The sequence below is a fragment of the Lactuca virosa genome, chromosome 1 (assembly GCF_052849685.1).
Source record: "Lactuca virosa cultivar CGN04683 chromosome 1, Lactuca_virosa_CGN04683_v6, whole genome shotgun sequence".
Taxonomy (NCBI): Eukaryota; Viridiplantae; Streptophyta; class Magnoliopsida; order Asterales; family Asteraceae; genus Lactuca; species Lactuca virosa.
In genome coordinates this window covers 37,268,257-37,340,345 of record NC_136426.1, presented here as the reverse complement: position 1 = coordinate 37,340,345, position 72,089 = coordinate 37,268,257, and the positions used below count along the sequence as shown (strand labels likewise).

At 34.5% G+C, this 72,089-nt stretch overlaps 2 protein-coding genes, 1 long non-coding RNA gene and 2 pseudogenes across 5 annotated transcripts; 2 read left to right on the top strand and 3 right to left on the bottom strand.

Moving 5' to 3' along the window:
- Positions 1-21,676: 21,676 nt before the first annotated feature.
- LOC145104379 (uncharacterized) lies at positions 21,677-22,908 on the bottom strand. Its single transcript, XR_013707074.1, has 5 exons — positions 22,730-22,908; positions 22,481-22,555; positions 22,268-22,381; positions 22,064-22,114; positions 21,677-21,965 (listed from the first exon to the last, which is right to left on the bottom strand). It is a non-coding gene; the product is annotated as an uncharacterized LOC145104379 (long non-coding RNA).
- A 432-nt stretch (positions 22,909-23,340) lies between these two features.
- LOC145105041 (G-type lectin S-receptor-like serine/threonine-protein kinase At1g67520) lies at positions 23,341-27,233 on the bottom strand. Its single transcript, XM_079042197.1, has 7 exons — positions 25,955-27,233; positions 25,552-25,671; positions 24,957-25,177; positions 24,664-24,874; positions 24,340-24,577; positions 24,110-24,260; positions 23,341-24,040 (listed from the first exon to the last, which is right to left on the bottom strand). Exons 1-7 carry the CDS (start codon positions 27,228-27,230, stop codon positions 23,735-23,737), a joined length of 2,523 nt encoding a protein of 840 aa, XP_078898323.1. The 5' UTR covers positions 27,231-27,233; the 3' UTR covers positions 23,341-23,734.
- A 4,980-nt stretch (positions 27,234-32,213) lies between these two features.
- LOC145112966 (uncharacterized) lies at positions 32,214-33,580 on the bottom strand. Its single transcript, XM_079049071.1, has 4 exons — positions 33,483-33,580; positions 32,717-33,299; positions 32,584-32,659; positions 32,214-32,515 (listed from the first exon to the last, which is right to left on the bottom strand). Exons 1-4 carry the CDS (start codon positions 33,578-33,580, stop codon positions 32,214-32,216), a joined length of 1,059 nt encoding a protein of 352 aa, XP_078905197.1.
- Positions 33,581-38,879: 5,299 nt separating this feature from the next.
- Positions 38,880-41,542, top strand: LOC145104978 (patatin-like protein 2; annotated as a pseudogene). Its single transcript, XR_013707200.1, has 7 exons — positions 38,880-39,067; positions 39,143-39,324; positions 39,725-39,911; positions 40,432-40,596; positions 40,660-40,963; positions 41,061-41,233; positions 41,342-41,542. The product of XR_013707200.1 is annotated as a patatin-like protein 2 (transcript).
- A 9,662-nt stretch (positions 41,543-51,204) lies between these two features.
- LOC145104913 (patatin-like protein 2) lies at positions 51,205-53,829 on the top strand (annotated as a pseudogene). The gene is made up of 7 exons (XR_013707194.1): positions 51,205-51,416; positions 51,513-51,695; positions 51,983-52,175; positions 52,567-52,731; positions 52,816-53,118; positions 53,196-53,368; positions 53,477-53,829. The product of XR_013707194.1 is annotated as a patatin-like protein 2 (transcript).
- The last annotated feature ends 18,260 nt before the right edge of the window (positions 53,830-72,089 follow it).

Genomic DNA, 72,089 nt, shown 5'->3' with positions numbered 1-72,089 from the left:
AACTCAACATTCAAATTCACATAATATTTCGTAATATTATTCACTACAAAACACGATTTCAAAACGTGTATGTTACACTCAACTCGAGGCCTTAAAACCCGAAAATGTGGCAGGTGAATCCCTGAGAAGAATGGATAAAAACTTCGAAGTTAGAAGTGATGGAGTCTATTGTTTCATGAACTGGATCTGGACACCAAAGTTCGGTGGTTACAGAGACGTGGTTATGAATGAAGCACACAAAACTCGATACTCCATTCATCCAGGTTCAGACAAGATGTATCTGGACCTTAAGAAAATGTACTGGTGGCCTAACATGAAGGCTAAGATTGCTACCTTTGTAGGCAAGTGTCTTACTTGTGCCAAAGTCAAGGTAGAGTAACAGAAACCTTCAGGTTTATTGCAACAACCTGAAATCCCTAAATGGAAGTGGGAGCGGATTACGATGGACTTCATAACTAAGTTACCCAAGACAACGGGTGGTTATGATACTATTTGGGTAATCGTAGACAGATTGACCAAATCCGCACACTTCTTGCCAATAAAGGAAACTGCATGGTGTGCCAATATCTATTATTTCTGACTGAGATAGTAGATTCACCTCTCGTTTCTGGCAGTCTCTACAAAACTCTTTGGGAACTAGGTTAGACATGAGCACAGCCTACCATCCACAAACTGACGGATAAAGTGAGAGGACGATTCAAACTCTATAAGATATGTTACGAGCCTGCGTGATTGACTTTGGAAAGGCATGGGATACTCATTTACCCCTTGTCGAGTTCTCCTACAACAACAGTTATCACACTAGCATAAAGACTAATTCGTTTGAAGCCCTCTATGGCCGTAAGTGCAGATCACCTTTGTGATGGGCTGAAGTGGGTGATACGCAGCTAGCTAGAGGCCAAGTTCCAGACAGTACTCTCACTGATCCGGAAATCATTCGTGAAACCACGAAGAAAATCATACAAATCCGGGAGCGACTTAAAGCTTCCAGAGATAGACAGAAAAGCTACGTCGACAAAAGGAGAAAACCCTTGGAATTCCAAGTTGGTGACCGCGTCTTATTGAAGGTCTCACCCTGGAAGGGCATGATACTCTTTGGAAAGCGTGGCAAACTGAACCCACGGTACATCGGACCGTTCGAGATTCTTGCTAGAATCGGTCCAGTAGCTTACAAACTCCGACTACCTCAAGAACTAAGTAACATACATCCTACCTTCCACACCTCTAACTTGAAAAAGTGTCTATCCGATGAGACTCTTGTGATCCCACTCGATGAGATCTAGATAAAAGAGAGCCTCAATTTCGTGGAAGAACCCATAGAAATTCTAGACAGGGAAGTTAAGAGAACCAAACAAAGCCATATCTCGATAGTGAAGGTTCGCTGGAATGCAAAACAGGGACCTGAATTCACTTGGGAGCGGGAGGATCAAATGCAACAGAAGTATCCACATCTTTTTCCCTAGTCTTTTTATAACTCTATAGTCCTAATTTCGGGACAAAATTCTCTTTAACGGGGGGATAATGTAACATCCTGTTATTTTCTACTTGTAAAGTCAACCCTAGTCAACCAAAGTTAAACTTGGGTCAACTAAAGTCTCCTTTATTGTTTTGGGTTTTTATTAAGGTTAAAATAATAACCTTTGTTTGTTAAAAATCCTTAAAATAATTGAAGTTGAAATTAGAAGGGAAGTGCTTAAAAACCGAGAACATTCACACCTTTTTCTCTTCTTCCTCTTCGGATCCATGCGAGGACCGCAAACCCTCTGACCGCAATCTCGCAGCTGTTAACGTGCGAACCGACTCTCGGACAGTAAACAGCTTCGGTTGTAATCACCTCGGAATGCAAACGAGGTTCACGACCGTGAACCTCTCGGGCCGTGAACCCTCACACATATATATAGATTTCCTTCATTTTTCCTTCATTTCTCACATCTTCCAGCCAAGAACTCTCAAACTCTCTCAAGTATCATCAGTCAAGAACACCAAGAACATCATTTCTCCTCAAGAACACACCAAGATCATCCTTTTTCATCTTATTCAAGTGTTAATCACTAGTTCTTCACAAGATATAGCAGGTATACATTCTAGATCTTGTTATCATTCCAAGAACACTCTTCAATCTTCTTATACTAGACCAAAATCCATCAATTTCACTAGTTTTCACGAAGAACATGAAGAACACGCAAAGAACACAAAGAACAACCACCTGTAAACCTTTGAATCTTCTTAGAAAATAGCTTAGGATCATCAAGTGTTCTTCATTCATCAAGAACATAGGGCCGTGAACTCCTGGCCGTGAACCCCTGGCCGTGAACACCTATCAGCTTCCATTTTAGCTTCTAACACTCCAATTTGTAAGTTATACTTACAAATTAGACCAGTTTCCAATCATTCCTATGATTATAATTTCTAATTGGTTGCATATATGCTATACATATTGTTATATAGGACTTGTTTTGCTTCGGGATTTCACTTGTGTGGCTAAACATCCTATATCAAATCATCATTTGAATCACCCTCCAAAAGGTGAGTTCATACCCCCGTATTTTCATAGTTTTTATAGTTTTAGGGGGGATACAAGTCTAACACAAGCATATTGTCACACCCCCAAACCAAGGATGGCGGAAACGTCCGGGGGTGGAGGACTTCATGTATAGTATCATAACAACAATTGTAATAGTAATTCAAGCAAACACAACCAACATATATATAATTGAAAAAGTTACATCATTGTATGAATTACATGTTTACGAATCAATTACAATATGTTGACAAAATATGAAAGAGTAGACGCCTTAGCGTCCCATCCTCAAAAGCACTTGATTACCTGTTTAATGATTTCCTGAGAATACAAGTTGTTTGAAAAAGTGTCAACACAAAGGTTGGTGAGTTCATAAGCTTTTGTTTGGTATTATTAAAAGCCTTTCGTTTGTAAAAGTGGTATTTGTTTTAGAAAAATCCAATATTTTCCTTAAAATGTATATGTAGTCTTAAATCCACAGACCGAAATGTACAAGTAACTTTTCTTACTTATAATAAATAATGTAAGTTTAAATCGACGTAAACTCATTTAATTTTAATGAAGTTCCCGTAAATTCCAATATTCATTAATACTTTGTGTGAGTGTATTATAACCTTTTCTTGTAAAAGTAGTGTTCGTTCCAGAAAATCCAATATTTTCCTTAATGTGTAAATGTAGTCTTAAAACCCAAAGACCGAAATGTACAAGTAGTGTTCTTACTTATAATAAATAATGTAAGTTTAAATCGACGTAAACTCATTTAATTTTAATGAAGTTCCCGTAAATTCCAATATTCATTAATACTTTGTGTGAGTTTATTATAACCTTTTCTTGTAAAAGTAGTGTTCGTTCCAGAAAATCCAATATTTTCCTTAATGTGTAAATGTAGTCTTAAAACCCAAAGACCGAAATGTACAAGTAGTGTTCTTACTTATAATAAATAATGTAAGTTTAAATCGACGTAAACTCATTTAATTTTAATGAAGTTCCCGTAAATTCCAATATTCATTAATACTTTGTGTGAGATTATTATAACCTTTTCTTGTAAAAGTAGTGTTCGTTCCAGAAAATCCAATATTTTCCTTAATGTGTAAATGTAGTCTTAAAACCCAAAGACCGAAATGTACAAGTAGTGTTTGTTCCTTATAGTAAAACAATGCAAGTTTAAATCGACATAAACTCGTTTGATTTTTGTGAAATCCCCGTAAATTCTATGTTTGTTAATACCACATGTGAGTTATTATAACCATGCTATGACCTAGTTGGCCTGAAACGACGTTCTTCAGGCGTCGGAAATGTTATGACATTTGTCACCCCAGACCTATCGGTCTAACTGTTGCATGCAGTTTAGGTGTGGGTTTGTCAAACCCAATATAGATCTATACACAACTATCACGCTCTCCCTCAAGGAGACTCTGGTTACAATACAGGACTTAATGGTAATTTGAAGTAAATGTCTCACAAAGTCATTAACGAATTTACGTGTAGTGTAATGAAAACTTGGTACCGTATGGCCATACCTTGCTTAATGAAAATATCCTTTGTATAAATATACCCTTTTTAAATGTATGTGTTATGTAATGTTTCATAAAGTCATTAACGGAATTACGTGTTATGAAAACTTGGTACCGTATGGCCGTACCTTGCTTAATGAAAATATCCTTTGTATAAATGTACCCTTTTTAAATGTATGTATTATGTAATGTATCATAAACTATACCTATTATAGTTTATCAACCAAGGGTAGTACGTTGTAATGTATGCAAACTATATTCAAAATAGTTTATTAAATGTTTGAATGTATCGGTTGTACTTTGATTATAATCACTTGTTATTCTTTATATTTTATATGTCCAAATCCATTTGTAAACTGATGTGTGTCTAAATATTAAGATAAAATGTCATATATTGCAATAACATATAATCACAAAAAGATATACACCTTGCTCAACATGTTACAAGGTGAAATGAAATTGACAGCAGCTTTTTGTTGAATACAGTTTCTGTTACTGTTCTTAGAAAATTTATAGAAAAATCATCAAAGCTCCAAATCCAAATCAGCAAATTCTGAGAGTTTTTAATATGAGTCTAGTTTGTTCGTAAATTTTATCATGATTTTTAGTGATTTCTAACAGAGGTGAAAATGTTCATAATCACAAACTGGTCCGGGTTTGCCTCTGAAATGATAGGCAGTTTTGTAAAAATCACCATAAATTGTAGAAAAATCATATGGAGATGTGCAAGTAGCCATTTTAAAGCTAAGAGTTTGAACTACTTGCACCTCGAACAGTTTTGAAAACTAAAATATTTAAGTTGACCAAAACAGTCCGTAATCGAAGTCCATCTTTTCTGATGTAATCTGTTAGAAAAAGTTTAATTGTGTTCTTGATGATTTTACTTGTATTCCCCCCCTTAAAACTTAAGAAGAACATGTAAATGTAGGGGTATGAACTCACCCTATGTGGTTTCAGTAGATGAAAGTAAGAGAGAGGAAGTGTTCAACCCAAGAACACTAAGAAGATGTCTTGATGATTCGAGAATCTAACACCGAATAAGATGGAATTTGTGTAAGATATCAATGATTTGAGTAGAAGGGAGTGTAATAATTATATGAATGATGAAGATACTTACTAATTGAAGAAAGAAATCCCTGGAGAAAGCCTTGAAGTTCTTGAAGTTGAGAGAAAAGATGAGAGAATTTTGGAGAGTGTTCTTTGGTTGCTAAGTGTAGAATGAAAGAAGTTAATGAGAATGAGGAGGGATGACCAATTCTCCAGCTCTTAGAACGTGGGAAGAGCTGGAGATTGGGTGTAAAGGTCCACTAAGGTGACAAGGGGTAGTGGGAAAGAGTGGCTAATCATAGAGTGAGGTGGTGGTGGTTTGCTTTTGCCATAAATTAAGGAAAAGCAAATATTCCCTCAATAATTAGTTCAACCACTAATTCTTTTAATATATTTTTATAAAAACCCTGGAGATTTATATATTTTGGGGCCTTAGTTTATAAAATAAAGTTTTGGGTGAAAATCCCACGTTAAAATAATGAAAAACGGAGTTAAAACGAAGTCGTAGTCGAAAAACCGGTAAAAAGGGGCCGTCTGCGAGACCTCTCGCATGGGCTGTCTGAGAGGCTTCTCATGCGAGGCTTCTGTCCTGAGAGGCTTCTAATGAGAGGCTTCGGTCCTGAGAGGCTTCTCATGAGAGGCTTCGGTCCTGAGAGGCTTCGGTCCTGAGAGGCTTCTAATGAGAGGCTTCGGTCCTGAGAGGCTTCTCATGAAAGGCTTCGGTCCTGAGAGGCTTCTCATGAGAGTTTTCGCTTCTAATAGGAGGGTTTTGGTTCCTTAAGGTTATTTTACCCGTTTTTACCCCGTTTCAAGTGGTTTTTGACCCGGTTAAGGGTCGAGATGACCCAAATGATTACAAAAAGTTAAAGTAACTTTTGAGAGAGATTCGGGAGAGATTTGGGAGAGATTTTAATAGAGAGAGATTGAGTGAAAGAGATTGAGAGAGGTTTCGTTTGTGATCTTTTTGAGTGTCCGGCTTCGCAACGCAAGGTCCATAAACCCCGTTAAACCGTGTTTTAGTGTCGTACACACTCCCGATGAGTATGCAATAATGTTTTATCGTTTTGGTTCAATGTTTACTTAGGAAATTCAACACACAAACTTTCCAAATGATGTTTCTCTCATTAAGATATTGCATTGTACAGTAATTACATAGTGTAAACCCTAATATACAAGGGTTAATTGAGTCGATTGGTTTTGACTTGTTGACTTTGTTTGATTTTGACTTGACTCAATTTTGACGGTTGTCACATCATCCCCCCGTTAGAAGGAATTTCGTCCCGAAATTTGCATTTGACTGGGACATCAAGAGTTTGGGAAAAGATGTGGGTATTTTTGTTTCATTTGATCTTCGCGTTCCCAGGTGAACTCATTCCCTCGTTTAGCGTTCCAACGGACCTTCACGATGGGAATACGACTTTGTTTCGTTCGTTTGATTTCCCGATCCATGATTTTGACTGGTTCCTCCACGAAGTGGAGATTTTTGTTAACTTTGATTTCGTCGAGTGGTATTACGAGGGTCTCGTCGGATAGATTTTGTCAATCATATTTTCGGGGTTAAAAAAATAAAAGTTTTATTAGTTACCTATAGCGACGACTTGTCTTCACCACAGGTTTAATCTATTACGATGACTTGTTGTCGGTATAGGTTTTTAACAAGAGCCAACGACATACCTATAGCGACACACAAGTCATAATTTGCATGTGTGAAGACTTGGAGTACTTTCTAACTGGTTCATGTGTGAAGACTTGGACTACTTTCTAATGAAACTGTGCTACTGGGGAAATTGGAAACTGGTACGTAGCTTCAAACTCAAGAATATGCAGTAGGCATGTGATGCATTAAATGCATGAGGCACACAAGTCATAATTTGCAGCAACATATCCGTATATGTGTGTGAATTGAAGAAGAAGGTTACGGCTCAAAGAATATATATATATATATATATATATATATATATATATATATATTCATTTTCTCTTCATTTGTTAGATACACAATAACCATAACATCATAGACTATATATATTCCATTTCATTTGTAATTTTCACTAGTTTATATTCCGCGAGTGTTACCGAAATCATTTATCAATTTTTCAGAAGTGCTTAACTTGTTTTGTTGCATTCCCAACAATTTGCTATTAATTACTTCTCCCACTTTACTTATATAAATCATCACATTCTTACCGCGACTTTTAACTTCTCCCTCACAAATGGATCCACCTGCAGATCATCAAAACCCCATAGATGACCTCGATTGGTTTCAGTACTTTGATCATCAAGATCTTTTCAGGTATATATAAACGTCACTTATTACACCATCTTACGCACAGAAAAGTGATTTTGTCGACATTGATCAAAACATGGTTTGGATTTGTAGTGATTAAAAAGAGTCTTTCATCGTGTTGGATTTGATTATCTTGAGTTTTTTTTTTTTTTTTTTGCAGTGGAGACATGCTCAACCATCATGATTACGAGTTGTCGGAAAAATTGCCTGAAGTGCTCGATCAGAACGTTTCCACAGTACTTAACAAAGATCAAAACATCATTTCTAGAAATGAGTTTCACGATTTTGATCCCCTTGAAGATATAAGCTTATGGGATTGTTGGGAGGATGGTAATTTACCATTGGTTAGTTTCAGTGAAGACTGTAAATCCGGTGGTGAGGCTACATGTAGTTCTAGTGCTGCCACCACTGATCACGGTGGCCGGAAGGTGGCAAAGAGATTGAGACCATTGGAGTTTGAAGAGATAGAGAAGTATTTTGGGATGCCGATAATCATGGCAGCAAAGGAACTAGGGATAAGTTTAACAGTGTTGAAGAAAAGATGCAGAGAGCTAAACATAAACAGATGGCCTCATAGAAAACTTAAGAGCCTTCAATCCCTCATTGAAAATGCCAAGGTAAATTATGATAATAACCTTCTATACATTACTCATGCACTTGGTAACCAAACTAGTTTTGGTATTTTCTAAAATTTTAATCGTTAGTTTCTTTATAACTAAACATAGGTCCTAGGCATATGCCACATCAAATCAATTGATTTACTACGATCTCCTGATTTATATTTATATAAACTTAACTCATTGTAAATTTTGTGAACTCACATGAAAAATATATTGTATCTACCTTAAAAAAAATTTAGGAGTTGGGATTAAAGGAGGAGATAGAGACGTTAGAAGGGCACAAGAAGATGATGGAGAAATTGCCAGGTATGGAATTGACAGAAAGAACAAAGAAGCTTAGGCAAGCTTGCTTCAAAGCTATTTATAAGAAGAGAGGACTTAACAATCCTTAGCCATTTTGTTATAATTAGTGGATTTTAATCTACATTGTATGTGTTTTTCTCTTGATAGTTTGATACCCTTTTTAGTTTCATTTTATGTATTTGTCTATTGATTTTTAATGCAGAAAATTTTGTATAATTTGGGTATTATAGTTTGTATTATGTATTTAGCCATATTCTAGATTGCCGACACGACTACGCCGACGACTCTATACCAGAGGTCTATATAAATAGACTTATGAATTTAGTAGGAATAACTTGATTATAATCTTGTGATTTGTTTCATGTCTGATCCACTCCTAAGATTCACTTGACATGCCCCCAGTTATGTGTAATTAAAATTTTATTAGACTGTTGATCCTAATGAGTCTACCCTAAGTCCACAACCAAACAAGGAACAGGTCCTAATGCGGACTCACCATTTCTAGGTCAATCATTTCTTAATTACACATAACTTCGAGGTACACCTAAAGAATCTTAGAGTTACCAGTTGTAAATTGTTTGTAATACCAAGTAGTGAGATTCAATGAAATAAAATACATGCATATTTCATTGATAAACCTTTTAGTAAATATCCTTACCATTTATATACACATGTATAATTTCGCACTTTAGTGAACTATTCTTGGTGTTTCTGTTAACGTCTTGGAGACGGAGTTATGGTAGTGGGTAGAAGTAGGTTTTGTACGGGCGTTAAAATTTTACACATCATGTTGCTCGTGCGAAAATAGGGATAGAAGAGATAATTAATAGACGCCTAATCCTATAATTACTTATAGGGGTGATCCTTATTAATTACGTCTATAATCACGTAGTGCATATCAGTTATACATAATTTGAGATAGAATAGACTTTCAAATAAATGACTCTACTCTAAGTCCACAACCAAACAAGGAACAGGAAGTAGAGCAATAGTCATAGATTCTGAGTCTATAATATCTTTAATTATGTACAACCTTGGCGTATGCACTCAGTTATCATAGGTCTACTAATAGAGGTCTTTAGTTTTCACATAAGTTGGTTATAGTATCACCAAATACTCCTATAGTATTTTTTAGGTGTTTAGATTCGATTCTTAAAGTATTCCCTGTAGGGTGTAGTTAGGTTGTTAGATTTGTTGCCCATTATGACTATCCCCCAGTATATGCAAGTCACTCCTCGGACAGATATAGTTGATCAGGCTATATCCTTCCCAGACTTGATTTACATATACCAAGGCATACCCATAATGTACAACTCCTCTTCTTTTACTTTATGTTCTTCTAGTTATGACACTATGTGAGCATGTATGCATGTATTTATACTTTTAATAAGAAACCATTCATTTTCTAAAAGTATATTTATTTGAAAAATGCACAAATCAGAGACTATTAGTCCCAATTGTGTTTATAGTTTGTATATCTTATGTGGTTTGATATACTTAATTCACTATAAACTGTGCTCTGATACCAATCTGTCACACCCCCAAACCAAGGATGGCGGAAACGTCCGGGGGTGGAGGACTTCATGTATAGTATCATAACAACAATTGTAATAGTAATTCAAGCAAACACAACCAACATATATATAATTGAAAAAGTTACATCATTGTATGAATTACATGTTTACGAATCAATTACAATATGTTGACAAAATATGAAAGAGTAGACGCCTTAGCGTCCCATCCTCAAAAGCACTTGATTACCTGTTTAATGATTTCCTGAGAATACAAGTTGTTTGAAAAAGTGTCAACACAAAGGTTGGTGAGTTCATAAGCTTTTGTTTGGTATTATTAAAAGCCTTTCGTTTGTAAAAGTGGTATTTGTTTTAGAAAAATCCAATATTTTCCTTAAAATGTATATGTAGTCTTAAATCCACAGGCCGAAATGTACAAGTAACTTTTCTTACTTATAATAAATAATGTAAGTTTAAATCGACGTAAACTCATTTAATTTTAATGAAGTTCCCGTAAATTCCAATATTCATTAATACTTTGTGTGAGTGTATTATAACCTTTTCTTGTAAAAGTAGTGTTCGTTCCAGAAAATCCAATATTTTCCTTAATGTGTAAATGTAGTCTTAAAACCCAAAGACCGAAATGTACAAGTAGTGTTCTTACTTATAATAAATAATGTAAGTTTAAATCGACGTAAACTCATTTAATTTTAATGAAGTTCCCGTAAATTCCAATATTCATTAATACTTTGTGTGAGTTTATTATAACCTTTTCTTGTAAAAGTAGTGTTCGTTCCAGAAAATCCAATATTTTCCTTAATGTGTAAATGTAGTCTTAAAACCCAAAGACCGAAATGTACAAGTAGTGTTCTTACTTATAATAAATAATGTAAGTTTAAATCGACGTAAACTCATTTAATTTTAATGAAGTTCCCGTAAATTCCAATATTCATTAATACTTTGTGTGAGATTATTATAACCTTTTCTTGTAAAAGTAGTGTTCGTTCCAGAAAATCCAATATTTTCCTTAATGTGTAAATGTAGTCTTAAAACCCAAAGACCGAAATGTACAAGTAGTGTTTGTTCCTTATAGTAAAACAATGCAAGTTTAAATCGACATAAACTCGTTTGATTTTTGTGAAATCCCCGTAAATTCTATGTTTGTTAATACCACATGTGAGTTATTATAACCATGCTATGACCTAGTTGGCCTGAAACGACGTTCTTCAGGCGTCGGAAATGTTATGACATTTGTCACCCCAGACCTATCGGTCTAACTGTTGCATGCAGTTTAGGTGTGGGTTTGTCAAACCCAATATAGATCTATACACAACTATCACGCTCTCCCTCAAGGAGACTCTGGTTACAATACAGGACTTAATGGTAATTTGAAGTAAATGTCTCACAAAGTCATTAACGAATTTACGTGTAGTGTAATGAAAACTTGGTACCGTATGGCCATACCTTGCTTAATGAAAATATCCTTTGTATAAATATACCCTTTTTAAATGTATGTGTTATGTAATGTTTCATAAAGTCATTAACGGAATTACGTGTTATGAAAACTTGGTACCGTATGGCCGTACCTTGCTTAATGAAAATATCCTTTGTATAAATGTACCCTTTTTAAATGTATGTATTATGTAATGTATCATAAACTATACCTATTATAGTTTATCAACCAAGGGTAGTACGTTGTAATGTATGCAAACTACATTCAAAATAGTTTATTAAATGTTTGAATGTATCGGTTGTACTTTGATTATAATCACTTGTTATTCTTTATATTTTATATGTCCAAATCCATTTGTAAACTGATATGTGTCTAAATATTAAGATAAAATGTCATATATTGCAATAACATATAATCACAAAAAGATATACACCTTGCTCAACATGTTACAAGGTGAAATGAAATTGACAGCAGCTTTTTGTTGAATACAGTTTCTGTTACTGTTCTTAGAAAATTTATAGAAAAATCATCAAAGCTCCAAATCCAAATCAGAAAATTCTGAGAGTTTGGAATATGAGTCTAGTTTGTTCGTAAATTTTATCATGATTTTTAGTGATTTCTAACAGAGGTGAAAATGTTCATAATCACAAACTGGTCCGGGTTTGCCTCTGAAATGATAGGCAGTTTTGTAAAAATCACCATAAATTGTAGAAAAATCATATGGAGATGTGCAAGTAGCCATTTTAAAGCTAAGAGTTGAACTACTTGCACCTGGAACAGTTTTGAAAACTAAAATATTTAAGTTGACCAAAACAGTCTGTAATCGAAGTCCATCTTTTCTGATGTAATCTGTTAGAAAAAGTTTAATTATGTTCTTGATGATTTTACTTGTATTCCCCCCCTTAAAACTTAAGAAGAACATGTAAATGTAGGGGTATGAACTCACCCTATGTGGTTTCAGTAGATGAAAGTAAGAGAGAGGAAGTGTTCAACCCAAGAACACTAAGAAGATGTCTTGATGATTCGAGACTCTAACACCGAATAAGATGGAATTTGTGTAAGATATCAATGATTTGAGTAGAATGGAGTGTAATAATTATATGAATGATGAAGATACTTACTAATTGAAGAAAGAAATCCCTGGAGAAAGCCTTGAAGTTCTTGAAGTTGAGAGAAAAGATGAGAGAATTTTGGAGAGTGTTCTTTGGTTGCTAAGTGTAGAATGAAAGAAGTTAATGAGAATGAGGAGAGATGACCAATTCTCCAGCTCTTAGAACGTGGGAAGAGCTGGAGATTGGGTGTAAAGGTCCACTAAGGTGACAAGGGGTAGTGGGAAAGAGTGGCTAATCATATAGTGAGGTGGTGGTGGTTTGCTTTTGCCATAAATTAAGGAAAAGCAAATATTCCCTCAATAATTAGTTCAACCACTAATTCTTTTAATATATTTTTATAAAAACCCTGGAGATTTATATATTTTGGGGCCTTAGTTTATAAAATAAAGTTTTGGGTGAAAATCCCACGTTAAAATAATGAAAAACGGAGTTAAAACGAAGTCGTAGTCGAAAAACCGGTAAAAAGGGGTCGTCTGCGAGACCTCTCGCATGGGCTGTCTGAGAGGCTTCTCATGCGAGGCTTCTGTCCTGAGAGGCTTCTAATGAGAGGCTTCGGTCCTGAGAGGCTTCTCATGAGAGGCTTCGGTCCTGAGAGGCTTCGGTCCTGAGAGGCTTCTAATGAGAGGCTTCGGTCCTGAGAGGCTTCTCATGAAAGGCTTCGGTCCTGAGAGGCTTCTCATGAGAGTTTTCGCTTCTAATAGGAGGGTTTTGGTTCCTTAAGGTTATTTTACCCGTTTTTACCCCGTTTCAAGTGGTTTTTGACCCGGTTAAGGGTCGAGATGACCCAAATGATTACAAAAAGTTAAAGTAACTTTTGAGAGAGATTCGGGAGAGATTTGGGAGAGATTTTAATAGAGAGAGATTGAGTGAAAGAGATTGAGAGAGGTTTCGTTTGTGATCTTTTTGAGTGTCCGGCTTCGCAACGCAAGGTCCATAAACCCCGTTAAACCGTGTTTTAGTGTCGTACACACTCCCGATGAGTGTGCAATAATGTTTTATCGTTTTGGTTCAATGTTTACTTAGGAAATTCAACACACGAACTTTCCAAATGATGTTTCTCTCATTAAGATATTGCATTGTACAGTAATTACATAGTGTAAACCCTAATATACAAGGGTTAATTGAGTCGATTGGTTTTGACTTGTTGACTTTGTTTGACTTTGACTTGACTCAATTTTGACGGTTGTCACACATATTGTGTTATCAATAAATGGTTTCAAAATGTCTTACAAAATGAATTTCAGTTATATTCAATTCAAATGGTTTCAAATCGTGTTTTGATGACTTCAAGTCATCAAAAGTATTTCAAAATGTTAAACTCTTCAAAATGTTTTACAAAATTATATTTTTTCCTCAAAAATCATATTTATATATATACATTTATATAAATAGGATTTAAAGGGCTTAGGACTGATAACTCGCTTTATTTCCTTTTCCTTGTTTGGATGTGGATTTAGGGTATCGGTTATTTGTCCGAATGTCGTTTAAATTTTAGTTATATATATTTGTATATGTATATAAATATAAAGGTTATTTCATTTAGTTTCAATACCCTTTGTAACATGTCGAACAAGGGGTTGCATTCATGAACAGTTAGTATCTATACAGAAAGTACATATAAATTATAATAGGTATAATTTATGATTCAAGAACACTAACTTACTATTCAAGTATACAAGAGTACACTGTTTTACAAGAAATTGGGTTGCATTCAAAACTAAAAAAGGGTATACAGTCTACAAATACATTTCAAGTATACTAAACAAGGAACTTACTATCAATCATTTATTTCAGAATGATTGGGTTTTCATTACTATTATACACGTAACGTCTATATGCTTTTTATGAGACAAAAGATTCAGGTTGTTTATTCATTTAAACAATATAGTTAAAGTCCTAATATTATAACCAGAATCTCCAGTCGGGGGATCGAAACAAGTGTGTATAGATCTATATTGGGATTGACGACCCCGCACTCAGGTTGCTAGCTACAGTCAGGCATACACGCCTATGAGTGACAATTGTTATCAACAGTTTAAATGCCTTCAAAGCGTTTGTTTCAGGCCATCTAGTGTTAGTATGGTTATAATAACTCATTAAAAAGATATTAACAATACGATTAGTGTATAATTAACTAAAACATGAGTACATTTTCAAAGTACCAGTTTTACAAACATACAGTTTACAGTAGTACATTACAGTTTACAATAACAGCTCGTGGAGCCAGGCACACTCACATTTACAGGTTTTACAAAGGAATACAAATACAGAACATTGGTTTATAAACAGAACAGTTTTATGGGATTAAAACTACTTTTCATATACAGCAGAAAATATAGGATTTTCTGGGAACAGTTTACATATTCAAAGAACAGAAAACATGCTTTCAAAGCATAAATACTTATGCACTCACTCAACTTTTTGTTGATACTCTCTTTTCAAATTACTTGTATTCTCAGGGAATCAGTAGCAGGTACTCCCCAAGCTTTTGAGAAGATGATGTTGTTTTGAGTCAAGTCTTCTATGTTTTGCTATAACTATCTTGGTGTCAATATTCTATGATTGAACACATGTATAAACTTACACTTTTTAATACAATGGTTTTTTGTACTTTGATTACTATATGCATGTGGTGTGATACTACAAATGAAGTCATCCATCCCCGGACGTTTCCGACGTCTGCTTTAGGGGTGTGACACACACCACAGCTTTTAGCTTGGGATGATTTACTCTGATATTTGACATGTGATTTTGATACATTGACAGATGTTATGATACTTTTGAGATACACGTCTTATGATTTTTATATGATGAATGACACTTATGGTTGTTATTAATGATTAAAAATGAAATTTTTGGACCGTATTTTTTGGGATGTTTCATTTATGTTGTACATGGATGTAATACAGATATTGGGGCATTAATGAGTTTTCTGCCCAGTGCATAAAAAAATGTATGGATCGGCTCTGCATGTCCAATTTATGTCTTGAACTCCTATTAGGTCAAAACAAGGGCTTTATGTCCAAGATTTCACTCATGACACCAAAACTCATTCCTACTTCAAATCTAAAACACCAAATACCCTAAATGGTCTAGAGATTCATAAAGTTGCAAATGTATGAGATCTCACAACTCAAACTCATCAAGACATGAAAAATAATGGACAAAACTAGAGATCTAGCAACTTAGCAAGGAAAAGGTTGAGTCGACACTCACCAAGGTCCAGAAGATGTGCTAGAAAATGAAGATGATGCTTTCAAGGTTTATCTTCACACCAAAGGCTTCCTCCTTTTTCAAAGACCACCACAAATACCAAAAATGAATTCACAAATGCAATGGAGGCTAGGATTAGGGTTTCTAATCTTGGGAGGGTGATAGAGGTTGAATAATCACGAAACCCTAGCCATAATGACCTTTAAATAGGATCCATAGCCCAAGGATTAGGGTTTCCCCAAAAACACAGTTGCCACGTCGTGGAACCTCTAGCTATACCGTGGTAGATCGTTTAATTCCCGCGATCATAAAAATACTATCACACCGTGGTGATGCTCCACCACGTCCTGGTCACCCAAAAACAAAAGTTTAACATTCATAAATTAACTCATACATGGAATGGGTGTTACACAAACCATGTATCACACGACCATCTAGAAAGGTTGACAACTAACAACCTATGTGGTTGTAACTCTTCCTATTGGTACTCTTTCAACCTAGTAGGCATCCTTCATGATCTGGATAAGGTTTTAGGCAAAGATCATGAGCTACCCAAACCCCGAAATGTCATTTATACATTAAATAAAGTTTGAAATTCATACCATCCAAATGTGTATTAAAACATGCATTAAATTCATAACCAACACATCAAAGCACAATCATATATCATTCTTTCAAGCAACTTAAGCTAGCATGCAATATACATCAAGTTCATCAAAGTGTAAGCGACATAGTAATTAGGTCATAACATGGCAATAACACAACACATATAGTAGCATCAAAAATATCATATTATCATCAAGAACAAGTAATGACATGGTCATCCTAAAGTTAATCAAATCACCATCTACGGATTGCACGTTTCAATCATGTGACATTAGTGAGTTAAAACTATAAACTCACCTTTAGCCTTGATGAAACTCTCCTTTTATTCCAAGTCTTAAACTTACTTGAAGTTCTCAAGGCCTCACCTAAAAACCAAACATAATAAGCAATTAATAAATAAAGTACATGTTTCGAAAAAATACAACTTTATACTAACTTTTATATTTTTTTTATAATTTCCAGCTCGACACTTGTTTAGTGTTTCAAGCATAAAACAGAATGTACAGCTCCAAATGAATTGATATTAGACTTTTTGGAAACTAGAGGCCATTTCCTACAACTTTGTTCTTTTGGTCATTTTGTCTAATTCGAACCAGAATGGCCTCTACAACCTTTGCAAAACAAATCAACGAATCTGTCCAAAATTTCTAACTCACAAACATCACCACATACTTCAATAACTAAGACAATGGATTAAAGCCACTCAATTTTTACATACGCATGCTTAACCACTAATTAAGCATTAAAATTTCCTTCCCATAAAACATATATAAAATAAGTTGCATTACTCCAATTATCCCTCACCAACAAATTCAATTTCTTAGACATGGCCCACATACATGCATCATCTCCCCATGCTTATGGTTTCTTTTTATTTGGCTTAGTTCAGGTAGGGGTGCCTTAACTCACCTTGTATCCTAAAAATTCTTACATAGAAGATATTACTCAATGAATCACATCAACTTATGTTGTATCACTTATTCCCATGGTTAAAATAAAATAAGAGTAAAATAAAGTTCCCATCGATTGTAGATATACACTTGACATATATGATTTTATCACATAAAAATCATATGATATATCCTCGTAATCAAATATATAGATCAAGAATAGTTACCTAATGGTTAGATAGCATCATAGCAACTTCTTTTTTCCTTCTTTTTCCAGCCTGACACAGCCTTGCCTCTTCTTTTTCTGGCCAGCGATCAAGGATACACAACAATAGAACTCATCTCGTCCCTTTTAGGTTCTGATAACGTTGCTCAAATACATGATTGTGTCGCATGTCTCTTGTTGTAGACGTTCGCCAGAAGTAACATCCTCGGAAAAAAATCCATTCCTCTTTACTTGTCGACGATGAAACAACCCAAATGAAGGAGTGTATCTACGACTTTTTTTCCTAGTGTCGAGGAACGATAGTTGAGTCGTCGGCATTGAAATGGAAGGAGACGAGATATGCGTACGTTTCCTATTCTTTTGGGAGATCAATTAGACAAGTTTTTCATTCTTGGTCCCTAACGTTCATCATAATGGCACATTTACCCCCAAAACACTAAATTCAACACTTTCATAAATATCACTTTAACCCCTAAACCTTATATATAGCTTATGTGGATTGTATACCTTTAAATTATTAACTAATTCTTTTAAATATTAATTAACATTGATTTTAATTAATTTATTAGTTTTATAACTCAAAATCGAAACAACTTTATGAAAATAAATATACCTTTAATGGAAACTAACATCGTTGGTGGTAGGATTTTTGGTCGTTATAATATTGTAGCATTGTGTTTGCAATGCACCTCTTAAACAAACCATGTTATGATTCAGGTATCACTTGTCAAGAATCAGATATCAACCAATCAAATCATGTCATGTAGTCACTTCTAGAGAATTACACCTTGAGGAATGTGCATGGACACCAGCCATACACCTGAGATGCCTTTACTGTGTATGGAGCACCTTCTTATAAAGTGAATACATTTGTACAACCAAGAGCCCCTTATCACCAAGAGATCACTTTTGTATGAAGAGCACTATTAGACATATACGACACCTTTTAGAGGTGTCATCACATCCATAGGGCACCTTCACACTCTATGGAGCGCACCTCTAGGGCGCATCTTCAGGCTTGACGCACCTAAAGGTGCAGACCCTTCATGGGCTCACTCCTTGAGCACATCATCATCATCATATCATCTAGATCACCCTTTGATCACCTAGATCACATTTGATAACCAAGAGCACCTTTTGATCATCTAGAGCACCCTTGTATCACCTAGAGCACATTTTGATCACCTAAGTACCCTTTGATCACCTAGAGCTCAAGCCACATTTTAACAGTCTCCTCATTGACTTGAGTATTCTCCAAGCTATATAAACAAAGAACTTCCTCTCTCTTTTCTTCTAATTTTCCCCGAAGGGACTTAACACATACAAACTTCAACCATATCTTTGTTATCTCAATTACTATATTATCTAGCATAAGTCTATTGCTTTCTGGATCATAGGCATCTAAAATATAGTAGTTGAGCAACTCCAGAACACTAGGTACATCTAATGTCAGAAGTGATCCCAACCCCATATTTACAAAAGATATGGTGCATTATATGATGAGATTGCCAATGGATGGGTTGGACATTAATATGTTGCCATCTTTGAAAAAGGCAATGTTGTTCTTAAAGAATGAAAGGGAAAATATTCAGAAAAAAAGTATAGCGATGAAGCGTATTTGGAAAAGGTCATAAATACAAAAGAAGACAATTTGATGTTCATGCTTAATTTCCTGACATTGTTCACCAATACCTTTATAGAGTCGATGTTGATAGGAACTAACAAGTGAAGGTGGTTGAGAAGTTGGTGTTGGTAGGTGACTTTGAGAAGATTGTATGGTGTAAATATATGTTGGACTGTTTAGTTACGAGGAAGGCTTTCTGAAAAAGGGATGATTGATTGGTGTAAATATATATTGCATTGTTTAATTAAGTGAAGGTGGTTGAGAAGTTAGTGTTGGTAGATGACTTTGCGAAGATTGATCGGTGTAAGTATATGTTGGCTTGAGATGTAGGGTTTTGGGTTGTGGCGGATTCACATTACAACCAATACATGGTTACGTCGCTACTTATCGACGTGGAACACATCATGCTTAGCCAAAAACCCCAATTCTCAATCTTATTTAAAATCAACGTGAAATCAATTCATACATGGAAAATAGATGTTACATTAGCATTATAAAAGAATATAATATAGTGGATGTGGTTGCGGTTGTCACTATTTAATGAAACAAGCATGTAAATAGTTTTTTTATAAGTGTAATTCTGTATGAATATGAGTCATTTGGAACATCCTTTCTTGCCTCGAGAACCTCTTTCTTTAGAACGACCAGGAACTAATAAGCCTTCACCTTTTGAGGTGCTTGCTATGTTTAAAGATACCATCTTTTTCATCTTTTCTTCTGATTAGAAAGTTTCATAAAGTCCATATAAGGTAAGTGTATCACAGTTATAAGAATAGTACCCTTTAAGCTTGAATATGAGCTTGGGAGAAAATATAAAAGAATCTAACAAAGGTCTTCTTTATCCTACATAATTTCCAAAGTTGTCAAATTAGACACGATCTCCTTGAAATTAAATATGTGGCTAAGTATATTACCACCTTCTTATAGTTTATGTAGGAAAAACTTTTTTTAGATGGATCTTACTAATAATATATTTCTTCATGAGATTGATTTTAGCTTTAACCAAATAATAGTTGTAGTTCCTTCATTGAGTATTTCTTGGAGAATATTATTGTAAATGTGTAATCAGATTTGATTTAAGGCACTACGATCCTTCACTCTCATCGGGAATCCAAGTAGCTTGGAATTTTAATCCAAAAGAATCTAAAGCATCTTAATAGTCCTCTTGAGCCAAAATATATTTCTCATCCTCACTTTTCAAAGGCAAAACCTAGTGCAACAATCCAGAAGTGGAAGGTGATACTTGACAATAGCCATGAAAAAGTTGAATTTATATAACCTCTAAAAGACTAATGGAAAAAAGACACGAAAAGGGCACATGTTTATTAGAAAAATTGATTTTGGATTTAGAGATTGCCTAAGGTAAAACCAATTATAAGGGTAGGCTATACAATGAGAGATGAGAGGAAAAGTTAATTGTAGAAAACCCTAGAAGGGTATACTAAAATCGACAAGGGTAGGGAAAAAAGATAGTACCAAGCAACAACCTTGTTCAAGAATGTCGATCAAAAGGCATGTGATCATGAGTTTTGGGATTGTAGACTCTAATATCACTTATAAGAACTATAAGCAGGGGTGGATATGTAGTGGTGCCCGGTGTTGCACCGGCAACACCTATTTTTCCTGTATGCAATGGAAAATTCTTCGATTTTTCGATTTTTTACCTATTTTTTCGGCACCGGCAACATCTACTTCGACTCGGCAACACCTACTTCGACTCGACAACACCTAGTATGAATTTATGGGTCCGCCCCTGACTATAAGATGCTTCAAAAAATTATATCACGAACAAACACATGAATATTGGGTGGAAAACTGTTGCAGGAAAAACCACAAGACATTCTTATTCACTTAATAAATTCGACAATGAATGGAGGTTAATTGACTTGTGAAAATCATCACCCCAAGGAGAGAAAGAGAAGAAAAATGAGAGAATAAATAAACATCTACATCACTTTGTATAATAACCTTACTAAATAAATGGTGTCCTAATAACCATCTAATAACTCCATATTAGATGATAATTTCGAAATTTACATGAAATATAAATCATGTAACAATGGAAAAAGGGTTACATACAAGCAAAATTATAGTATAGCACAGTCAAATGAAAAACTTTTAAAGAAGGGTTGCAATAACAACACACTACTAGAAAACTGGAGCAATAGTTACGGCACAATCTGTAGGTATTCAGTAGGTATAAGGCAATACCTACCGATTTGCTATGGAAAAAGGCCTGTAGCATAAATGCTCGTGGGAAATTTATATCTACGGATTTGCTACGGAATAGCTACGGCTTATTCTGTAGGTATAATACCTACATATTAGCAACGAAAATGAATTGCTACGGAGTGCCTACGGATTGCCGACGGTTGTGAAGTTTGACTAAAATTGACTATTTTCCTACGGAATAGCTATGAACACATGGCTACGAATTTCCTACGGATTACCCATGCGAGTCGAGTTTGACCAAAATTGACTTTTTCCTACGGAATAGCTACAGAACTTTTTAGCTATGGATTTCCTACGAATTAACTACGGAATTCAAGTTTGCCTAAAATTGACTTTCTTCCTACGGAATACCTACAGACCTATTTAGTGACGGATTTTCCATATGTATTCTGTCACTACATGCATTTTCTTAAAAAAAACAATAAAGTTTTAGAAAAATAATCAATTAATTTGGCCAAAATAAAATAAAAATTCATTAATTAAACTACAAAATGTCAAATACATTACTAAGCGATTAACACATTACAAAAATATCATTTTCCAAAAATAAACATTACAATAAACATCATTTATACATTCAAAGTGTCAAATACATTACTAAGTATTTAAAACATAAAAATTAAGAATCATTTGGTGGATTACTAGGTCTCGAATTGCTTTTCAAGTTGTGTTTGTCATCGTTGCATTTCTACTTCCATTACCTTTGAAATTGTGCCTGCAAATTCTCCAATGTGCCTCTTCAACTTGATCAACGTGTTGCATCAAATTCTCCAATGTGTCTAACAAGTAATGAGTTATAGCATTGTCTATGACACCTCAAATAAAAAAGAAAACAATAACCTTACAAATGTGGAAATTTTGATATTTTAAAATATGTATTCATGAGATGTGAAAGTTTACATACCAAATTTTGAGATTAGTTGCACTGCTTGTATATCCCCAATTCCATCAAATCCTGCGTTCATGCCAATAAGTAATTTTATCAGATGAGATAAATGCAACCTTCTCATTAACTAGGTATCAATATGAACATACAAAAACCCTAACATGATTATAAAACCTATTACAACTAACAATAATTATTCCCACAATAGGAACCAAAACATACATGTTATGTTATCATCATATCTATTGCCAACAACCGACATTACATCAACAAACTGAGAAGGTTCCATTGCTCCATATTTCTTTAGCAAAATCCTCCATTCCAAATGAAACCATTCTGCAGGCATATAATGCTAAGATAACAACATATGAAAATAATATAATACCTAACTCTCTCTATTATAAAAATGAAATAGAGTGTTATGGTGATACTAACTCATTATAGATATCATTTGAAGGTCCAAAAATAGAGCCATGAGATAGTTCACTAGCACCTTCTTTCTTCATTGATCTGCAAACTTTGGACAGGTGCAAATTATAATATGGGCAAAATTTTGGCATTCAGAAATCCAATCTAATGACTTTACAATCACTGTCAGATTGGACTACTCCAATGTATTGAAAATTGAAGAAAAAACGAGTCTTAGACATTCAAATGCACTGAAAAAATAAACAAGCATATTACCCGATGGAGGAGTGGAGGTGTGGGGCTGGCCGTTGGAGTTTGGAAATTTTGTGTTCCCTTTCGGCCTTCCGGGTGGTAGGGTGGTGGTCTGCCCTGCTGCGACGCCAGAGAATCGATGGTGGCAGTAAGGAATCTACGACGCCAGCAAATCGATGGTGACGGGAAGATAAGAAAGCAGCGTTGTGAGGCGGCGGCAGAGCTGTGCGAATCGATGTGTACGTACGTGTATATATATAATATATATATATATATATATATATATATATATATATACACACACACATACACACACACGTACGTACACATACATAAACATACATACATATACATACATACACATACATACATAAATACATACATACACATAAATGTACATATTTCCCCTTATTATAATCATTTTTCATTTTTATACATTAAACGTAGATTATTTCACTTTATTGATATGCTAAATGTAGTTTTTTTTCGTTTAATCGTTTGTGTGCTAAATACATTCGTTACCATTATTATATATTATCATTATGTTTATAAATATTATTAATAGTATGATTTTTAATTGTTCGTGTTTTAAATATGTAAAAACAAACAATTCAAAAAAAAATTTAAGATGAATATTAATGAAAAATAATAATATTGGGAATAATAATAATAATAATGGAAATTAATAAATCCATTGGTATTCCGTAGCTATTCTGTAGCTATTTTATTCCCTCAGTAATCTATAGCTATTCGGTAGGTAATTACCTACGGATGTTCTTCCATCGCTAATCTGTAGCTATTCCGTAGGCAATTACCTACAGAATAGCTACGGATTCACTTCCATCGTTATTCCGTAGCTATTCCGTAGCTAAATTAGGGTAATATGCAACTAAACTAGGTTTCTAGCCATCTTGAACACCTAAAATATATAAATCATTAACATGGTGAACAATGTATTACTACCCGATCTGACTTCTTTTCATGCAGCTTGTGATAATATAACGGTATTACACATGTTTTTTTCTCCTCCTATCTCGCCACTAAAATTGAAATCGATTGCCCATTCACGGAGCCATTTTCCAGATTATCATCTCTTGCTGAAGCTGGCTCATGCCTCTCAATGAAGAAAGCTGGTCGTTTTGGTTCAGGTAGATGCATATTTTCATTTGTGAGCATAGAAATAACTTCTGACATGGTAGGTCTAATCATAGCATGATCTTGAACACACAACAGACCCACATGGATGCATGTCATTACTTCCTTGGGAGTGCATGAATCTTCCAGTACTGGATCCATCAACTCCAAACCTCTGCCTTCATTCCACAATTCCCATGCCTGAGACATTTATGCAACATAAAGATGTTAATCATATGAAGAAACTCAGTCTTGGGTAGAATAACTTACAAGCCCTAGAAGGTTGAGTGGGTGTTCCACATCATAGGTCCCATGATTCATCTTGCTGCTTACTATTTCAAGCAACAAAACACCAAAACCAAACACATCCGTCTTTGTTGAAACAGAGCCTTCTAACATATACTCCGGCGGCATATAACCACTGTATATCCAATCAAGAGTCACCGGTTAAGTGTTTGTGTAAGGGACTCATATTCACAAAAGACAGGTTATGGACTCACCGTGTTCCAACAACTCGACTTGTATTTGCTTCAGACTCATTGATCCCAAATAACTTAGCCATACCAAAATCTGATATTTTTGGCTTCAGGTAGTCATCTAGCAAGATATTACTCGCTTTCAGATCTCTATGGATAATCCTCAGCCTTGAAAACCTATGGAGATATAGGAGTCCATGAGCAATGCCGTCAATGATTACAAACCGGGTATTCCAATCCAGTAATCCTTTCTTCCTAGGATCTGTTAACAATTAAATGAGTAGCAGCAACCAAAAAACAGCAACATCATATATATACAAAATGAAGCAAATGTTTATTAGATGTTACCAAATAGAAAGGAGTCCAAGCTTTTATTAGGCATGTACTCATATACAAGAATTTGCTCTTTCTTCTCAATGCAACACCCTATAATCTTGACAAGGTTCGTGTGTTGAAGTTTGGCTATGAGTTCAGTTTCATTCTTGAACTCCTTGATTCCTTGTTCAGAGCCTCTTGAAAGTCGTTTCACGGCAACCTCCTGCCCATCAACTAATTTTCCCTGTGAGACCCATCACTTGATCAGCTTTTATATATCTGGAATCTTCTTAATAAAATATTATAGAGTGTGTTTGAAAGTTTACCTTATAAACTGCTCCAAAGCCACCCTGCCCTAGCTTATTAGCGCTTGAGAAATTGTTTGTGGCAGATGAGATGGTTTGAAAGGTGAAATAATGCAGCTCAGGGTTGATCTTCATATCTGTTTGTATATTTTTGTACAGGCGCCTCAACTGATGCAGCAACAGCTTTTGGATTTTCTTTGCTTTAAAAACACCAAACAGTATGGCGTCTCTAACAGCTTCCCCTAATTTGTTAATTTATATAGAAAAAGTGGTTAGTTAGAATGTCTGTTTTTGAAGTTCATACTCTCTTTCATCTGTAACATAATTAAAATCCCAAAATTCTTTAATCAGTCTTTTAAAACATACAAACAATAACAATGCCCCATTCCCCACAAGAATAGGGTAAGGGGTGGTAAGATGTAGTCAGCTTCCAAAGTTCTTTCATCAGTCTATAACTTGTTAATATATTGAAAGTACAAAGGGTGAAACCATCTGATTGTAGATATACATTGGCCATTATATACAGAGCGTTTCTTTATCAAGTTTCTGTAATGATGGACAGCATATATATATAATATTTGGATCTAAGTGGAGATTAAAAAGTTGAAGTTCATACTTCTAATATGCAGCTTCTTGTATACGAAATAACATGATAGGAATAGAGCAATAGAGACAATCCCGATGATCGACAAAATCCGGTTCTTCTTCTTCATCTTCTTCTTCTCCTCATTAAATTCTGCATATCAAGAAAATTAACTATTCATTTATGTATAGGCAACCTTTTGCTGTTATTAAGTCGCTGAGATCATTTGCAGAAAATGCCGACATATAATTCTTCTTTACTTTACTACAAAAATGTAGAACCACTATAGGGGACTGGAACGACTTTTAATTTGTCCAACCCAACAAAAGAAATTTTAAATAAAATAAACTTATTGGAAAGGAAAAAAAGATTATATCAAGAAAAATAACTATCATTTTACGTATCAAAGCATCATCAAGAATATGTACTTACTAACCGCTATAAGGATTTGGATGACACTCAATGACGCTGTATGGAATATTATCTTTAGCTTCCTCTGAGCGGAGTATCCCTTGACTATTATAAGTCTTGCACCCTGCCCCATCTGCGGTTGCATAAGTAAAGGCCACGCAAGAACAATTGTTCCAACATATTCTTCGGCAATCATAAACAGTCAAGTTATGGCTTTCATCATATTCATACTCATCCCCATATATGTGGTCAAAAGAATCTTTACTTTGGAAAAAACAATATTTCCGGCAATTCATCTCTTCAAGGACGTCAGATTCAGCACAACCAGCGTCTTTGATTGAGCTACACTGGACGTCTAAGTTTACAGTTGAACCCTTAAGTTGACCGTTTAAATACATGGTCAGAGCTGGCGATGAATCGTAGGTTTTTGTTAGATATGTGAACGATTGCTCTGTCTCATTAGATACATAGTAGAGGTGGACATCGGGAGAAAATTGTAGACCAGTGTTTTCGAATCCACCATTCTTCCAAGATCCACTCCTCCAGTGAACATTCCCTCTCCTCAGGATCACCATTTCCATTAGACCTGATGTGGCATTTGGGTCTCCTGTTAATGTAAAAGACCCTTCGGCTGGTAACGTTTCACTCCTCCAAGAAGTGAGTGACCATCCATGGCCAGTCTTGAGATTAATCCCCAGTTTCATCCCAGGAAGAAGGGTGTCTGTTGGGTAATCAAAACTTTGCCATAAAACCCGCTTAACTGACCCATCTGGATACAGTTCTTGCAACACGAAATTTCCAGTATCCAACAGTTTAGCACTTGCGTTGCGTGTTATTGGAGGACTACTGAAGAGATCAACAACAGTGCCTCCACCAGATAAAATGCTCAGCTTGCCATGGATATCTATCAGGAGTTCGCCGTATATATCTGTGATCGGATTGTTTCTGTTTGCTACCCAAACCGGCTTATCTTTCAAGTATAACTTATCATATCCGTCAGAAGTTCTTTTTAGGGTGTTGTAATTGTAGAATATCCCTAAATAAGGTTTTATGCTACTGCCGAAGCTAAAGAACTTCAAACAAAATACCTTCTTTGGTGAAATCAGTTCATCCCAGTCGGTAAGATGTTGACCTTGTTGTAAGGTATCTGTTTCTGCGTAACAATGATTGCAGAAAAAATAGCAACATAAAGCTGTGAGGATGAGGAATATACTTTTGCGATCTGCCATTATTTTAAGGAAGCTAACTGTTAAAGTGGAGTGAGAAGATGTGATCTGGTTGAACACAAAAATTTCGAACATTAGTTAAGTAATCATTATTATATTACGTATACTCTAGTCTACACACTTTTATTGACTTGGCCTTCCACGACTCCTGTTTTACGTTACATATAGTCAATAAGTCAACCGACATAGACAGTCCTTTTGTCTCCTTGTTTTCCAAAAGTTGCCATAGCTTTCTGACCCATTCTTCACGGTCTAGTTATATGCACTAGCAGTTGCATAGACACACAAGTATGATATTTGATACAGGAAACAGCTAGGTGTTTCCTCCCAAGTCGTCCTATATATCTGGTTATTAACGACATATGCTATAATTCTTGATCACCAAGCTGTTATATGATGGCTAATTTAAATTTTATAATTTATAAAAAAAAAAAAAAAAAAAAAAAAAAAAAAAAACTAATTACATGGGTGGATCTAGGGTGAGCATTTGGATCTTCGTATCGGACCTTGATCTGGACCTGGTAAGCCTCAACAGGTCCGGTCCAAGGTCCATTAATTTCTGCAAAAATAGGTCCGGTCCAAATGCTCACTTTTACGTCCATAAACCAGGTTCAGGCTCAACAGGTCCGGTTCAAGGTCCATCAATTTCTACAAAATAGGTCCGGTCCAAATGCTCACTTTTACGTCCAAGAACCGGGAACCGGACCTCGACCTGCTAAGCAGTAAGTCTCAACAGGTCCGGTCCAAGGTCCATCAATTTCTATAAAACCGGTCTGGTTCAAGAGTCGATCCGATCTGGTCCAAATGTTCACCCATAGGTGGATCAATGTTGTTACATAAACGCCTCACCTCAGTTTGCCAAGTTTAACCCTTCCGGTTTATGTAAAATCTTTTATTTCACATTTTCTACGTTTAATTTAAACTATAATGAAATTTAATTATTTATAATACCATAAAGGCACAAATTACATAGGTGGGCCATGTAAATTACATAAGAACTAGTATTTGAGTTTGCCAGTTGTTATGTGTTTTCATACGTATTAGGCATGAGAATTGATTAGCCAGTATAGCATATCACAGCTTCCTAAAAAACTAAAAAACTAAAAGTTTAAAAGAAATGAGTGCTTGGTGATTTTATCAAAAGTTTAGAAGAGTTTAGGAACTATTTTTATAAGTTGTATGGTTTTTGAATAATCCATAAAAATGTAAGACCATTACATAGACCAGAATACAATGGTATAAAAGCAAAGACTAAAAACGACAACAACCAAAACGCAAGGACTAAAGTTCGACAAAAAAAAATGCGCTGCCACTTCAACCTAGATTAAAAAAACACGTAAACATACACAAAATTTATATCGAAACATAAATAAACTTAAATTTATACTGACAAGTACATAAAAACGACACACATAAAAAAAGCAAATAAATAATTTGGTGAGATCGACAGATGTAGTGGCGGATAAATTTAGTTATTTTATGTAAACGAACGAAAATTATTAAAGAAAACCAAATTATATATACTATGGGGGATAAACACAAAAGTTTAGAAAATGGAGGTTGTAAGAGTCACATTTTACAAAGCTCAAAGTTGAGGGGTCAAATTAACATTTTAAAAATAGAGGTGGAAAATACATTTTCAAAAAAGTTTAAAAAATGAAAGGGTGAAAGTGACATTTTACAAAATGAAGGGGCTGCAAGTGACAAATTATACAAACTCGAGGGATTGAATATGTCACGATGTAATATGAAGTGTGTATTATGCACATGTACAATGTGCTTTATAAAGTGCATTTTTAGCTACAATAAAAGTCACTTACATACCCAACTTTTCATTTTAGTTATGTTTAGAATTTGTGCCTCCTCAAACGAATTAGGTTGTTTTAAATATCAATATCAGTGTCTCGAATGTGACATGGTGCTGATGTGGCCGAAAACCCATGGTATGCACATCAACCCAATGTGGCGTGATCATATGTGGTATGTACGAACGTGAGGAAGAGGAGGAGACAGTTGAAAACGGTCAATTTTTTATAAAATATATCTAAAATCTTTATAAATTTATTTGTAAATACATTTAGTCTTAAACATATTATCCACACAACTCTTTCCTTTTCTATTCTATACACAAGTATCCTTTTAATCCTCATACAATTGAGCAAAACAAAACACAAATACCACAACTCGAGAAGGTGCATTCGCCCTAGACAAAACACCACGATGATTTCCATATTATGATTCACCGAGTGGCAGGGTCATAAACTTGCTTCAAGGTGCATTTCACTCAAACTCTTTCCAACAACCAATCTCACTTCCACAACAACCACTACTTCAAGATTCTCAAACCCAAAAACATCAATTGGAATTGGATTCTCCACCTATTTTGGTACCGGGAACACAACTTGACGAGAAAACAAAAGCCTCTAAACAAGAGGCAAAAAAGACGAAGAACACACAAAAGGGGTCAAATAATTAGACGGAAAGGGAGGAGACATCCTTAGCACAAGCTTGGGTAGCCATCTCCTAAGAGAATGTCAATGAAAAAAACCAAACGTCCAAAGTGTTGATGAAATTTTAAACCATTTCCACATGGAAATGGGAAATGGGTAAGGGAGTTTATATCAGTGATGTGCTTTCTTCAAAATGACAGGATATGAGAGTTAATATTACCAAATCCAACAAAATCTTTAACAATCTTACAAATCAACATAAAAGCAGGAGTAATAACTTCGACATATTTAGTGGCGCTCTGCAACAATAGCAAACAACCCAATGCACTGATAAACCTTTTACATACGTCAAGGCTTGGCAAGTTATGATAAATGCTCCAAAATGGGTGCTTGAAATGCTTACTAAATTTACCGAATCAAACAAACGGTCCAAACCGTATGAATCGACAACTACACATAGAATTCAGACCCCAGAATACAATCGACCTAAACGATGATATAGACATAATTAAAATGGAAGAACCCTTACAATGAGCGGTTGGTATGGATAAAGAAAAGCGAGTGGCATCAGGGGGATCAGGATTGGCTCAAAAATCTTCGGAGCCAATCAGCCAAACAACTTACATTATTATTTTAAAGAAAATCTTGATGGTTGTCTTTAAATTCAAAAGGAAAAGGTAGATATAATGAAGGAAGCACACCGTGAGAGACAAACCATAACCGATACTAAAATGTTGAAGATATCGGCCGACAATCACGAGTGTGAGGGCCTAGGGACGTTTTAAGCAAATATAAAAACAAGTTCGCGACAAATATAAGCAAAATATGTAATTTTTATTTTCCTTTGTTTGTTTTTCTTAATCTACTATTCAATTTTTGTTTTATAAACTAATGTAACTATTTTTTTGTTTGTTAAATCTTATATTTTTAAATTTTAATTATTATTAATTTTATTATATAATTAAAAAATAGGAGTTTATGATGTGAAGTTGTAAGTACCATTCTATAAAACACACTCTTTTGTTATGTTACTTTTGTGACTTAGTAAGACGATTCATCTTAATCTAAAACAGATGCTTTCCTTTCTTTTTAACGGTCATAGTTTACAGTGACATTACTATTTTAATTTTTTTTTTTACCAAAAATCATATTTATTATCAAGTTGGATAATTTGAAAAATAAAAATAAAAGGTTTATGCATCCTTCTAAAAAAATACTCCTTTTGTTATGTTTAATTATGTTATCGAGTAAGACGAGTCGTCTTAGTCTCAAAGAGACAGATTTCCTTCTATTTACTTTTAAGACTTAGTAAGACGAGTCGTTAAAAGAGACGTTTCCCTTTATTTTTAATGGTCATGGTTTATTATGACATTACTATTTTAAAATTCTTTTTTACCAAAAATCATATTTTTTTATCAAGTTGGATAATTTAAAAAAATAAAAAGTTTTATGCACATATAAAAAAATACTCTTTTGTTACGTTTAATTTTATGACCAAGTACGACGACTTGTCTTACTCTAAAATAGACGTTTACCCTTCTTTTTATGGTCATGATTTATTATAATATTACTATTTATTTGTTTTTTTATAAAAAAAATCATATTTTTTATCAAGTTTTATAATTCAAAAAAAAAGAAGATTTATGCACCTTTTTATAAAAAATAACCTTTTGTTATGGAGTAAATTACACGAATGGTCCCTATGGTTTTGGGTAATTTGCGCGCTTGGTCCATAACTTGTTTTTTTAACTCGGAAGGTCCATACTGTTTGTTTTTGTTACGCGTTTGGTCCCTACTGTTTGTTTCTGTTATGCACTTGGTCCCTGTCTTACCTAAAAATATTATTATTTAAATAGGGAAAAATTGTGGCGTAGGTATGGTAAGCTGAGGGGGTGGGGTTGGGGGTGTGTTTATTTAAACAAATTAAAAAAAATCAAGAGAAAAATAGATTTTTTAGGTAAGACAGTGACCAAACGCGTAACAAAAACAAATAGTAGAGACCTTCCGAGTTAAAAAAATAAGTTAGGGACCAAGCGCGCAAATTACCCCAAACCATAGGGACCATCCGTGTAATTTATTCTTAGTTATGTTTACTTGTGTAACATAGCACGTAAGCCGAGTTGTCTTAGGCCCCGTTTGATAGTTGCTGACTGAGAAAGTGCTGACTAGGAAAGGTCTGTCTGGGTAAGAAATTCTGACTGAGTAAGAAATCCTATTGTTTGATTGTACATCTGACTGAATGTGCTGAGTGATGAAAAATGACCATTTTACCCTGCTGTTATATAGTGATGGATTAAGTTGTTGAATAATTATAAAAACATACATATTGTCATACAAAATGTAAATTACATACAAATAAAAAATGTCATACAAAATGTAAATTAAACATAAATCATTTAATATTCAAACAAAAACATAATGAAATTTAAAATAACATAATAATTCAATGTAAAGTAGGTGAAAGTAGTTGATTTGCAATCTGATCACGCAAAACACGCATATATTCAGCGGCTTCTGGACCCCATTATATGCCTTGTATGTTTTCTCTATCAATTCACCCACCTTGGACGTCAGGAGTAACCATAGTGTGCTCCTCAAAATTTGTAAACTAGTCATCTTCTATATTGTATTTCCTTATAAAATTACGGACCGCGACACAAGCAATGACTATGTCTCTTTGCACTGTAAAAGGATAAGGAGCCATTTGTTTTAAGATTGCGAATCTCGCCTTCAATACACCATAAGCACGCTCAATAACATTTCTAAGTTGTGCATGAGCATAATTGAACCTTTCTTCTCTAGTTAAAGGTTTGCCTCTTCGAAAATCGGCTAACCAATACCTAGTATTGCGGTATGGAGCCATAAACCCACAAATGTTTGTATATGCAGCATCACAAAGGTAATATTTATCTGCAAATGAGTGTGACACATATTATATAAAGAAGATAGATAATAAAATTTATATAAAGATTACAAACCTGGTGGAGGAAATGGAAATCCAGAAGTCGAATTGAATGCAACTTCTTTCAAAACTCTTGAATCATGTGCTATACCCTCCCATCCAGCCCAAACAAATGTGAATATCATATCAAAATCACAAATTCCTATTACATTTTGAAAACATTCTCCTTTTCCTCTTCCCCTATAACGAGTTTGTTGATCAACGGGTACAACCGCATGTACAAGAGTTCCATCTAATGCACCTATTGCTCCGGAAAAAATATTTTTTAACCGTCTATGTCGTTCCGAGTTATGTCTTGTTGGATTAGGAGTTGTTGGTACTATAATTTCTTTTGCAAAACACATCATTGCAGTTAGGACCTCGTGAAAACATTGATGAATCGTTTGTGTGGAGTGATGAAATCTTCTCTTAACCGCGCGAAAACGTTCATTATGTCCTATAACATGTAAGAACATAACCATCTTCTCTTCAATGCTTATTGTCCTACTAGCTTGCAACCAATTTTTTTGGGTAAAATGGTTGCATAATAATGCAAATGCCTCTTGTGTAAAACGCATCATATCGAAACATTGAATAGGGTCTCCGTACATCAAATCTTGCGTATACGCATACCCGCTTGAATCGTTATCTCTAATTCTATGAATTCTGATTAGTCTGCGCCGGTTTGACCTCAACCAATAAAACACAAGAAAAAGAAAAGCTACAACTTCACCATCAGAAACCATACTTGACCTGTTACAAACAATTAGGTAACATGTTAAAGTAAAAAAAAAATCATGCACCAAAGTAACAAAAGTCATATAACAAACGTCATATAACAAAAAACTAGTAAATAACAAAAGTCATATTCAATATCAAATAACATATCATCCAAACTAACAAAAGTCATATAACATAGGATGCGAAAGTCGTAACCAAACTTTTCGAACATCAGCACTTTCACCAAAGAGCAAAAGAGCGGTCTTGTGTCTTTCATCTTCTTCTCCCCATTCCATTTTGTTCAATTTCTCCATACACGCATCAACATCCTTATCTATTCCATTTTTTCCACTAACGACCTTGCAAGCTTGACAATCTCCTCTTCAACTTCTAATGCCCTTGCATCTCTTTTTTTCCCACCAACTCTTTTGTTTCCACCAACTTTCGTATTTTTTGAACGCCCTGAAGACTCTTCACTTGCACCTACGTGTTGTGTTGAGGTTTCCATTGGAACATCATCATCAAAATCATGGGCACTAAACTCTTCTACAGGACGAGTGAGTGTAGAAGATGGCCCCCAACTTTGAAAGCCGGTTGAGGTCGAACCTTCAAATAGTTGGGTGCAAAGATCAGGAAACACCAGGGGTTTAGTTTTCAATGACAACACGTACTTGTTCAACTGTTTACAATTTTTATAAATATTAGTATTTTTTAAAAAAATAATCATAATAGTATTTGTTATAAAAATATTACATTGCCCTCTTCCTTCCATTGTTCATCGGTCAGATTAAATTTATTTTTTATAGGATCATATATATTGCCTGTTTTGTTTTTCAGTTTCACCCAAGCAACATACTTTGATTTGAAGTAGTCAAAGTGGATTCTCATTAGCTTCTGATCAACCTCTTTACGATGCTCATTTATCAATTTTTCACGTATTGTCTTCCATGAACTTGCCTTAATTAGTGCTTAGTTCGTGGATACAAGCATCAAGAAAGGTTTTATCCTCATTTTCATTCCAAACCAACATCCTAAAATATAGATAACAATTTTCTACCGAAATCAACATCATGCTAAATAAAAATAGTACAACTATACAAAAAAAAATTCATAACAGTTGGATTCCGATTTCATAGCATAAAACAATTTTCTAACATAAACAATTTTCTACCAATAAAATCAATTTCAGATTTCATAGCTTATACACACACAAAAAATTCTTATTTCATAACAATAGCTTATCTAAATAGAAGATTTCAAATTTCATAGATTATATACAAAAAAAAAAATTATGATTTCATAGCTTATTCATAAACAAATTCATAAACACAAGATTTCATAAACAAATTCAGATTTCATAAAATTAGAGCAATACACAAAAAAATTCTGATTTTATAACAATAGCACATCTAAACACAAGATTTCATAAGCATATTCAGATTTCATAAAATTAGAGCAATACACAAAAAAAAATGATTTTATAACAATAACACATCTAAACACAAGATTTCATAAACAAATTCAGATTTCATAAAGTTAGAGGAATACACAAAAAAAATTCTGATTTTATAACAATAACACATCCACATACAAGATTTCAGATTGTAAAGCTTATAGGTCACGAAAATAAGTAGAAATTAGAGGGTAGGATTCAAATTTCATAACAATAGCACAAAAACAATTCTGACTTTAGAGCTTATAAACAAAGAACTTCTGATTTTAAAGGTTATGTATAAACGATTTTTATTGTAGAACTTACCTGTTGGAGAAGACGAAGATCCGACTGGGAGGGAGCTGTTCGATGGTGGCGATGGAGGAGGCGTCTGATTTTGGACGCGGTCTCTTTTAGGTCACGAGAAAAATTTTAGAGGGCAGGATGGTCTTTTGGGTGAGTCATCAACATCTTCACAGCTGAGCGAGTCATGCATTTGGGCCAGACAAGCTGACCGGGACAGCTCGTATCAAACACGAAAGTCTGACCGAGAAAGCTGATTTATCTTACTCGGTTTGGGTCAGATGGGTTTCAAACAGCCCCTTAGTCTTAAAGAGACGCTTTTCTTTCTTTTTAATGGTCATTGTTTAGTATGATATTTCTATTTTAATATTTATTTATGAAAAAATATATTTTGTATCAAGTTGGATATATATATATATATATATATATATATATATATATATATATATATATATAAACATTTAGCATGTTTTGCTGAATTTTAAGAGGTACAAGGCATAATGCAATTTGTACAATGAATTTATGCATCAAAATCATATGTGGTCAATAAAGAAAAAGTCAGACGGGCTTGAATCGGTCTTCCACACATTCAGCATAATGAATCGGTCAACACCAACTAACCAATAACCACTAGATCATTCACTCTCCGCCATCCTCTTTCTCTCCCTAAAAAGTAGAAGCCCCAACAAAAACCCATTTGCCACTCACACCCCCATTTACGGATCGAGTAGGGGCTTAAGTTCCCAAGGATTATCCTTCACGATTTTCTTATCTGAAAGTAACGACCTCCGACCTCCTATTTGCTCCTTCTTCATCGATGCAAACGACCTCCTCCTTTTTTCTTCTCTGTCGATGCATTGACCGCCATGTGACTAATGGGAAAAACAGGTGATGAAAAGGTAAACCTCAGCAAGCCAAAATGGATATGAATGGTCTGCCTTAGGCAAAAAAATCGAGTGTTGTATTTACTGAACTTTATAGAAAACCTTTGTTTCTTTTTAGTTATTTTATGGGATTAAAAGCCTTTGATTTGTTAATTTTCTCAGGTTATATACAATAGATGGGTATATGACTTTGTAACAGGCTGATACAGTAGTGCACAACAGGTGTTTGATAAAATGCCTGAAAGATTGTTCATAGTTGAATGATGATTGTTGACTTTCGTTTTTGTGCAGATGATTTGTGTCGTTGGCAATGGAAGGTCGGTGGATATCTATATCAATGAGGAAGGCTTGAAGGAAAAGGGTGAAGGCTTTAACGAAAACAGGTTTGTTTTTATTTTTTTGCATCCTTGCTTTTATCTCTACCCCCTGAATTGCTTCTATCTCTGCCTCTAATCGTTTGTATCAGGTAATGGATATCGATTGTTTGTATTTGGTAATTTCTCTCATGGATTTCTTTCTCTTTTGATAACATCTATCTCTGTTGAAGGGCTGCAATTGGAAGTTGGTGGTGTTAGATTTGTTGTATTGTTTGTTGACCGTCTTTAGTTAGGATTCAGTAAGCTTCATGTGATGTCTCACACCGGTAGATCCTTCCCTATCAATGATGTTTCCGCTTCTTATAATTATTTTTTCAATGGTTTGTTACCATCATTTGTTGCTCCACGACCATCACATGCTTTGCTCACTGCCATCGTTTTGTACCTTGCCATAAACCACTAATCAACCAGACACCTGCGATATTATGATTTCCTAGGCTTGAATCTTGGATCTATCTCCCATGTTCACCCGGATCTAGGTAAGAACACATTTGTTTTTGCGTTTTTTTTAATGTATTGTCTTTTGATTTTGATTTATTTCCATTAGATTCAACGGAATTTGAGTGTTATTTGTTATCTCACGTTACTAACTACACAAATCTATGAGTCCTTTTGTATGGAATATTTTTTATTTTTTGGAAATTTATTTAAAAAATAATGTCTTTTTGATATGTTATTTGTTCTAACACTTTTTTTTATCCATTCCAGTGTCTTTTTCCCTCAAAACACAGTTTCCAATCTTATTACCCTTTTGTTCCTCCTCAATGCAACCTCTGACTCTTGGCTGGTGAATGTTTCATTGTTTTGATGATGTTTATAGTTAGGTTTTAATTAAATATTGATTTTATTATTTATGTTGAATGTTAACTGTTCCGAAAGAAAATCGATGTTTTCATAATTGGCTGGTGTCGTATGTGATCAGAAGTTTATTTATTTATTTATTATTATTTTTATTATTATTATTATTTATTTATTATTCCATACTCACCAGACAAGGGAAAACAAATTTTTTCACATTCTCAGTTCCGATTTTGTAGAACTGATTGAGGCCATAAACGACAGAACTGACCCGATAGAACCGATGACTGATTAAACCTAAATTACATATCCGGTAACCAAACTGGATATACTTATTCGGTCCTAACCGGTCCGGTCCAAGTCTAAACTCTCATCCTTAAACCCATATGCATTTTAATAGTAAAAATGTATTATTCGACGCATCACGTGTTACTTGTAAGCACAATGTTTTCTAATGAAACTTAATAGCCGAAAAAAACTCTGCATACTCGTCGCTTGGCGCGGGTAAACGGCTAGTGTATATATATATATATATATATATATATATATATATATATATATATATATATATATATATATATATATATATATATATATATATATAGGATCGGGTGATGATTTTATTTTCGGTAAAGACTGTAAGGACAAATCTAGATCTTTAACCATTAAAAATTAATAGCTAGGATTTATTTAGAAATTGGTTTGAATTAAAAAATCGCACGGTGGCATTTAGAAATTGGTTTGAATCGTATTTGTGATAATTCTCAAAATGATAATATAATAATAATATTAAAAACAAAGTGTAATCACATTTAATATTTAAGAAATTAAAGTGTACAGTGGAATAAAAGAAACGAATATTTATAGACGTGAAATTACAATGTACAGTTTAATGCCTTCACAATTTATTTAAGAAATTAAACTATTAAGTGTACAGTGGGCTAAATATCTAACAATCCATCTGACCCATAGACGCGCATAAAAGTAGCCCATATGACGGCGGAACCAGCCAACCAGGCCCCGACAGACATTTGGTTAATGCATTTGACAAATCTACCCTTACTCTTTTATTATGTTTAATTTTGGTCCCACATTAATTGTGCATCAATGAGTTGGGAAAAATAAACAAAAAACTGGTTACGTGCTGTGTGAACTTTCATTTGTAGACAAATAGTCATATTAGTCTTTTTTTAGGACTTGGGAAACGGATTGGAAAATTCAACACCACATGTGTTTATTGGATTTCGTATCATCTTATCAGTTTTTGAATTTAAAACAAAAATTTTGTTGCAAATTAAAGGTTTAATTATAATAATTTATAATTTTGTTAATATTTTGTTCTATAAAGTTTTAGGACTAAGTCGATAAAAAATAGCTCATGTTCAAATCAAATTGTTCAGCTCGATCGATCATGTTATCTGGAGTGCACATAATTCGAAAACCGACGCACACAACTTCCATATAATTTATGGAAACTGATTTGAACCGATGGTCGAACTGGTTGAACCGATCACCAGACTTGTTAAACTAAAAAATCGTCTTTTAAAACATTGATTGGCATACACCACCGTTGCCAAAAGAATATCCTTTGCTCCGTTTAAGAATTTTCTCGATCTGTGATTACTACTTGACTATATAATTTAACGAACTTGCAAGCTGCCATGCAACTTCCTTTTATAACTTAAATTCAACATGTGGCCCATCCTTGAAATGTCCAAGTCCAAACTTTTGAAACTTCCAATAAACATGCAACAAATATTAATTATATCCCTATAAATACCCTCACGTACGTATCATAAATCACCCTCATCAACCTCAGACCACAAAACTCATTATCATTCTAGCTACTTCTTTCTCTTTTTCATCATGTCTTTTAAGGAAGAACCACAATCACCTTTGCAACCACCAGCATATGGAAACTTAATCACAATTCTGAGTATCGATGGAGGTGGAGTACGAGGAATCATTCCAAGTGTCATCCTTGAATTTTTGGAAATTGAACTACAGGTAACATTTATAATATAGAATATATATCTTAGTGAAGCACCACAAGAAAAAGTAAATCTTGTTTAATTATGACAGAAATTAGATGGTGAGAATGCACGGCTTGCGGATTATTTTGATGTAATAGCTGGGACAAGCACCGGTGGTCTTGTGACCGCCATGTTAACCACTCCGGATGAAGATAACCGTCCGATTTTTGCAGCAAAGGATGTTAAAGATTTTTATCTTCAACATTGTCCTAAGATCTTTCCACATGATAGGTATCATGTAATAATAGCAACTAAATAACTTGTGACACTTCTTGTATAGTATAGTGTTTGATTGTTGAAACTCTTCGTTCTCATGCAATAAAAAATTTTAGACAGTGCACTATCTGAGTTGTCACGTCAATATGTCTCAGGTCCACGTGCGAAGTCAATCGTAGAACACTAGAAATATTTTGGTTAACCTTCTTGGTGAAATTTAGCATACGTTGTTTTTATGCAATAAGTGAGAAACAAGTTGGGACGATTCCACTATTACGTTGCAACATCTTTTTATTTTTATAAACGAGTTGTTTTTTCTAGTAGTGTGATGGAAAATTTCTGTTATGGTTAATATTGAGTTTTTTTTTTTTTTTTTTGTTTTCTTAAACGTCCATTTTTTTGGTACAATATGTAGCCATCCGTTCGCTCCTGCTACAAAAGTGATCAAAGCTCTATCAGGGCCAAAATATGATGGTGAAAATCTACACAAAGTTATTCGAGAAACACTACAAGAAAAACGACTCCAGGAAACATTAACAAATGTCGTGATTCCAACATTTGACATCAAATATTTGCAACCCGTGATCTTCTCAAGCTACCAGGTATTGAATTTATACATTTGTTGCTCCCTAAAAAACCATCAAAGGATCGTTTTTCAAACCCCAAAAATCTTAACAATGAAATAGAGAAAAATATAAATTTTGTTGATATTTGTTTCAAAAAATGCTAAAACCAAGAAATAACAATGCACTTTCATTGGTTTATTTATTATAGCGTCTTACTTTCTTTTCTTTCATATATATTACAACATTATATATTGAACCATATCTACCAATTAAAGAAAAGTCATCCAAATTCACAACAATTTTTACCATTATAATTGGCTAGTTTTTCAAAGTATAATAATATCTTAATAAGAATAAAAAGAAAAGTTGAAAGTATACTGCTATAATTGGATAAAGTTTCAGAACATGTTTAATAAAAAAAATAAGTAGAAAGTGTAATGCTTTAATAGAAATGCGATAATACAAAAATAACAGTATTTTTTTTTATGTTTCTTTCATTTAATTAGCCATTTCAAGTAACCATATAATACGTACATTCATATTCATGTTTGTTCAGTTAAAGAAGAACCCAAGTCTTGATGCCAAGTTATCTGATATATGCATTGGAACATCAGCTGCCCCAACTTATCTTCCTTCACATTCATTCCAAACAAAAGATACCGAAGGAAAATTACTTAGAGAATTCAATCTTATTGATGGTGCAATAACAGCCAACAATCCGGTATGCTTAATTAATTACTCATCTATGTGGTTTAATTAGGCTAATAATTCTTCTCTTTTGCAGACTTTAGTTGCCATAAGTGAAGTAACAAAGGAAATAACTAGAGGTAGTGCAAATTTTTTCCCAATAAAGCCAACAGAATACGGACGATTTCTAGTATTGTCATTAGGCACAGGGTCACCAGAATTTCAAGAAAAGTATGATGCAACAAAGTCATCCAGTTGGGGGATTTTGGGTTGGTTGGCTGGTGGAGGCTCTGACTCCATTGGTGGATGTATTTACTCAGGCGAGTGGTGATATGGTTGACTATCATATCTCTACTGTCTTCCAAGCCCTTCATTCAGAAGAAAATTATCTTCGTATTCAGGTAACTATATTTCCCTTCCATTTTAAAAAGATCCAAAATTTCGTATTATATATAACATACTAAATCAAAATGAAAGTAACATGATATATTGTATCAGGATGACACTTTAAGTGGGGACTTAACTTCCATGGATTTGGCAACACATGAGAACTTAGAAAATCTTGTGAAAGTGGGACAAGAGTTGTTGAAAAAACAAGTGACGAAAGTGAACTTTGGCACGGGCATATCTGAGCCTTACCATCATACCACCAATGAGATGGCTTTAATAAAGTATATTCACGTTTCTCATAAAATTATATTTAGTGTATATGTTAAAACATATATACAAAGCATTTTATATTTATTTTATTGATTTGAATATTTTTATTATGCATATAGGTTTGCGAAAATACTCCACCAGGAGAAGAATGTAAGAGAACTTAGATCACCAAGTACTAATAGAGGAAGAATTACACGAGAAGAGTCGATGAAAGAACAAACTACACTTTCACAAAGAACGCCAGCACTCTCAAATGCAATTCATCACTCTCTTCCAGATTTATATAAACTCAACCCAAACTAAGATTTTCTTTCTTGTATATGGATAATTTATTAGCTTTATTCTAATGTAGTTTGAAGTTATGTTATTTGGTTGAAAACTGATCCAATTGTCTTGTTTCAGACTTTAAGCTTCTGTTAACCAAATATATAAATAATAAATTAATAACACTTAGCGTATTTGTTTGGTTCTAACCTATCCAAAGTGACTCATACACACCCGTATATTGCTTTGGTAAAGTGGGTGAAAATTAATAAACTGTGAAGTTAGGTGAAAAAAAATAGGTGAATTCATAATAACATCTTTAGATGTGAATTTGAAGGTCTGAATTAGTTTGTAAAAATGAAATTGTAGAAGCCCAAAATCTAAATTGGGTTACTTCAGAATCCGAAATATATAGACATTTTCGAATTGAGTGGTCATTTTGAAAATTATAAATATGATGGTTAGATAGAGATATAAGACTATAAGAACATTTTAAATGGTTATGTTAACCTGAATTTCAATTTACTTTCATAATTATATAAATTTTAAATATTTATTATTCTTTATTAATAATAATATCAAATAATATTTATATTTGCAATATTTTGTACTAAAGTATGATTTTGAATGCTTAAAGACGTTAAATTAAATAAGAGACTCTATAAAATATTTTAGATAAATAATAAAAATTAATTAACTAAAAAAAACCCTTTATATGTATAATCCAATGTAAACAAAGGCGATCAAATGATATAAACTTTGGATATTTATATCAAAAGATAGAATATTCAAGTTCAAACATTTTTATGCTATCACATCTTATAACAATGGGATATTGACTTATTTAGGTAATTATTTTTTTCGTTTTATTCATATCTGCTTAACTTTTTTTTTTGTACACATCTAAGTAACGAACTTTTTGGAAATGTTCACATATGACAATTATGACCGGATGTAACAGGTTACATTCGGTCATAATGTTCATATTTAACGCTTTTAATCAATTTCGTTACCTAGATGTGTACAAAAAAAAGTTACCCAAATATGAACAAAATGAAAAGATAATTATTCTGATAAGTCAATTTCTTTTCTTTTCTTATTTAACCTTCTAATTTCAATTTGGTATAAATTTAACCTAGATGATAAATATTTTTAAAACCACACCATTTTAGTAAATATCTTATTAAAATACACTATTTTGTTAAATAATAATAATAATAATAATAATAATAATAATAATAATAATAAAACAATAGAGTTGATAGAGAAAAAAAAACACATCGTCGTTTTATAGAATTTTTTATTAAATATAAAAATTAAAATTTATCAGACACTAAAAGTACCAGAGATAGAGACCAATAACATGAAGAAGAATACAATCTTCAATAAAGTTTGCTCCATATATTATATGAATTAAAAATACAAAAAATAAAAATAACTTTTATCTACATCAATATATATATATATATATATATATATATATATATATATATATATATAGTAGGTGTAAGACTCATGTATTACATGGGTTAATTAAAAAAAATTAAATATAAAGGTCTAAATATTTAAGAACTTTGGATTTATCAAAAAATAAGAAAAATAATGAATTACTAAAATTGATTTTTTTATCTTTTAAATTTTAATAAATAAACAAAATAAACCAATGAGCTTTAATTTGGAAATTTTGAAATAAGAAGGTAAGTTTATGGTAAAAAAAGTATTATGTGGAATTTATTAAAATAGAAAAAACTAATAACATGACATGTGGAAAAGAAATTAATTCAAAATAACCACAAAATGACATTTGGCAAATTGAATGAGAGTGCGACATATGGCAAAAAAAACCTTCATTTATTAGAATATATATATATATATATATATATATATATATATATATATATATATATATATATACATATATATATATATATATATATATATATATAGAGAGAGAGAGAGTTAGGTTCAAATGTTTCTCACATCTATTGTGTGCTAAAATGCACCAATAGGAATTTAGTATTAATTATATGTATATTAAATGTTATCCATACTTATAATTCATTTTTATGGAAACTAATTAAATTCGTCATTAATGTCAACAATAATATTCTTTTAGAATGAATTCATATCTAGAAGAATGAGAGTGTATTTCAGCAGAATGAGAGTGTATTCTAGTAAAATACATTCTCGTTCTTCATATTCCATGCAACTTTATTGTATTTTAAGTGAGTGAGTCCTAAAACAAAATACGAACTCATATATAAAAACCTAGATGCGAATTCATTCTGAAAGAATGTTATTGCTGACATTAATGACGGATTTAATTAGTTTCCATAAAAAGAGAATTATAATTATGGATATCATTTAATATACATATAATTATGGAAATCATTTAATATCTATATTTATTTAATTAAATAATTATTTAATTTACTAAATTCCTATTGGTGCATTCTAGCACACAATAAATGTAATAAACAAAATAACCTAGCCCTATATATATATATATATATATATATATATATATATATATATATATATATCAGGGGCGGCTTAACCGGTGTGGGGGATCTAAGCGAACCAAAAAATTAGGGCCCGGTGTGGGGCATCATATTCTCATTCCCCCAACCTCCTTAATGCTCTCTCAAGTCCAGAACGAAACCCTAGTGCCTTTCTTGTGATTGTGAGCCATTTTGGAGTGTGTGTGGTCTACTTGGAAGCTTGAAGAATGAGAAAAGCTTGGAGGAATCAAGAAGAGGATTGTAGATCCAAAAGTAGCTTCTCAATCTCATCACTTTCTGGTAATCAAGTCTTGACCTTGCTCATCAACCTCTTAGATTGCTTCTCAATCTCATCACTTTCTGGTAATCAAGTCTTGACCTTGCTCATCAACCTCTTAGATCTCCTCATGTCCCTTTTTGATTGAGTTTTGGTTCAAAATCTAGATCTATGGGGACAAGGACGTCCCAAGCTTAGATCCATTCAGATCTGGAGCCCCTAGGTGTGGCTAAGGCATAAAGGTGCAAGCTTTATGCCATTAGGATGTCCCATGCAAGCTTAAAGAGATTATCATGGCCTTTTGGAGCCCTAAAGGACATGCAAGGAAGTAAAGTCCAGGACTTTACGTGGTTATTGGATGTCTAGAGCCTAGATCTTGATTTCCCTGTTTTGGTTTGGAGTAATAAGGGTTTTGGATCATGGAGTTATGTCTTAATGAGCTAGGGTTTTGTCTAAACCCATTAAGAAGGACTTGGGATGGGTAAAGCTGGAAACTTTACCCTTAATAAGTCATTTCCAGAGTGTTTATGAAGTTTGGAGTTTGGATCTGAATTGTAGGGGCTTAAACTGTTAAGATGGCCCATTCAGACCAAGGGACTCGGCGAGTCCAAGGAGGGACTCGACGAGTCGAAGTGTATTGTCTCGTTTCTGTCCAAGCTAGAACTCGGCGAGTCTACGAGTTGACTCAATGAGTTGATTTGATGAACCGCGAGTCTGTTAGCTAGGGAACTCGGCGAGTCAGGGGCTGACTCGGCGAGTGGGTGCAGGATTTCAGTGTTCTGGGTTTTGGTACTCGACGAGTTGAATGAGCCACTCGGCGAGTTGAGTCAACTTGGAGTGTTGACTTTGACCATTGACCGTTGACTTTGACGTTGACCAAGTTTGACCTGAATTGACTTCCAAAGGTGTTGTGGTCTAAGTGTTATTTTGGGGTATTGATAGTTCGGGGAGTCGAAGGATCAGTAGTCCGGGGGATTGCCACCTAGCAGCCAGAAGAGTATCAGCAGGTCTTCAGCAGTGCAAGGCGAGTCTCCTCACTGTATGCATGGGTCTACGGCCACAATGTCGACCCATTATGTTTATGCGTATGGTTATGTGTAGTAGGAAGACCCGGGGGTTAGCCCTAGGCACTTATTGGGATATGTTCGGATTTAGATCCGTTACCGGGGTTAGCCCGATCCAGTTTATATGTTCCGGATTTCGGTCCGATGCCGGGTGGTACCCGAGGCAGTAGTGTATGTGTAGTTATACTTGTTGTCTTTGTGATACTTGTATGTGCCTGGTAGGGAGGTGAGTCGGGCGAGGTCCCGTATCTCATCACTAGCCGAGTATGGATGGGGTTCCGTATCTCATTAGTAGCAGAGTAGGGGCGAGGCCCGAGTTAGTAGGGGGGTGAGTGTGGGTGGGGGCCCGTATCTCACTATCAGCAGGAGCGTGGACGGGGTTCCATGACTCACCAGTAGCAGGACAGGGGCGGGCCCAAGTTAGGCGAGGCCTTAGATCAGTAGCACAGTAGAGTATGCTTAGCCTTATGATATGTGTTATGATATATGCTTGTATATGCTTAGCGGGCGAGGCCCAGAGACAGGCGGGACCTAAGAGAACAGATATGTATACCGAGCGAGGCTCGATCCCAGGCGGGGCCTGATGTCGGGCGGGGCCCGATGCCGGAGCTAGTCCGATGTCGGGCAAGTCCCGATGCAGCGGGCGGGGGCCCAGTATGGGGATATGTGGTATATGGTAGGTTGGGGAACTCACTAAGCTTCGTGCTTACGTTTTTCAGTTTTGGTTTTAGGTACTTCCGGGAGCGGAGGGAAGAGCTCGGGATGATCGTATGGCACACACCAAAAAAGTTTAGCCTGGGATGTTTACTCTGATAAAATGAACAAGTGTTTTGAAAAGATGCTCTGTTTTGTTATATAACCCTTTTTAGTATGTTTGAAATGAATTAATACTATGATTTAGTAATGTTTCAAAAAGAAATTTTTGGTCATGATTTTTGGGATGTTTCAAAACAGTAATTGAAAGTAATACCTCCTGCTTACACACGGACTCAAATGGAAAACTCAACATTTTAAACAAACCCAAACACTTCACACTTGAGCCGCCCCTGGAGTGGATGACAAACATGAAAAACTCGAAAGTCACTAAAACATTTAGAAATATATAAACAAATTCTTTAATTTCAAACTCTCTCTCTCTCTCGCTCTCTCTCTCTCTCTCTCTCTCTCTTTCTCTCTCTCTCTCTCTCTCTATATATATATATATATATATATATATATATATATATATATATATATATATATATATATATATATATATATATATATATATATATATAGATGTGTGTGTGTGTGTGTGTGTGTGCGCGCGCGCCTGCAGAGATATCAAATTCTTAAATAAGAATTTCTTCGACCAAAATATTAAAATATTATTATTTTGTTGATACAACCATAAGTCAATCTATATTTGATGCAATGATGTTGTATTATACTCCTAATAATAATGTATTTGAAATATAAAAACTAAAAAGATAAAATTTTATTGTTCTTACTTCTTACAATCGACAATCGTGAATCATCAAATCTCAATCGAGAATCAGAGAATGGATCGGGAAAGAAGAATAGAGAAGTTGTTGGTTGCGTTTTAGACTTTCATTCTTTTAGTTAATCAATTTTGAAGAATCGAGATTGGAGGGAGAGGAGCAGAAGACGAGAAGGAAGAAGAACACTGAAATTGAATCGTCGCTAGCCGCTACTCGTTTGATTGTGGCGATATGTACTGCGTAACAAAGTAATAATTTGTACTACAAATTGGGGGCCCCTTAGAATTAGGGCCCTAAGCCCTTGCTTAGTTTAACATAAGGTAGAGCCGGCCCTGATATATATATATATATATATATATATATATATATATATATATATATATATATATATATATATATATATATATATATATATATATATATATATATATATATATATATATATATATATAAAGATGGTTCAAATAAGTACAATAAATAAAGTGACAACGTGAGAACATTACTATTATATTATTATTCTATTATGATTTTGTATATACAATTTTATGTAATTATTCATCAATAAATATAAACAACCAAACATTAATATTATCATTAAAATTTACTAAATTACTACACATATATGAATTTTATAGTAGATTAATAACATAAAAATGAATATATGAAAACTTATATGTTAATATTCACATTATAATTACTCGTATACTACACATATTAAATTCATAATTGAATAATAACATATAAGTAGTAGTGTTCTTAAGTTCTCAATTTATTTATTGTTCTCATTTGAACTTAACATTATATATATATATATATATATATATATATATATATATATATATATATGCTATCGAAAGCGGCTTCCAACATGTCATGGCGAATTTAAATGGTCATAAATATTGTTTGAAGGAAATTTAACTGAATCTATTAATATTACAAACATTATGATCGACTACTTTAATAAAAATGAAAATTGACTTATGAGGGTAGTTACATTTCCGTTTTGTAAATATTTGGATAATATTTTTTGTACACATGTAGGTAACGACCTTGTTAAAAATGTTTACATATGATCATTATGACCGTATGTAACCTGCTACAGTCAGTCATAATGGTCATATGTGATCACCTCTAAAAAGTTCGTTACTTAGATTTATACAAATAAATAAATAAATAAGTAGTTGTCCAGATGTGATCAAACCAAAAAATTAATTACCTTAATAAGTCAATTTCCTATAACAATTGAAATCTAACTTTAAAAAATAAATAAATAAATAAATAAATAAAAAATACTCTTCCCACAAACTTGGCCCATGGCGTTAAAAAAGAAGATAAAAAATCTAAGTGATCCCTTCAAAAAACTAGTTATGTGCGTTGAACATTGAATTGTAGTCGTATTTTGGTCATGATTAGACTTCTTTTGTGTGATTAAGACGATGCGGTATGGGCCAGAACGAGAAGCAACGGAGCTGAGGTGGAAGAGGGAAACGACGTCACGACGCGGGGAACACCCCCCCCCCCCCCTAACTCGTTAAAGCTCGTTATGGCGAATCTCGTGGGCGTTAAGACGGATTGGAACGTATAAAATTCGAACGTTTCTTCACTCGACCGTTTGCAAACGGTCAAAATTAAATAATAATAAAATTTTACTTTTTACCCTTATAAATACTACTTTTAAACCATTTTTTTAAACCTTTCTCTCTCACTCTCTATATCTTATACACATATTTTCTTTAAAATTTTTAAAAAATGGAGCAAAACCCAAACACCCCCACTCCATCATCAAACCCAAACACAACCTCGTCTCTCGGATTCGCGGGTTATGAAAATTATTTCAACCTTTTATCGTCTCAAGGCTCACCACAAATCTCATACCAAGGCGCTGCTTTCAATCCCGCTTCACCGCCACTGCAATTTCTCAACTCACCTTACCTTCAACAAAATTTATTTGGTCAAAACCAAAATTTACAACAAAATCTTTTCCCTACTTTTACTTCGATGCAACAAACAACCAACCAACCATCGCCTACAACCAATCAATCATCGCCTACAACACAACCATCGGTTCAAGTGGAAGCGGGAGGTAGTAAGAGAGGGAAAGGTAAAGGAAAATCGATAGCGGTTGAAACAGAAAATGCAGACGTTCCACAATGGTGGACACCGGATGAGGAATATGCTTTGACGGTGGCTTGGTGTGCTACTTCAAAAGACGAACTCCGCTGAAATGGAATGAAAAAAGGAGCTTATTGGGGGGCGGTGCTCGACAAGTTTCACGTTATTTTAAAGAAAAATCTGTATCGCAACAATGACATGTTGAGCAGCAAATGGTGTCAAATAACTAAGCGGTGCAGTAAATTCAACGGTATTTACAACCGGCTTGAGACGCAACAGCAAAGCGGAACCAACGACTTCGATTTGTTCAAATCTGCTAAGGAACAATATCGGGTCGAAATGGGACATGTTTTCGACTTTGAAAAATCATGGGAGTTGTTGCGAGCGAATCCAAGGTGGAATAAAACGCCTACATCGTCGGAGGTTCAATCCAAAAGGTCTCGCAATTCGAGCTCGGTCGACGTGTCGGACGCACGGACTCACATCGACCTAAACGCTGACACCGATGAGGTCCTGGATGATATCGAGGAGATATCCCCACCACGACGACCGTCCGGACGCGACAAAGCGAGGCGCGTTGCAAGGCATGCGGTGGAGGTTGAGGCGAAAGCAAAAGAGGCGGCGGAAATGAGAGCGAAATTCGACGAGCACAATTTATTAATAAAAGAAAAAAATGACTTGAAACGTCGTCATTTGGAGTTCCTAAAAAGGCAGACACGGGAGAAGCAGGAGCAAAAAAAGAGAGAACTAATGACACATCAGTTGTCAATTCTTCGGACGAGCGATGATGGTTTGGCGCCTGAGGATCTAGCGGTGCTACAAGCAATGAAGGAACAAATTAGGAAGAAATATTTGGGTTAATTAGGATTGTTGCGTTGTTTTAGAAGTATGTTGAATGGTATTTTAGTTATGATGTTAGGTTTAAAATTATGTTTTTTTAATTGTAATCATAATTTTAGAATTTAAATATTATGTATTTTTTGTTTTTAAAATTTTATGTTTTATAAAAATATATTAATTTTAGTGATTAAAAAAACATAAAAAGGAAAAAAAAAAGACTAGCAACGAAAAAAACGAAAAAAAAAAAAACCAAATTCGAAAAAAAAATCAAAAATAAAACATATTTATTTTCAAAAAAGTTGGTGTTGCATCTTGTTGCTCATTTCCCCACATGGTATTGTAACACCATTTGCTTATGTGACATGTGAGGTGGCACAACTTGATGTTGCATCTTGTTGCCCACACCATTCTTGAATTTAAAACAAATATTTTTGGTAGCAAATTAAAGTTTTAATTATAATAATTTATATTTTTGTAATTATAAAGTATTTGGACTAAATGTCCAATATCCCAAATAATCATTTGCAAAATTATTTTTTGTTATTTATGGATCAAAATGGACTATATTCTTTTAATATTAAAAGTTCAAATAGTCTACTCATATAGAGAATATACTGTATACACGATATTGATGTTCTAAAAAATCAAAACAAATGCAATATATGATCATTGATCGATCCATAAATATTATTACTTAAATATCATTGAGTGTCAAACGATAATATGATGACATAAACATACAAATCAAACTATTTAAAAATTGTACTATAACTTCAATTTGATTAGAAACAATCCACCTCTAATAAATGACTATATGATAATATGACATGATTTTTGATGATAGCTACATGTGTATGTTTTATCTTCCATGTTTCAGATCTTGGAGGTGAATAGGATCTGTTTGCAAATTTGTATTGTAAAAATCTAACTGAAGATGTATATATAGAATCAGTAAAGGATCCAGGAATTATCCAAAGTGGGGTCATCAAAGAATGCTATATGGTCGGGTTTGTCAACGGCTCAACATGGGTCGGGTAAAAAAAGGGTTTCTAATGAACTCTTTCCAAAATTTAGCACTAAAATAAAAATTAAGAAACCTAACAAGATTAAATACTCATGATTATCCCTAACAAAATAACAATTTCAAATTCCAACAAAATAACAAATCTTAATTAAAAAGCAGTTAAAAATATGTATATTTAGAAGGGCTTTTATTTTTTTTCTGATTTGAGTCAAGCAGAAAATATATTTTACTTCGTTTAAAGAAATTTCTCCTTCTATCTAGTATCTATACTTACTATTTGTTTCTTTGATGGCTAACTTGCAAGTTGCCATGCAACTTCCTTCTATTAATTAAAAGTCAAACCTGTTGCCCAGACTATTCTCCCCAAAACTTCGAAACTTCTATATCTTATTATAAAAATACCCTTACACAACATAAATGATAAATCACCTCATCAACTTCGGACCACAAAACTCATTATTATTCCACCTACTTCTTTCTCTGTTTCATCATGTCTTTCAAGGAAGAACCACGATCACCATTGCAACCGCCTACATATGGAAACCTAATCACAATTCTCAGTATAGATGGAGGTGGAGTACGAGGCATCATTCCAAGTGTCATCCTTGAATTTTTGGAAACCGAACTACAGGTATCTTTTATACTTTAGTTACTTGGATTATTCTTTTTATCTTGAAATTAAACGACCAGATATGAAAATTTTGAGGAGCTTGTATAATTATGACAGAAATTAGATGGTGAGAATGCACGACTAGGCAGATTATTTTGATGTGATAGCAGGGACAAGCACCGGTGGTCTTGTGACGGCCTTGTTAACTACTCCCGGTGAAGATAATCGTCCCATTTTTGCAGCTAAGGATGTTAAAGATTTTTATATTCAACATTGTCCTAAAATCTTTCCACATGATAGGTATATATATATATATATATATATATATATATATATATATATATATATATATATATATATATATGTATTATTAGCAACAAAACAAATTAATTTGTGACGCTTCTTGTAGTGATGGGAATTGTCCTAAAATGGTTCCATGATTTTTATCTTGAACATCCCGTGCTTGATTGTTGAAACTCTCTCCTTGCAACATGTTTTCTGTTGTTTTTCATGTAGTGAGATGGAGAATTTCCCTAAGAATTGGTTAGTTATGTCATAAATGTGCATTTTTAATTTACATTGTGTAGCAAGCACCATCGGTTTGCTGCTGCTACAAAAGTGGTCAAAGCTCTATCGGGACCAAAATATGATGGTGAACACTTACATAAAGTTATTCGAGAAACACTAAAAGAAAAACAACTTCATGAAACGTTAACAAACGTTGTGATTCCAACGTTTGACATCAAATATTTGCAGCCTATGATCTTCTCCAGCTACCAGGTATTGAATTGATCTATATATTTGTTGCTCCTAAAACCATCAAGTTATCGGTTTTCAAAACCAGAAATGTTAACATTGGAAGTAGAATACTATTGTTAGATAGATTTTCAAAGATAATAAGAAAACATTGGAAGTAGAATACTATTGTTAGATAGATTTTCAAAGATAATAAGAAAACATTGGAAGTAGAATACAATTGTTAATTAGATAGATTTTCAAAGTATGATATCTTAATAAGAAAAGACTGAAAGTGCAATGCTTTAATAGCTCGATCCGAAAGCATAATGCAATAATACAAAAATAAATGAAACTCTTTTGCTATCTCTTATTCTCTTACATCTAATTAGCCCTTTCAAGATAACCATGTAATATTAATATTCATATTTATTAGATACAAAAGAACCCAAGTCTTGATGCCACGTTATCCGATATATGCATTGGAACATCAGCTGCCCCAACTTATCTTCCTTCACATTCATTCCAAACAAAAAATTCTGAAGGAAAATTTCTTAAAGAATTCAATCTTATCGATGGTGCAATAACAGCCAACAATCCGGTATATATGTCTTATTCACTAATAATTAATTACTCATCTATATATGTGGTTTAAGTTTTAGGCTAATATGTTTCTTTTTTGCAGACTTTGGTTGCCATAAGCGAAGTAACAAATGAAATAACTAGTGGTAGTGCAAACTTTTTCCCAATAAAGCCAACAGAATACGGACGATTTCTAGTATTGTCATTGGGAACAGGGTCACCACAATTTCAAGAAAAGTACGATGCAACAAAGTCATCTAGTTGGGGAATTTTGGGGTGGTTAGCCGGTGGTGGCTCAACTCCATTGGTGGATGTATTTACTCAAGCGAGTGGCGATATGGTTGATTATCATATCTCCACTGTCTTCAAAGCCCTTCATTCACAAGAAAATTATCTTCGTATTCAGGTAACTTTTCCATTCCATTTTATACTAAAAAGATTTCAAGATTTCATATTATAACATATTGAATTAAATGATATCAGGATGACACTTTAAGTGGGGACTTAACTTCCATGGATTTGGCAACACATGAGAACTTAGAGAATCTTGTGAAAGTGGGACAAGAGTTGTTGAAAAAACAAGTGACGAAAGTGAACTTTGGCACGGGCATATCTGAGCCTTACCATCATACCACCAATGAGATGGCTTTAATAAAGTATATTCACGTTTCTCATAAAATTATATTTAGTGTATATTTTAAAACATATATACAAAAAAATTTATATTTATTTTATTGATTTGAATATTTTTATTATGCATATAGGTTTGCGAAAATACTCCACCAGGAGAAGAATGTAAGAGAACTTAGATCACCAAGTACTAATAGAGGAAGAATTACACGAGAAGAGTCGATGAAAGAACAAACTACACTTTCACAAAGAACGCCAGCACTCTCAAATGCAATTCATCACTCTCTTCCAGATTTATATAAGCTCAACCCAAACTAAGATTTTCTTTCTTGTATATGGATAATTTATTAGCTTTATTCTAATTTAATTTTGAAGTTATGTTGTTTGGTTGAAAACTTAATTAATCGACGTAAGTGTATTGTTTCTTCATACTCTCTGTTAACCAAGTATAGATAATAAATTAAGGCAATTTCTTTATACACACCAATCTATCCTACTCCTTCCATAATCACTTTTCTGGTAGTTTGAATTTTATCTTATGTTTTTTTTTGGCAGCTTTTTCTTATTTTAAGGATTTGTATCCGCAAGTATTACATATAAACTATTCAATTCAGATTTATTCATCTTTTTACTGTATATTGCCAATATTTATGTTTTGAAGACTATATTTTATTTCTAAAAACATTAAATTATCAGAATATGAACAAACTACAAGATATACTTATATTGAACACTAAACATCATTAATCCATTTAAACTTCCAATAAACCACATCTTTAAATATTATTAAAGGAGAAACCTTATGACATCATCTTAAATAATCTGGACCCTTGATTGTATTTCAATCTTATTTTTTCCACCATTAGATCAATTTGTTGACATCATCTTCCCCATATGGAATGCATTTAATTCCAATAAATGTTTTGCAATCGTCAAACAATAACTTACATTCGTTGAAATAGAATGTATTTAATTCCAATAAAAGTTTTCCATATTTTAAATCTTGAATTTCCGATTATAAAGATTTTAATATGGTCAATTTTAAAAGCATATAACTAACAAATCATTTCAATCAAGGCATTAATATCAACCATTAATATAAATTCGTTTATATTAGTAAACCATTAATATAAAATATGTTTTTATTAGGAAATCATTAATACCAAAAAATCATATTCAAATTATCACATACATATACGATTCATCCTTAAATCTGCGGCTCACACTTATTTTCAATCGTTTCTTTTCTTCAAACATTCTCCTACAACATTATTCTTATTGCTTATAACTTTCATCATCATTCTCTGCTTCAAACATTCGTTCTTGTGCACTAGAAGGTCAGTACCTTCTTTTGCTTTTTATATTTTTTTCGATTATTTTTTGTTCCCATATCAAATATATGTATTCATATATTTCGATTTTCTTTGTCACAAATTACATGAAATCAGTTAACTATTTTTCTGAAACTTTTCAAATAAATAGGAAAAGATATTACGTACCTTTAACAAAACAGAATTTAACTATCTTGGGAACTGACATTATTTACGAAAATGTTACTTTTATATATTAGAGATGATTATGATTTTTTTTTTATTTTTATGTCATAAGAATCCGGTTAATTTTGGCATGATTTTAAAATATCATTGAAATTATTATGTTTTTGTATATCAAACCAACCTACTTTTTTATCTTTATATAGTAACAATAAAATTTATAAATTTACACAACAAATATACATATTTCGAATTTTGTAATATTATTATACCTTACAAAATACAGCTCCTTCCAAAATAATTTTCGTCAGTAATTTCATCCATAATTTCACCAAATTTAAATTTGTATTTTCTTTATATAAAATTTTTTAATGATCCTGATTTTTTCCTCCAAAAGTATATCAAGCATTTACGTCTTAGATAATACTGCCTCATTATAATTATTATTTTCCAAAAATATATACGTTTAATGAGGAATTTGATTTTATGAAGGAAGTAAAATGTTAATTAAAACGAGATATATATTTCATAATTATTACACGGGTTTATTAAAAAAATTAATATCAAGGTGTAAACATTAAGCATTTTTAAAGTGAAATTTCAGAATACATACAAACGATGATGTTGTACAATGAAATATAAAATTGAATAGACTGAAAAAAAAAAACTATTAAGACAGTCAATCTTGAAAATAAAATAGTTATGAAAATTTATAAAATAAGATAAATATTATAAGATATTAAGATATTTGTAAAAAGTACAATTAGTAAAAGCGTTACGGTTATTAGAAAAAAAATAAGACCGTTAAGATTAGTAAAAATACAATATATAAACTAAATTATCACAATAGTAATGAAATGTCATTATTTGATATTTCATATAATTGAAAGATATTGGTGGGATGTCAAGTCCACCAAGCAAATTACACCCTTTGTTTGCAAATAAAACGTAATGGCAAGCCAAATGACCAAGCTTCAAAATCGCCTTCTTCTGGTCTCCAATTGTGTAAAATCGAAGTGATAGCTGATAGATCTAATCCCCCAAGGTAATGGCAAGCCAAATGACCAAAATGCCCAAAACTGGGCAGTTGCGCAGGTACCCGCGCGACGGAAATTTTACCCGCGCAAGTGCTGCTGGAATGCTATTGGCTCATTTTTCCTCCACTAACCATCCCATTACCAAATATTCTCTTGGTCCCCTCCATATCCCACATGATTCAAACTAGCCAATCATCTTTTAGCTTCAAAAATGGATGCTCCAAGCCCAAAATAACAATCCATGATCCATCTTCACAAGCCCACTTCATCCAAGTCTTTAGCCTTTTTAAACTCAAATCTCCTTTAATGGATCCGCAAAGCCCAATAATGCCTAGAAATCCCACAAAGCCCAAATCCATTCAAACCGCAACCGCAATGAGCTCCAAAACCCTACAAAATTTCTCATGCAAAATAGAAAGTACCCGACACGTTCCATGATAAAGAAAATAAAGAATATACAATGCAATATTAATAAAAAGAGCTAAAAATCTAAAATAAACTAATAAAAATAAGGAAATAAAATAAGCTATCAGATATACCAAATTACATGGATGATATACTAAAATTATTCAAAGTTGCGCCAAAACTAATGTAAAGTTCTTGCGAACACCAAATAAATAAGAACAAACATAAAAGCTAGCACTTATATTCATAATCAATTTAAAATAAACCAATCATGATTTAGAAAAGAATCTCCATTGATGATATACTAAAATTAAATCCATATAACATTTAACATTCTATAAATTAGACTATATGACTTTATTTGAATAAATGAAATAGTTGTCTATATTTAATGCCGTGAAAAAACGGTATATTGGTTGTCAATATATGTTTAAATTAGGTAACCTTATTATGGAAGAAAAGTCTAATTAAAATGATTATAATTATACAACAATCTACTCTAATAAATGAAGGTTTTTTGTCACATGTCCTCTTCTCCTTCATTTGGACACATGGCATTTTCTAAAAATTTTAAATTTTCTATTTTCCACTTGTCATTTTATTGTATTTTTTATTTTATTAAATTAAAATTCCACATTTAATATATAAGGTAATATATATGTAAGGTATTTATTAGAAAGGGTTTATATATGTAATGTATTCAATACATTAAAGTCTCATTAATTTTAATAATTCAAAAAAATTCTCATTTTTCTTATAAATTCAAACTTTTCAAATTGTTAAAATTTTATATTTAATTTTTTTTAAATAAACTCATGTAATACATGGGTCTCACACTTAGTATCATAACTATATGAGACGAGGAAGGTCGTTCAACGAATAAAAGAAAAAAATGTTGTCTACAAAGAAGTCTTTCAATGATTATAGATATTTATTGTTTTCAATGTATTTTCTACACATTTCAATAATACCAATAACCATATATTTTTTTTATAATCATTATGCAATATATGTTGACAATTATATGTTTTTTTATGTGTTCCCCGCGTTTAACGCGTGCTATAATCTAGTTTTATATAAACAGAAAATAAACCATTTAAATAGTATATTAACAAAAAAAAAATTGTTCGTCATCGGAACCAGCTTCAACCAAAGTACTGCCGCCGGCAACAACTAACCGGCGGTAACCAAATAACGCCGGAGACAAAACGAGAGAAAGAGAGATCGTGAGAAAGACCACCAAAACCACCATTTACCATTGCCAACCACCGTTTAACATCTTCTGAATACCTTAAACCATTGTGAACCACCTAGACCAGATCGAGAAAAGCGAGACAATCATCATTTACGCCAGAGGCAGAACAATAGATCGTCGGAAAGACAGAACGAGAGAAATAGCACTGTGAGAAAGTCCGTCGTCGAAGCATCGGACCAGCGACTATGAACGTTGCATCGTGAGAAAGAACGCCATCGAAACCTCAGCCAGAAATCGCGTCGTCGTCGGAAATCGCGTCGTCGCTGGAAATAGCTTCATCGCCGGAAATCGCATCCAACATCTCTCACTCTCACTCTTGGCGGCTGAAATTTGTTTGCTAGGGTTTAAACAAAGTAATCCTTTTATATCTTATAATTTTATATTAACAGCCTAAAATTTGAAGATATTTCATTTTAAACCTTTTATACTTTCTGCATTCCTTTATTTATTTTCATAAATTATTTTTTAATTACATACTAAAAACCATCTTAGATAAGTTACTCGTAAATATATGTTCTAAAAATGATATATTTGTTGCATTTAGTTTTTAAAGTAGAAAATACGATGCAAATTAATTTGTCAATATGGGTTTTATGGTTAAAAAAACCATCGTGGACCACCTTGCCGATCATATAAAAATGTTTTATTAAATAAACTAAATAGTTTGTATACAAATAATATATGCAGTGATCCGGCGAGGCGGCACCTTGGTGGTTGCTCCGGCGACATATCTAATAAACAATTAAAATGGCGTATATGGTAGCATAATTAGTTTATATGTCAAGCATTTTTTCAAATATGTCTATTAATTTACTTGTTATTTGCATTACATATTTACATCCAAATTAGTTTAAAAGGAATTAGTTTAATGGACTATTCAATTTTGTGGGACATATTTGATTTAAAAAGAAAAATGTACTTAGAAACAACCTTGGTTTTTAATTAATTTTTTTTAATTAGTTTTTATTAATCTTTTTGTTTTATTTCAATTTTGCAGGAAAAAATGGCTAATCTTTTAGATTTTTCTACCGATGAAGTATAATTTCTAATCTTATATTTATATATATATATATATATATATATATATATTTATTTGATATATTTATCGATTTTTTAACATTAAATTTTTCTCTTAATTTTTAGGTTTTTAGATCTCTTGAAGATTTGAAGAATTGGGTACAAAATGTGGTGTGTTCTCAAGGTTTTGTTACAGTCACTAAACAATCGAAGGCGACAACTTTTGGATTCACTTCTAAAGTATTTCTTTGTTGTGATCGTGGTGGTATATCCAGAAGTATAAATGCGGAAACAAAAAAAAATTAATTGTCCATTCGGATTGATAGCAAGGTAAAAGGATTTGTACCAACTCCTGAGAATTGTGGTTGTCAACTATGGACATGTTTTGGTTTACCATGCGCTCACGAACTTGCGATGTATGTCGATGCAGGTATGTAATCTATTGTATTAAATTGACAAGTTTTATATGTATAATCACTTTATAATATTTTGACTTTTTTACTGTAGGTTCACCTATTCCGTTGGATTCAATTGATATTTTTTGGAGAACGCTTGATTTTAAGCCTTGTGTATCTATGGATTATGGAAATCTTAATGTTGATGATCATATGCAAAGGTGGAAGGAAAAATTCAACAATCAACCAGATCATGTCAAATACAATTATATAAGAAAGATGGAAGAGATAATCGATCCTTCAAAAATTATGATCAATGAACCTTCGGTTAAGAAAAATAACCGTGGACGCCCAAAAGTGAAGCGTGGTCACCATCAAAGTCAAGCTCCTCACCGATACAGTTGTTCAGACATGAATCAGGAACCACCTAGGCATAGTTCATCATTCTTCGAATTGAACGATGAACCGACTAGGCATAGTTCATCATTCTTCGACTTGAACGATGAACCAACTAGGCATAATTCATCATTCTTCGACTTGAACAATGAACCGACTAGGCATAATTCATCATTCTTTGACTTAAACGGTGAACCAGTTAGGCATAGTTCATTCTTCATGGGCATGAATGAGGAACCAATAGGCCAATGTTCGTACCAGTTTGACTTGAATGAGGAACCAACAGTCCAATGGTCGTACCAGTCTGACTTGAAAGAGGAAGCACCGAAGGAACATAGTTCATTGTTGAAGGAAATTCCATCAATATTTCATTCGTACATCACGCATATACAAAATGTAATGGGTGATGGAAATTGTGGTTTTCGATCAGTAGCCGTTTGTCTCGGGTATGATGAAAATGAGTGGTTTTTCATTCGTCGGCAATTTTATGACGAGTTATTGACTTCATATGAAGACTATTCTAGAGTTTTCATTGGATGTAATGGAGTACTTGATTCATTGTCTTTTCTTCATGACAGATAGGACAACACAACCAGAACACTATATGCTTATGCCTGAGACAGGTATCCTGATAGCCAACAGGTTTGGTGTGATCGTCCAATTTTTTACCACAACGGGCTCAGTGGGCTCAGTAGGCTCTGTAACCTTTTTCCGTCTATGGAGAGGTCCTAGTGAGTTTCAAAATCATCTTGTCCTTACATTTGCACTTGTATACACCAATCACTATGTGATGGTACAGTTAGAAGGAGAGTACTCGATGCTTCCTATTTCAGCATTATGGATCCGCCACAAAGACCCGTCTGCAACGATTGTATAGTTCGTTTGGGACATATGTCGAGCATCCAACCAAGAAAACATCTTACAAATTAATCTAGGCTAAAACATGAAATATAACCATCCAAGCCCAATGTCATATTCATTTACCATCACCACCTTTTTGCATAAGGTGAGATAAAAGATAAATGGAATGTTAAAAGAAGATGGTAAGAATCATAATGTTTTTACCTTTAAATTTTTTTATAGAAACACAAATCAATTTAAAATTTGAATCATGTTGTTAACAGAGCCAAATGCAAGAAACATAAATATACTTTCATATTTTTTTTGTATCAGTATTGTCATCATCTAAGGGGGTGTTTGGGAGTGTTTTTTGAACTCTAAAAGTGCTTTTACAAAAAGTGTTTATTGACTTATGGTGTTAGATAAAAATGAGTTTTTCAAAAAATCTTTGGATTAGCTTTAATGGTGAAAAAGTAAATAAGTCACTAAATTAAAAAGTATTTGTCTTAAAATCTCATTTCTGAAGTTATTTTGGTTAAAAAGTCAAACGCAGTTTCAAAAAACCAAGTTTTACATGTTTTTTAATATCAGCTTTTTGAAACCGATAGAAAAAATTATTCTAAAAAGTGTTTTTGAGTTTACCAAACACTTTTTTGACTTATTGGCTTTTTAAAAAAGCCAATAAATCAATAAGTTGTTTTGAAAAGCAATCTCAAACACCTCCTAAATGAATTGCAAAACACAATACTTTGGTTTTTTTTTTTTTTTGAAGTATCGAGTCTTGTAAACTAACCAAAAAGAGTTTATGCACTTAACAGAAGTATCAAGTGCTTTTAAACTAACCAAAAAAAGTTGATGCACTTAAAGCACTTAAGAAAAGAAAAGTGATTTGTACACAATATTTTTTTAGCCATACACAATAATTATGTTTTAAAAGGCTTACTTACAAATATATAAAACATAAATTGTTGTGTATGACTAAAAAGTGTTGTCTACAAAACATCATCATTAAGAGAAGTATGTAGCTATTAAACTGGCCAACAATATTTGATGCTTGTCATTTGTGTGAACCTCCTTTGCTATATTTGTTTAGTTTTACTTTTGGAGTAAATGCTAAAAATAGCAATGTACTTTCTAAAACTCTCTATTACACTATTGCACTTTAATTTTTATAGTAAATAAAAGAAACTACGATATACTTTTATTTCCGCATTTAACCTACGTTGTTTTGGATTAAAAATAAATATATGCTAATGTTTCCATTTTAAAAAAAATGATAGTTTATATTATACTATTTGTAAGTATTGGATGCTATTTAAAAATCAGTTTCTATTGAATGTGGGTGTTACTCTTGGTAGACTCATGTCTGGTTTGGCAATAGGACTATTTTGCCTATTGTAATCCTACCCCTTTGTAGAATATGGATGATAAGTTGCCTTATTTTTCTATTTTTTAGCATCATTTCATATTTGAAAAATTCAACCAAAACTTGTTACGTTCTTTGTCGTCTAATGTTTTTCATAGTTCAATTATATGTAAAACACATTAGATAATGAAAATCAAATACTTGAGTTAAAAGTTGAATATATCATATTTAATTATTCTAAACTAAACCAAAACATCGTTTTCACATTTCAAAATTAACATTGGTTTGTTTAATTCGCTTCTTAACACGCCATTATAACGTGTACACTCAATTAATTACATCAAAACATAATTTGACTTCTTTGGAGAAGTTAGCTATCTCATATTTTTTTACTTTTCATCTCATCTAACACATTTTTATCTTAAATATCTATTCAGAATTAATGCTTTTATTATCTTTTTGAACGTCATTAGAACATACATAAACTGAATTTTAACCCATGCCAAATATAACATTCAATTTTTCATATCAAGTACATCCCAAAATTTATTATTTCCAGCTTTATAAAACACTTTGGTGTACACTAACACACTGGAATAAAAAAGGTTCTCACCAAAAATCGTAGTGGCATCAAGTACCTGATCCGAGGCGGATGCTACAACAACCTAACCCGCAATACACCAACAACAAAACATCGTAAGCCATAAAGCTTAGTGAATAACAATTATAATAACATAACAACAATTCACCAAATGTATACAATAATATATCATTAGCTATACTCTAGTTATATAATACAACTTATATTTTCATTTCAGGTTGTCGTCTCATGGCACCATAGGAGACTTTTAACAACATTTAATACCAATAAGGTTAATTGATAATTCACCACAACTATAATACACCACTTTGGATATACATCGTCCAATACAATACCACCTGTAATCTACATATCAAAACTATCCCCTCGCATATATATATATATATATATATATATATATATATATATATATATATATATATATATATATATATATATATATATATATATATATATATTAGGCGTAACCTCGCGCGCTGCGCAATAATACATTTAAGTGGTTAAAATAATTATGCGAAAAAATAGAAATATATTGAAATTTACGTTTTTAGTCATGTTTTGGGCATTAACCTTGTAACATCCATAAATTTTACATCAAATTTAAACTTTTCAAGCATAAATAAAACCAAATAGTATTTGTTTACAAAAATGTTTTCAATTCATTATTCAATCAGAGTGTCCCAAAAGCCAGATCATAAGGATGACGAGCGGTACGGTCACGCATTCGCCTTGCCATGAACTCCTGAAGTACCTGAAACAATAAACTGAAAACTGTAAGCCCGAGGGCTTAGTGAGCTACCCCCAAAATACCAATACCACACTGATAATACCATATCCATAATAAACAATCAATCAACATGCATACTGGGTCATCAGCCTGACTGGACCGCCCTACCGGGCCTACAGTCCAACTGAATCTATACCGAGCCTTCGGCATGACTGGACCGCCACGTGGGCCTACAGTCTCCCCGGACCGCTCATAGGGTGTATTGGCCTTCAGCACAGAGCAGGACCGCCTCAACCCAAGCAACAAGCAATTAATCATGTGCGCATAACTAACATATACTGGCATATACAATCGTCAAACATATCTATCTCATTGATCACCAAACATAGCAATCACTCATAACTATAGCACTGACCTAGCAGGTCACTAACATATTAATCCCTACGGATCATAAGAGCATAACATACTGTCTATCCTTATTCCGATCTAACAGATCATATCCACATGTAGCATACCATCACGATAAAACCTAAAAAGGGTCGGCCTTGGTGCCTTAGACCCTATCGATATAGTGAGGATAACTCACCTCGCAGATGTCGACTCGGTAGATAAATCCCAACTCTCGAATCACTTGACACAGGCTCCACCACCTATTACCATAGCACAATATACTCATAAGTCCTTAACCTTATAAGGTACTCCATAACCCACTAGTCAACCCTGATGGGTTTTCAGCATTCTAACACTCATATGGTGTACATGCAACCCTAGAAACCTTGGATATATGTTTGACTAAGATACATGCAAATAATTATTTTTCCAAGGTTCTTATCCTAACTAGCATGGCATGGGGTACTTGAATCAAATAAAACTAGTAGAATTACTTACCTTGTAGTAGTAGTTGATTGCTTGGAGTTTGAGAGCCTAGCACCAATAATGTGGATGCCTCAAATGGAAGTCACAAATCACCACAAACTTGGAAACTTGAGAGAATAGTCACAAACTTCTTGAAATCAGCCCTCTTAGTTTACACACATCAACTAGTGCAATTTCAAGAACCAAAGCCTCCTTTATATAGTGTGGTGGATTAGGGTTACATCCATGTAAACCCTAATACCCATGTCTTTTCATTTCCATGAGATCCATGGGTTAAAGCTCCATGGAGTATCCATGGACTTTCCATGCAAGCCTAGCCCATTCCAAATAAGCATTAGCCCACACTATATAAATACAAGAGCCCATATTTAATTAGTCATACTTTTGATCTCTAAATTAATTCTAAATTAATTATAGATCAACACTAATTAAATAATATGATTTTATATTAATATATTAGAACTTATAATATATTAATAAATCATAACTTATACTATTCTCAAAAGATTATCCGTAAATTGTTCGGGTGAAGTGCAACCCAAATGGACCATGCCGGGTCGGGTCAAGTACATACCAAATATAGTTATGGACTTAGACACTATCTCCAACAGTCTCCCACTTGGATAAGTCTAATAACTATAGTTGCAAGTATGACTTCAGGAACCGATCAGCAATCGTAGCTCTTAAAACTCTGTTGAACTATGAAGCGTCATTTTAGATAAGTGATCATATAATCCTCTGTTCTAGATATCAGCCGGACAAATACATAGAACATGGTCTTGCTTATTGTCCAGCATTTGTTTCCCGATTTCTGATTTGTTTGACATAGAACTTAACTGAACACATCAATTTAGTTCTGACCGGGCCCGGTACATAGATCAAAACAAAATCATCGAGGGGCCCAGATATCGCTTCTAATCCTAGAAGGAACAGATAAACTTCGACTCATATGTTTGCTCTACTACTTGTTGAACTACACACAAAGGCACGGTTTATAACATCGAGTTACCAATGCATTTTCGTGCAATCAATGCATAACCAACTCATAGGCAACCAATCATATCTCTAGGTTTGAAGACTTATATGATATTACCGTCTCACGATCACTCGAGATAAATTCCATGAAGTGATACAAGTGAGCGTGGGTTGAAGCCAATACTCAGAACTTATGAGCACTCATGAGTGTTGTAGCCCCGCTTTGTCTAACATCTTAGACCTCTACAAGCCAACCCATGACAGTCTTGATTCATATCTACTTCCAACATATGACCGACTGTGGAGAGTTTGAATAATATGATATAAACCATAACATAATTATTCTGGAAGTCAAAACATGCAAAAAGAAATAATAGTAAACGATTGACAAGAGATAGCAACACTTTACTCATAAATAACAGCTTTTATTTATCATCAAATGTCAATTACATTTTACAAATTTCAAGATTATCTAACTACTAAAACTAATATCATCCTTCAGCCCTATGCTCCGAGCATGCTGGAGATGCTTAGCCCGAGTCAGTCCCTTCGTGAGGGGATCTGCTGGGTTCTCATCCGATGATACCCTCTTTGCCACGAGGATTCCTTCTTTTATTCGATGTCTGATGAAATGATATTTTCTGTCAATGTGTCTGGATCTCCCATGATCTCTTGGTTCCTTGGCTAAGGCAACCGCACTATTGTTGTCACAGAAAATCTCCATTGGCTCCTTTATAGGTGGTACAACTCCAAGGTCTCCGATGAAGTTCTTTAGCCATATAGCCTGCTTTATTGCCTCGCTTGCTGCTATATACTCTGATTCACAAGTGAAATCAGCCACTGTCTCCTGCTTGGAACTTTTCCAAGTAATTGCCCCTCCGTTTAGAGTAAAGACCCAGCCCGACTGAGAGCGGAAATTATCCCTGTCAGTCTGAAAGCTAGCATCACTGTACCCTACAACTCTCAAGTCCTCACTGCCACCGAGGGTAAGGACCCAGTCCTTAGTCCTCCGTAGGTACTTGAGGATATTCTTTACCGCAGTCCAGTGTGCCTTGCCAGGGTTCCCCTGATACCTGCTAACCATGCTCAAAGCAAAGGCTACATCAGGTCGAGTACACGTCATAGCATACATGATCGATCCTACAGCTGAAGCATAAGGTATTCGACTCATTTCTGCTATCTCAGCCTCAGTAATAGGGCTTTGTGTCTTACTCAATCTGGCGTTACTCTGGATGGGTAACTCTCCTTTCTTGGAGTTATGCATGTTGAACCTTTTCAACACTTTTTCCACATAGGTGCTTTGACTAAGTCCAATTAGTCTTTTACTCCTGTTTCTCAAAATCCTTATCCCTAGGATATAGGCAGCTTCTCCAAGGTCCTTCATAGCAAAACACTTCCCAAGCCAGGACTTTACTTCCTGCAGGGTTGAGATGTCATTTCCTATGAGTAGTATGTCGTCCACATACAGTACCAAAAAGCTGACTATACTCCCACTAGCCTTGATATAGACACAAGATTCATCTTCACTCCTTGAAAAGCCAAATTCTTTAAATTTCTCATCAAAGCAAAGATTCCATCTGCAAGGTGCCTATTTTAATCCATAAATGGATTTCTCGAGCTTACACACTCTACTGGGGTACTCTGTACTGACAAAACCCTCTGGCTGAACCATGTAAACATCTTCAGCCAACTTTCCATTAAGGAAAGCGGTTTTGACATCCATTTGCCATATTTCAGAATCATGAAATGAAGCAATGGCTAACAGAACCCTAATAGACTTAATCTTGGCCACTGGTGAAAAGGTCTCATCATAATCAACTGCCGGAGTTTGAGAATAACCCTTTGCAACCAGTCGTGCCTTATAAGTGTGTACATTACCATCCATGTCGGTCTTCTTCTTGAAGATCCATTTGCACCCAACTATCTTACGATCAGGTACATTGTCAACCAAGTTCCAAACTTGATTGTCATACATGGACTGTATCTCGCTATCCATAGCCTCTTTCCATTTAGCAGCCTCAGGGCCTGCCATGGCTTCCATGTAGCTGTTAGGCTCATCCAGATTTACCAGTGTGTTATCACTGATAAGTGTCTCACCTTCTGCAGTAATATGAAAACCATAATAATGCTCAGGTGCATTCCTAACTCTGGTGGAACGCCTCAGAGGTATAGATTCTTCAGTCGGCTCAACAGGAGTTTCCTCCTCAGGTTGAGGGCTAGGGTTTGAGGTTCCTTCACCACTTGACTCTTGAATTTCCTCAAGGTCAATTTGCCTCCCACTGTCTCCTTGGCTCATGAATTCTCTCTCTCGAAAGAATCCTCTTCTTGCTACAAAGACCACATTATCACTGGGTCTGTAGAAGATGTAACCAAAGGATTTATGTGGGTAGCCGATGAAAATACACCTTTCGCTTCGGGGTTCGAGCTTATCGTGAGTCTCGCGTCTCACGAAAGCCTCACAACCCCAAATCTTGATGTGGTCTAGATTGGGAACTTTTCCAGTCCACACCTCGTGAGGTGTTTTGGCAAACTTCTTTGTAGGGACTAGATTAAGGATATGGGCGGCAGTCTCTAAGGCATACCCGCAAAATGAGATTGGTAGCGAAGCTCGACTCATCATGGAACGAACCATGTCCAACAAGGTCCGATTGCGCCTCTCAGCTACACCATTCAACTGTGGTGTCCTAGGAGGTGTCAATTGTGAGACAATCTCACATTCCTTAAGATAGTCAAGGAACTCAGTACTAAGATACTCACCACCACGATCGGATCGAAGCATCTTAATGTTCCTGCCCAACTGATTCTCCACTTCTTGCTTAAACTCTTTGAATTTATCAAAGGTTTCTGACTTATGCTTGATTAGGTAGACATATCCATATCTACTAAAATCATCAGTAAAAGTCACATAGAACCGATTAGCATCTCTTGTGGCGGTTCTGAAGGGTCCACACACATCCGTGTGTATGAGGTCCAACAAACCTTCACCCCTAGCACAAGTGCCAGTAAAAGGTGACTTTGTCATTTTACCAAGCAAACAAGATTCACAACTATCATCTGACTTTAGGTCAAATGACTCCAAGACTCCATCCTTTTGGAGTTGGCCTATGCGTTTCTTGCTTACATGTCCAAGACGACAATGCCATAAGGATGCTTTATCTAAGCTAGTGGAAGAGTTAATACACAATACATTATTTCCTAGATTATCTACAACAGATACAGTTTCATACACGCCATCACAAGGTAATGCTTTAAAATAAAGAACATTATTAAAGAAAGCATCAATACTACCATTATTATTATCAAAATAAAAGGTAAAACCTTGTTTATACAATGCATGAAAGGAAATAACATTTCTTGCCATTTCTGGCGAATAATAACATTTATTCAAATCTAATGTAAACCCACTATTTAGCACTAAGGAATAAACTCCTATCTTGGTGACAGGTGTAGCTTTCCTGTTTCCCTTGATCAAGTTTATCTTTCCCTGCTCCACATTCTCACTTCTTTTTAGTCCCTGCAAATCACAACATATGTGAATACCACAACCTGTATCAAGGACCCAAGACTTAGAATGAGGTGAGTTATTAGACAATATAGTGTATATACCTGCATGGTTGGGTTTTACTTTCCCATCCTTCAAATCTTGCTGGTACTTTGGGCAGTTTCGCTTCCAGTGCGACTGTTCATGGCAATAGAAGCATTCAGCCTCATTAGGGTTAGCAGAAGGAGTGACAAAACCTTTCTTGGTTTTTCTTGAAGAGGAGCCTTCAAGGGTCTTACCCTTGGTACCCTTAGAAGGGTTCTTTCTCTTCTTCCCTTTGCCATGCCCGATTGCCAAGACATTGGCCGCAGTTGGAGTAGGAGTAGGAGTAGTAACAACCGATTTACCCTTTAGACCACTTTCGGCGGTCTTCAAGAGTCCTTGAAGTTTGCTGAGGGTGACTTCTTCCTTGTTCATGTGATATGTCATGCGGAATTTATCATAACACGATGGCAAGGAGTGCAAAATGATGTCTATTGCTAACTCCTCAGGGAAGTTCACATTCAGCTTCAGTAAACGGTCCACATACCTTTGCATTTTCTGCATGTGGCCCGTGATGGGTTCACCATCCTTCATTCGGGTTGTTATCATGGAGGAGATTATTTCATATCGCTCTTGACGAGCACTTTGATGGTAGCGGTCCATCAAGTCCTGGTGCATCTCAAAAGGATAATAGTCCTCATAGGAATTTTAGAGCTCGGCTGTCATGGTGGCCATCATGATGCATGCCACTTTTGTAGCATCTCTTTCATGTACCTCATATTCAGCAAGCTCTTCAGGAGTAGCAGTTGGCTCGGGTACCTTCAGCTCCTTGTCGAGAACATATTCTTTGTTCTCATACCGAGTGACCATCCTGATGTTTCTGATCCAATCTGTAAAGTTGGACCCATCAAAGATGACTCTCCCACAAAGATTCATGAGAGAGAAGGAGCTAGTAGGGTTTGAGCCAGAAGCATTGTTATTGGAAGACATCTGAAAAGTAGAGGGAATAGATTAGATTAGATATAGAAATAGTCCTTAACAAAACACCCAAATGTAATATTAAGGCTAGGACCCAACACAATATTTTATAACTTAGAAGAGGGATGTCGTAATCTAAGCTATAAGATATTTGAAGGTAGGTGAATGACGATTCACCAATTTCCACCATGAAAAACGAAATATTTGAAGGTAACAAATCCTCATATCCGCTGGAGGGGCGGACTGACGGCAGTCCCTTGCATAGTGCCCCTCCTTGCCACATTTGTGGCATCCACCTCCTGCTCGACAAACCCCCGAATGACCCCTGCCACACTTTCCACAAGTGCGGCTCTGCTGACTCCCAGTCCGAGTATCATCGGTCTTAGACCGCTTAGGCGCCGGCTGAGATTGTGTCGGTGCCTGACGCAGCTCCTTCAACTGCAGCTCTATCTCCAACTCACGCCGCCTTGCGGCTTCCTGAAGATCCAGGAGGGTATCACATCGCTGTGTAGACACAAACTGTCGAATATCAGTCTTGAGCATACTCAGATAACGAGTCATCTGAGACTGCTCTGAATCAAACTTCGGGCAGAACATAGCCCTCTCTGTGAACATATGGGTAATCTCCATCACTGACTCCCCATCCTGTCTCAATGTCAAAAAATCTTGAGCAAGCCGCTCCCGCTCAACACGTGGAACGTAGCGGGTGCGGAACATATCCCGGAACTGCTCCCAAGTAACAGCAGCTCGCTGATCATCCGTGTACGACCCTGTCGTCAATCTCCACCAGTCCTTTGCCCCAAGCCTCAGCAGGTTCAGGGCACACCTGACCTTCTGGTCAGTAGGACATGAACACGTGAAGAAACATCCCTCCACGTATGATAACCACCTCATAGCTCTGATCGCATCTTGTGTACCATCACATGTCGGGGGCTTCGTATTATCGAAGTCCCGGTACTGGAAAGCCCTGCTGGCTCCTCCTCCAACCCCTGCCGCAGTTACAGCCGAAGTGGCTGCAGCGGCAGCTGTCTCTGCTAGAGCTGCATATCGCTCATCAAAGTACTCGACCATCGTGGTCTTATCGACCCAAACATTTTTGGCAGCTTCGCTCGGAACGCTGCAGCAATCTCGTCGTGCATAATCTCCCGGATCCTGGCATCCAACTCCTCAGTCCCTATCTGTACCACGGGCTCAGGTGCTACCGGCACCTCCGACCCTCCGTCTCCCGACCCTGACCCCAATCCGGACCCTGATCCTGATCTGGGACCAGCAGCAAAACGTCTCGTCACCACCATACGGAAAGATATACTTAATCATCAGATAAATAACATAATATCGGGAGACCAAAACCCACAAACCTAGGAGTTGTGACTTCCTTGCTATGCGTATGGGTCCTGTGCTTTCAGTAGTACGGGCCCATACTACCTTCCACACCTACCCATATTTGTCTCAAGTATCACCACAACACCCTAACACTAGCATCAATATAAAATGCGCTCAACCCTCATCCCTAGAGGAATATCAACTATCTCGCAACTGGTCTTACCGCTTCTCACAACTCTCACATCCATGAAACTTTCATCATCCCCTGCAGCGCTAGTGTATGCTAACTGCACATAACATTGGACCCAATAGACTTTCGAATGTCCCATCCTACCCGAAGGCCGAATCAACATTCTCAGGCTATGAGCTCTTTATTATGCACACCCGTGATGCATACCCTAAACATCTATAGTTATGATATCAATTCCACATACAAGAAATCCTAGGCTAATGGGCATCATATAATCAGGCAAGTCTATCATGCGATTCCTGAAGATCCCTAGCCTAGCACTAGCATGTCGTTCTAACATATCAAAATATCAAATAACTGTATGGTATTTTGGGGTTTAATTACAGGCTCCGGCTGATCGTACCCTCTGCGTCCTCCATCCTTTATTTTGAAAACCATTTTAAAATTTTTACTTTTCGAAAACCTCCTTGATTTGAGACTGGATTCACACGAGTGTTCCTCCAATTCACTCAAACCAAGGCTCTGATACCAACTTTTAACATCCATAAATTTTACGCCAAATTTAAACTTTTCAAGCATAAATAAAACCAAATAGTATTTGTTTACAAAAGTGTTTTCAATTCATTATTCAATCAGAGTGTCCCAAAAGCCAGATCATAAGGATGAGGAGCGGTACGGTCACGCCTTCGCCTTGCCATGAACTCCTGAAGTACCTGAAATAATAAACTGAAAACTGTAAGTCCGAGGGCTTAGTGAGCTACCCCCAAAATACCAATACCACACTGATAATACCATATCCATAATAAACAATCAATCAACATGCATACTGGGCCATCGGCCTGACTGGACCGCCCTACCGGGCCTACAGTCCAACTGAATCTATACCGAGCCTTCGGCATGACTGGACCGCCATGTGGGCCTACAGTCTCCCCGGACCGCTCATAGGGTGTATTGGCCTTCAGCAAAGAGCACGACCGCCTCAACCCAAGCAACAAGCAATTAATCATGTGCGCATAACTAACATATACTGGCATATACAATCGTCAAACATATCTATCTCACTGATCACCAAACATAGCAATCACTCATAACTATAGCACTGACCTAGCAGGTCACTAACATATTAATCCCTACGGATCATAAGAGCATAACATACTGTCTATCCTTATTCCGATCTAACAGATCATATCCACATGTAGCATACCATCACGATAACAACTAAAAAGGGTCGGCCTTGGTGCCTTAGACCCTATCGATATAGTGAGGATAACTCACCTCGCAGATGTCGACTCGGTAGATAAATCCCAACTCTCGAATCACTTGACACAGGCTCCACCACCTATTACCATA

Coding starts and splice junctions, on each gene's coding strand:
- LOC145105041 (XM_079042197.1), bottom strand. CDS start 27,230: ATGTTCGAAATTTTTGTGTTCAACCAGATCACATCTTCTCACTCCACT. Junction 25,672..25,954: donor TCATCCAAATCCTTATAGCG/GTTAGTAAGTAC, acceptor CTTGATATGCAG/AATTTAATGAGGAGAAGAAG. Junction 25,178..25,551: donor CAAGAAGCTGCATATTAGAA/GTATGAACTTCA, acceptor TTAACAAATTAG/GGGAAGCTGTTAGAGACGCC.
- LOC145112966 (XM_079049071.1), bottom strand. CDS start 33,580: ATGGAGAAATTGAACAAAATGGAATGGGGAGAAGAAGATGAAAGACAC. Junction 32,660..32,716: donor AAGGAGAATGTTTTCAAAAT/GTAATAGGAATT, acceptor GCTGGATGGGAG/GGTATAGCACATGATTCAAG. Junction 32,516..32,583: donor ATTTCCATTTCCTCCACCAG/GTTTGTAATCTT, acceptor ACTCATTTGCAG/ATAAATATTACCTTTGTGAT.